A 72089-nucleotide genomic window follows, 5' to 3' on the forward strand; every position below is an offset into this window, starting at 1 on the left:
CAATTAAAATATATAATGAGATTATTAAAAAAAATATTAACAGTATACCTAAAAAAGAAGTTTGCTATGGTAACAGTATATATTAACTTTGAAAAGTTAAAATAATTTCAGTATCACGTGTGGGAATGCACACACGTGAGACAGACGGCACCATACAAAGCCAAAGAACCCCTCGAATATGCTCTAAGGGAAAAAAATAACATTTATCCTCCAATGCCGAATCCAAAATCTCAAGCTCCGAACAGTGAACCTCCGAGCTCTGAATGACGAAACTGCCCGTGCTATCTCCTCAAATTTACCTTCTTTGGGGCTTACGCCATGCTTTACTTCACTGAGCTCCTGCACCCCACTTTCATGGATGTCTTAGAAGCCTGGCCTCGGCCTCGGCCTCCGCCTCGCCCTTGCACTCTCTTCTCGCCACGAACTCCCTCGTGTCTGATTCGCTCCTTTAGTTTATTATCACCGTACGTACCGCCTGCTCCGTTTTATTTTTTTTCAGTGTATATTGCCTTTGTTTAAGGATAAGGATTAACCCATTTTTGTAAAGCTGTGAAAGATTGGAGCTTGTTTTTCATTTTTCTATTCTTCTTTTGATTTTCCTTACTTTTTCATTAGTGTCTTAAAACAGAATTAGTTGGATAGCTTTGTTGAGTTATAATTTTAAATAGACTTATTATATTCGTAGAACAGTAGAAGTAGCTGATATGCATTAATAAGGGCTTTAGCATCCCTTGGTTATCAAAAGTTTTTTAAATGGATGATTTGCATTTCGTGCTGAATGCCACTGCTAAGAACACTTCATCCTCATGTAGTAATGAAAGAAGCCTCTTTATTAGTTATAATTACTTCTTGTTAACTCAATTGCTTGGGTATCACCCTATGAATGCGGGTCTCCTTCTTGCACTTATGTGGTATGTAATTCGAGAACCTATAAAGTTGTATTTTGTGATACTAATGATGCTCTAATGAACATGTTCACCACCTTCTTGGTGGTGTTGTAATTTCAATTTGTTGGACTTATTCAAGAGCGAAAACAGCACCTAATATACTCAAGCTGTGAACTCATGTTTATGCATTTTTGCTGCATTGTACTTATTTTCTTTCTAGAGTCTGTTTCCTTAACTGGGAAATCTAATTGTTTCAAATGCAAAACGTTAATATATATTGTTGTAGGAAGAGGCAGAACTACAGTTTGGACATGGTTGAAAACCATAGATGTCATTGGATTGAAATGTCTTAAAAAAGGAATTGCTTCTTCTCTTTCCCACTCTTTCAAAATCAATGACTGATTTGTACTGTTGAAGCAGGTTTCCTGGCCATCACATACCCCTTGGGAGTGTGTTCAGATTTACTCTGTGTGCTGGAAATCATAATTCTTTGACAAGATCCCCAGTTATGTCTGCAAAGAAAGGTAAGTGACAGTCCTATTTTGCTATTTTCTATTGACTTAAAACATTATATGCCTTTATTATGTTGGTAGATGTGATGATATTAACTGACAGAAAGCACTTTGATAAATCTAGACTTTTTATGCTGTTCCTGGAAATATAAATCTTAAAGATTAATCACAAATTTGTCCTTCTCAGGAAATACTTTCCTGTATTTCAGAATGAAATATAAATCTTAAAGATTATCACAAATTTATGTTGTTTCTTTTCTTTTCTTTTTTTCCCATACTTATCCACATATAATGTGACCTTCTCAGGAAATACTTTCCTGTATTTCAGAATGACAAACTGAACTAATTTTTCTCAGGTCTGTCAACTGCCACTTTTGAAGGACTATATGAGGTAGTTTGGACTGTGGAAGCAGATTTGGCAGAAGGTCAACTCCTCTACATTAGTGGGGAACCTGTTGCCTTAGGCTGCTGGAAACCAGAGACCGCAATCCTAATGTCTCCTACTGAACATGCAAACATATGGATGGCTGAAGTCAAGGTAGGCTGATTCAATTTTGATAAGTGGCACAGTTGGCCTTCTTTAGGATGTAAAACAGTGTCAAAAGTCTTGAGGACATATTCTTTTGCCACCTTCGCAGCAATGAAGTTTATCCTGACAAAAAATAAAGAATAATGATATCCATTAGATCTCTATTTTTTCTTTTACAATGGAATTTTGATTTATAGGGCCTTTCTTTTGATTAAAGGTAGGTTGACAATAATTGTTACATATTCATTCAAAAAATGAACCTGGTCATTTGGGTAAATTGTATTCACTGATATTTGGCAGATAGCTTGTGGTGTAAATTTCAAGTATAATTATTTCATAAAAGGAGAAAAGCAGCCTTCATCTGACATCACTTGGAGACCTGGGCCACAATTTTCTTTGTCAGTTCCTCCACGTAAGAAACCAGAAAGAAAAATCGTGGTGAGAGATTCATGGATGAGTCCTAAATCTGAAACCTATCCACCGCATACTTGGGGGTCGTGGATTGAGGAAATTAGTACTCCAATAAAACCTTCAGTCTCTCAAGCTGAAGGTAACATCTCTATTTTGGGGACATTTTGTATGTAACTTACTTCTTTAAAATGTTTCTGAACACTCAAATGCTTCCAGTGCTTTGACAGATGAAGATAAGATTATGAAACATCATGAAAGTGATCTAAGCGAATCGAAGCCCTTCTTGAATGACCTTATAGCCATGGATGAAATAGAACCAAGTGATATGGTTGCAATTAGTGATGCAGAGGAGGGATTATATTCTACTATTTCTGAAAGAGACCAGCCTGTTGAGGAACCTTGGTTTTTGCATTCACCTCTGTCCTGTCTCAGTTATGGGGATGGTATGGAGGCCAACAGTGCCAAAGATGAGAAAACCAGGTTGGAAGCAAATAATCAGCATGACCAAATTACTGAGAAGTTTTTGTCCGAAGAAAACAGCCATGTAATTTTCAAGGACTCTGTATCTACTGTTATTTTGATTAATTCTTCGATATGTACCATGCAAAGGATTGCTGTACTGGAAGATGGTAAACTGGTTGAGTTGTTACTTGAACCAGTTAAAAGCCATGTACAGTGTGATAGTGTATATTTAGGAGTAGTTACAAAACTTGTTCCCCATATGGGCGGTGCATTTGTAAATATTGGAAGTTCAAGACACTCTCTTATGGACATAAAGCACAACAGAGAACCATCCATATTCCCTCCATTTCGTCGAAGGAAAAAGAAACAAGCCAAAGATTTTGCTTCTGGCAGTCTTAGTGAGCCTTCCGCAGCAAATGAAATTGAACCTTCCTCCGAAGATGTTGTTTTCTTTGAAGATGCTGCAGAAGATGACTTTGAGGACGAGGATATGCAATTTATGCATAATAACTCTGATGGTAATGATGTTGGTGATGATTTTGATGTTTTAGGAGTTCTTAAAGAGAACGTGAATGGTAGTGTAGTTGATTCTGGTGAAGTGGATGCTGATTTTGAAGATTTGTTAGATGGAGAGCACCACCTAGAAGGAAATCTTATTGGTGCCTCTTCTTTAGAAATGTCTAATAGCTGTTCTGTGTCACATTCCCAAGATATAGAGGGTGCTGATGAAAACAAGTGGCACCATGTTCGAAAGGGCACCAAAATAATTGTGCAAGTTGTGAAAGAAGGATTGGGTACAAAAGGTCCCACTCTGACTCCTTATCCAAAATTAAGAAGCAGATTCTGGGTATTTTCTCTCCTTTCTCCTACTTCAATTCCATCTCTGCTCTGTCTAAAGCTTGACTTTATAAGTTGCTTATTTTTCTGAAGTAGTTTTCCTGGGTTGCAGATATTACTCACTTGTTGCGACAGAATTGGAGTCTCAAAAAAGATAACTGGTGTTGAGCGTACACGCCTGAAAGTCATAGCAAAAACTTTGCAGCCGCAGGGGTTTGGTCTAACTGTAAGGACTGTTGCCACTGGACGTTCTTTGGAGGAGCTGCAGAAAGACTTGGAAGGTTTGCTTTCGACTTGGAAAAATATAGTAGAACATGCTAAATCTGCAGCTCTTGCAGCAGATGAAGGTGTAGAAGGGGCAACTCCTGTTTTGCTGCATAGAGCAATGGGTCAAACACTCTCAGTTGTTCAGGATTACTTTAATGATAATGTAAGTCTGTCATTTATCTTGTCTTCCATTCTTCCGTATACCCTTTCAGATGTTTTATTTTACATTAGGAGCTTATGATAGTCTTTCAGTATCACCTAATATCACCTCTTTTTTCATGTACCTTTCAGGTTAACAAAATGGTAGTTGACTCGCCAAGAACATATCATGAGGTATTACATTATTAGGACTGAGGCAATGAGTGCTTCTCCATCTGCATGCACGCATGCATGTTTTTTATTTCCATTCATGGTGTATCCTCAGTTCTATTTAATTTTTCTTCTTGGTGAAATTTTAAACATAGTTAAAGTTACTGAATTTATTTTGTTTATAAAGAAAAAATGGCTCATATATTTTTACCCAATATTTCTGATTTTAGCATCATTGTTATCCATACATCTCACTGTTCCTTTATTAGTTATTTCCTATGAGATACCTTGATATCAACTCTTCTTTTGGTGTCAGGTTACCAACTATCTTCAGGATATAGCTCCTGATCTTTGTGATCGAGTAGAGTTATACGATAAAAGAATTCCCCTTTTTGATGCATTCAACATTGAGGAAGAGATCAACAGTATCCTTAGCAAAAGGTGAGGATAGCTGTTATATGCAAATCTCTTAATTTTTAGGTAAATTGTAGCTGTGAGGATGGGTTTGTGAACTTTGTAAATTCTTATAACGTTCCCTGATCTCCTGATAGATTTGATTCCTTATATCAGCTGATTAACTATTTGTGAATTAATTAGAGAATTGGGTCTGGAAGAGAAATTTTAGCTATCTTTATAGCCACTTTTTGAAATGGGGTGCCGAGACCCAAGAAATGGCAGTCAAATTATCTGTTCCTTTAATTGGCTTCTGAGTTTTCCAGGCATCTCTGCTATGTTTTGTCCTTTTCTCAAACTTACATATGCCACTTAAACATCCCGCAAGCTACAGTTACGGAGATGATCTTAAAAAGTTAAATAAATAAGCTGAATAGTTCTAATTCATTCCTATCAGAGAAGCCATACTGATAACTCCCCCCCCCCGGATGGTTATGTAACGTGCTGCTGTGTTACTGGGGAATGTTCTATACCTTCTATGTTTCCTGTCTGATGTCATGTACAACTCTTGCCAACAGGGTTCCACTACCAAATGGAGGTTCCTTGGTGATTGAACAAACAGAGGCCTTAGTCTCAATTGATGTGAATGGAGGACATGGGATGTTTGGTCATGGAACATCACAGGAAAAAGCCACTTTGGATGTCAATCTTGCTGCTGCAAAACAAGTATGTTGAACAAATTTTATTATAATTATTTTTTTCCACTTTGTATGCACATCCATCCCACAATCATAATTCATGTGTTGGTTTCATCAATCTGAGAGAGGAAATATGCCATTGGACAATGGATCCTAAATTTTTTATTACTTTATTCAGAAATATAATTAGGTATTGTTAATTGATTTCTTTATACTCCAACTGTTAGTGATTTTTTGTTGCATGTGAGATGGGTAATCACTTTATCTCATAGTGGTTGCAGATGTCAACTCTAAGACCCTTGTTGTGAATGGCAATAATCAATTCAACTGATATAAACACAATCATGCTACTTAACTTTTGTATTAAGATTTAAAAAATTCGGCTTCTGTATCCCAATAATTATTTACCTTGATATAAAGTCAGTAATGCTACTCAACGTTAAAAATGAGAAGCTTCATCTTTAGTTAGTGTAGGAGAGAGGAGGTAGTAAAGGTGAAAGAAACAGGGGTAAGTATCTTTTATTAAGTGCTTGTATACTATGCATAATTAATCTTCCTTACAGCCTCTTGTTCTTTTTGTATGTTGTTTTCAATAAATTATCCACCAATGCTGACCATTGGATCAAAGGATTTGTTATTAAACAGTAACTACTATTTTTCAGATTGCTAGGGAGTTACGGCTTAGGGATATTGGTGGCATTATTGTAGTGGATTTTATTGATATGGCAGACGACTGTGAGTCTCTCTCTCTCTCTCTCTCTCTCTTTCTTTTATGGCTATCTTTGCTTCCTGTCTGTCTATTGAAATTGCTCTAGATGCTTATGTTATGTTTTCTATGAATATTTGTTATCTGTGTTCATCGGAGTTCTCTCTTTCACCTTTTAATTGCTATATGTCTTGCTTAGACTGTTAGAAGTATCCTACAGTTATTGTGAATTTTTTTTTCTGTCTCAGTTAGCTGCTCTAATAGAACATGAAAATACTATATACATTATAATTCTCTCTCCCTCTCTCTCTCACTCTCCAACTTATTATTAGACTGCTGGGGTAGATGCTACATGCTTGAAGTAGTAAAACTAATTAGTCTTGAAGTGTTCTAACTTCAATGGAGTTAAGGAAATCTCTCATTGATGTTTACTTGGCTCTAATTTTCAGCAAACAAGAGATTAGTATATGAAGAAGTTAAGAAAGCAGTTGAGAGAGACCGATCAATGGTGAAAGTCTCTGAATTATCGAAACATGGGCTCATGGAAATAACAAGAAAGAGGGTATGCTGGTTCCTGAAATTTTATTTCTAATTTTCGGGGAACTTTGCTCCTATGAATGATGTATATCTATACTTGGTCCTAATTTATCCTAATTTGGAACCCAAGATAAAACCTTATTTTCAAATGACAATATTTAATCTTCAATTCTACCTGAACTATTTCTTTAAACTTATAATTGGTGTAATCTTTGAACAGGTTCGGCCTAGTGTCACATTTATGGTTAGTGAACCATGCACTTGTTGTCATGGTACGGGGAGGGTTGAAGCTTTGGAGACCTCCTTTTCAAAAATTGAACAAGAAATTGGTCGATTACTTGTAAGTTTTATATATATATTCTGGGCATAGCTCATTTTGCAACTGAATGATAAGAGTTTAATGAAGTTCTCCTAATTTCGGTTATAATAAGACCTTGTTTTCCTCTTCTTTTAATGGGAATGAAAAATTCATCTGTTTATACCTTTCTTTCTTTTGGAATCAGGCGGTGATGAAACAGAAGGCACACCCTGAAAACCCAAAATCTTGGCCAAGATTTATCCTGAGGGTTGACCAACACATGTGCAATTACTTAACTTCGGGGAAAAGGACAAGACTTGCAATTTTGAGTAGTTCCCTGAAAGTTTGGATTCTTTTGAAGGTGCATCATGTTCATTGAGTTATTTCATTTCTGCATCTTTAAAGTTAGCATATAAATGATACAGTTGAAATACATTTCTTTTAACTCAGTATTCATATATTCAACTGTTGTATGCTTGGTATTTGGCATTATTTGTCTATAGACATGCTTGTTCATTGTCTCATCATCCCTCAATTCCCAGTTATTGTCGAAGTCTATTTTAGGTGGTAATTCATCTAGTTCAGGATCATGCATCAACAGAACATGTTATCTACCTTCTACCTTGATATCCTTGACCACTACTATCATTTGTGTTTTTGCAAAAAATTTGATTGAACCTGAATAATTTTTGTATGTGGATTTGGCTGGAACTAAAAATTGTCTGGATGATTTGTTTGTATTCTACAGTCTTATTTTGCCATTTTTTCACTGATCACCATAATTTTATTACACAGGTTGCACGAGGTTTCACCCGGGGAGCATTTGAGTTGAAACCATTTACAGAAGAGAAAGCAGACAAAAACCAGCATCAAGTTGCTATATCAATGCTACGAACAGCAGAAGCCGGAACTAGCAAATCTGGGAAGAAACTGACGCTTGTTCCAGTTAAGAGGGCCAAGGTTGATAGAAAATAACAGAGAAGGATTGATCTTATAGAACGTGGGCTTCTTCCCCCCCACCCCACCCCCCCCAAACCAAAAGATCTTATATTCAGAGGAAGGATCAACAAACAAAGAGCTTACCGAAGTTATGGTTAGTATCAAAGTGATTTCGAGGGCATTGTTGCTGTTAGTACTCGTACACTGTAAGTCAAACCAGGATAGCTCCTACTACCTTTTTTTCTTTTTTTTTTTTTGGTTTCCATATTACTTGGCATGCCAATTTTGATCCTGAGAACATCTTTCTGGACTGTAATGTTCAATGGTTTCACTTAGAAAAGCTAGATAAATTTTTTACCCTCAAATGTTCAATGGATTGTAGTGGTTGAGTATCATTTCCCCGAGAAATAAAAGTTCATATCTTTAGAGTTTAGGGTAATTTATAAATAGGACAATCAACCGTCTCAATTCTAATTTAAGAATGCATTGAGCCAGGAGAATAGTAGGTTGGTCTCTCAACCTGCAGGCTGCAGATGCCTAATCCCTTGATATAGTATTAAACATAAATCAATAATACTGTGTTATTATTAGATGCAAGAGCCTGAGATTCAGAATTCAAGCTCTTAGCATGGTTGAAACTTGAAACAATCAAATCGGTTGGTTGGATGATTTCAATCGTAAACTGAAGACCTGGTAGGTCTGGTACTATATAAAGAATAGGGATCTCTTGAAGCAGTCTAAAAAGAAAAAAAAATGGTATCATATTTGATTGAACCTATAATTTCTTATTCTGCTAAGCAATATACGTGGTTTTATTTACTATAATCAATAAACCATTTTTATTTGAGGTTGTATTTAAATGATGGATTGGATTGGGAACCTAGAATCACACCGGTTTAACTTTCAGTTGATGAATTCAGAATATTCTGCCAATCTTCCGAGGGCATCTTTCTAAAACACTCCTTCCACCATTTGCATTCAAATCCTTTTAATTACAAGTTCTGTTCTACTTTTTTATCTTACATGTTGGCTCTAATGCGACAACTGCAAAGGTTCAACCAAGTATGTTTCATTTGTTGTTAATACATGACCATCACTTGGGCGGCCATTAAATCCTCTCTGCCTCAGAACCCAGCAGCTGTAACAATGAAAACTATGGCGCCTTCTGCTAATATGATGAAACAAGGATTGCCAATCATATGTAAAGCTTCGATTTCTGATGTTTTCTATGATGGCATAATAACTTATTTAGCCCTCCAACTTTATAAAAAAGTTTATTTTAGCTCTTCATTTAATTTTTCGTCTTTTCTATATTTTTTTTTGTTAAATCACTCCAAAATAAATAGAAAAGTTAACATTTGTTAACTTTGCTGAGTATATGTGAATTGTCATGTGATGATATGTTAGCATCTAATTAATTTTTAAAATTTTTAATATTTAAAAAAAGTTTATGAAAATTTTAAAAACAAAATCATTACAATTATTTAAAAATTATAAAAGTTATTGAAAATTTTTAAAATTTTAAAAAAATTAGATGCCATGTTAGTAAAATTAACAAAAACGATAACTTTGTTATTCATATTGGTATAAAAATCTACTTACATATACCAAAATTAAGGTATGCAGATTATTCCTTCTTAAGTACAATGGAGGCCGTAACTTGAATCGTGTTATGCTTCAAAGATTGAAGCCAAACATGTAGCAAATAATTTAAGAATTTTACGTAAACAAGGGTAAAGGGAATAAAACACAGTGAAGAAATTAATATGTGAGGTCTTTTTTATTATTTGAATAATATAAATAAAAATTATTTTCTGAAATAATATTCTAGATGTTTGTTTTTATTTGATTGGGAATTATTATTCTTCACCAGACCTCTTGTCGGGAACAACTTTTTCATTCTGAAAAAATTATAGGAATAATATTAGGAACAATTAACCTTAAGAATGACACTCACACTATGTTGTGAACAACTAATGGAACAACATGATGTTGGGAACACTTTGGAGCTAGCTTTCGAGATGTTCTCCCTTGGGAAGTTTAGAATATGAACATTGCTAAAGAATATGCTTCTTAACCTTTTTCTAAAATACAAGTACTTCCTCTCCTCGTTAAATAAAAAAAAATACACTTTTATTTGATAAACAGGTAATACTTTATCTATCAAAAATAATACTTGAGTGTAACTATCATCATTATATAATTTCTCTTTTTATTAAATATACATTAACAATGGTAAGGCATTGTTCTCTTAAAAGGAAGATTCAAGTTCAAACTTTGGAAATGAAATTGTTAGAAGGAGCAGCCATGAACCTCGAACATAGATCATAAAACAGACATGAAGAATATATATATATATAAACACATTAACTAATTTCTCTCAAATATTTTATTTGGAGACTTTTGATCTTTTTATAAATTTTGGTATTTTAAAATTTAATCTTCTTTGTTATTGTTATAACATCACTACTTTTATGGTTCTTGACCGTTTATCACTTCTATCACCATCTATCATCGCACTTATTTTTCAAGGTCTGCTTCGATTTTCTTCTCTATTATCTCTTCACCACATCCCTTTTTACTAAATTATAAGGTCTTTTCACCTTAACATAAAAATTCTTAAAAATACAAAAGAAACCATGTTTCTTGAGTCGGATGCTAAATTGCCATTAAAAGAGATGATATTTTTTCCACATCAATCACATGATCAGAAAAAAGTTATTTAATTTTGTAATATCATCATCATGTTTGTTAACAAATAAAAACAAAAACATTATGTATTATAAGCATCAAGTTTTTACAAATATGATCTAAAAAAACTACTATTTAGATGAGGTTGAAATTGTTGATATTATATATCCTCAAATAGATTCGAAGAGGTCCAATGACAAGAAATTGCTGAGACTTCATCCGAGCAACCCAAATTGTTCAACTACACATTCCACTTTACCAATCAACTAATCAATCCCTGCTCTCATTCTCGTCTTACCAAAACATATATATATATATATATATGATACCTGTTCTCTTTCTCATCTTCCCAAAACATATATACTATAGTAGGTGTACCAGAAATTTGGAATTAGAACACTTGGACAATGCTGCGGTGAATGAAGTCCAGAATTACTGATTTCATCTTTTGTACCCGCATCTTCTGATTCAGCAGCCATCGGTTGTAGTTTTCTTTATCAATGAGGACGCCGATTCTGATACCAGTTATAGGCATTCGTTTCAAAAATTTGTGCTACTTTTGATGGTATGTTATCTCCTTGACTTTTTGCTTGCTTGGAGTGCTCACTTACTCCCTCCTATATTTTGAAGAATCTGAAGCTCCAATGGATCGCTGTCTACCACTGATCTTATGCCCCACACAGGCTGCTATTGAATCACTCACACTACACATTTCCCAACCTTAATGCACTTTACAATCAAGTCCTAAATCACTATCGTATACGAAAACATAAAAGCAAAGATGTTTAACCAAAACAGATTATCATTGAATAATCCATGAAGATACAATAATAGAAAAGCTGTTGGTCATTGATGAAATGTTAATTTGCATGACTTTTTATGTTTAATTCGGTTAATTTTTAAATTGATCCCTGTTAAATTAGCGCTTTTATGTTTTAATCTTGTCACTCATGCAATTGGGATGCTATGAGTCAAAAACGAGCAAAAAGACCAAATTAAAACACAGTCAATAAAGTGAGGCCGAATAAAAAATGTGGAGAAAGTCAAGTACTCGTCAGATTTTTTTAACTTAGTAAAAGCCAAAATTAGTAAAAAATCTAATTTTAATTATATATTGAGGTGGTTAAAGCCAAATTTAATAAATATCATATGTATAAATAAGGCTTTAAAGTACCTTGAAAAAACACATGATATTTTACATTTGGAATTCATTTAGAATTAAATAAGAATTTTTTTTTTCCTTCTAATTTGATGCGTGAGTAGCATACTGCTACCTTCATTTCCATTGCTTTATCCTTTACCAAAATTTGTCTAATTACCTTTCAAACCCTTTCCCTTCTCAATTTCCTCTATTGTCATCAAATCACCTTTCAAAACCTACAAAGCATGATTAAATCTATGTTTCATTAAATTCTATCTTAACTTTAGGCCGGTGTTTTTTCCGGTCAGGAATCGTGAGATACGTATCCATACTAAAAATTCTTACAATCGGTATTCACATTTTTCCTAAGTATTAGGATTGACAACTCATCCCTTAAAGTTAACTTGATTTCAAGTCAAAAAGTGCACGTTGGGTTGGAATCATGTTTGCTATCAGTTGGAGAAGCGAGTCGACTGTGCTGTATTCGGATCTCCGAGAACAAATCAAGGAAGAAGTGATCGGGTTTAAACGACCCACGCGATTGAGGCCGTTAATTCGACTTGGGTTCTTTAGAGCGCAAGGCTTCCGAAATCTTGAATCCGAAACACGTGTATCTCGGTTAGATTATCGGTAAGGGTTGGTTTGCAAGTCGTACCGAGACCAAATACGAAAGGAAGAATTGGTGGTTAGGACGTTCTTAACTACTATAACCAGCTTATTGTTTAGAGGAGAAAATTAATTTTTAAGGATCAATTCAAAAATCCAAAATCTGTCGAGTCTAGGGCTAAGGCTTACTATCTTTGATTACAAAATCTGAATTTAATTTCCAATTTAATTTCTAATTTAATTAATTAATTATTTATGTTGTTTCAATTATTTAGTTTCTAAACATTTCAAAACTCCCTTAATTTATTTGTTATTTTTTAGCAGATTCGTTTGGAGCTGTGGGCACGACTATAGCCACGACTATTGACACGATAGAAATTCTGATCACAAGTTAAGCGCGAAAGTTGATTATAACACCAATTTTTTTGACTCGACCCTACTACCACTTTTTATTACCATTTAGAGTTATTTTGTAGGAATTATTTTTGGCGGTTTTGACTTCCATCAAATTTTGGCGCCGTTGTTGAGGATTGGAGATATTTTTCTAATTTTTGTTTGTTTACCTTATGACCAGATCAGAACTAGGAACTCCAGAGTTTGAACCAGAAATTGAGAAATTGGCCCGACAACTGCGGAAAGAAGCCATTCAATGCGGCAAACGACCAAATCCAGGATTCAAAACCATATCTTACACTGAGGAAATTTTCTAGTTTGATGAACTAGACGAGATGGCCAAACAAATTATACGCCAACTCGCAGCGGCATCAGATAAACAACAACCCTTACGTATAACCTATCCCACGGCAAGAACGCCATTTGAGTTAAAGTCAGATTTGATTCATTTACTACTCACTTTCTGCGGATTATAGAATTAAAATTTGTACACCCACCTTAAAGAGTTTCATATGGTGTGCACAAGCATAAAGCCTCAGGGAGTAACCGAAGGCCAAATCAAACTTCGTGCTTTTCCTTTCTCATTAACTGACTCTGCTAAAGAGTGGCTATTTTATTTGCCTTCGGGATTTGTCAACACATTGGCTAATATGTCTCGTTTGTTTATTGACAGGTTTTTCCTTGCAGCTCGAGCGGCCGAACTAAGGAGAGACATCATGAAAATCTGTTAGAAGGTGATTGAATTGCTCTACGATTACTGGGAGTGATGTAAAAAGTTTTGTGCAAGTTGCCCACAACATGGACTGACTGAACAGTCACTCATGCAGTATTTCTATGAGAATTTGCTCCCAATGGAAATGAAAATGATAGATGCTGTAAGTAGAGGGGCACTAGTCAATATGACTCCTCAGAGGGCAGGAGAATTGATTTCAACAATGGCTGCTAACTCTCAACAATTCCGACCGGTCACAGAACCTACGAGATGGGTTCATGGGTTAAGTTCTCTATCTCTATAAGATAAAATTAATAAGCTGACTAACATTGTTCAAAATTTGCTTACAGATAAAACAAGCCCAGCACAGTTGTGCAAAATTTGTGCTAAGCCAGAGACGAACTCATGTCTGATTTTACAAGAGGATTTCACAGAACAAACAAATGTTGTCTGAAACTTTTCAAGTCCATCCCAAAGGTGATATGACCCCTACTCGAACTCGTATAATGTGAAAAAGATCACCCGAATCTAAGTTATGGGTCGAATCCTCGGTTCAATCAACCATACCAACAAAGGATACCTCTGAATTAACAATTACCATCCCCAAAGTCATCTTTGGAAGCCATAGTAGAAAGGCTATCCAATAGTACTGAGAAATTTCAATAAAAAAGCTGACATGCATTTGTAGGAGTTGGATAAGCAAGTGAGCAAGCTCTCGCTCACGGTTAGCCATTTGAAGTCCCAAGGCAAGCTGTCATCCCAAACTAAGCCAAACCTTCGACACAATACAAGTACTATGACATTGAGGAGTGAGAAGGTTTTGGAGCCCGTACGTGGCACGAGTTGTGCCCACAACATTAGTCGAGATAAGGGAAACTTGACACAAAAGCTCCAATAGAGACAGCACCATAAAAATCATTTGCAATACCACCTCCGTTTCCTGGAAGACTTGTCCAATGTAAGAAGGAGTGAGAAGAGAAGGAGATCTTTGACACCTTTCGAAAGGCAGAAATCAACATACCTCTTCTCGATGCTATTAAGTAGATTCCACAATACGCAAATTTTTTTAAAGAATTATGCACGAGCAAGAGAAAGCTCCTGACAATGAAAATGTAAGTGTTGAAGAAAATGTTACCGCTGTTCTGCAAAAGAAAATACCACCCAAATGTAAGGACCAAGGTATATTTTTCATATTTTGTAAAATAGGTAGTGTCAGTACTAAAAAAGTAATGTGAGACTTAGGTGCATCAATTAATGTTATACTTTGTTAATTTATAAACTATTTAACGCGGGTCCTTTGAAGGAAACATATGTAATTATTCAGCTTGCAGATAGATCTGTAGTGCATCTAGAGGGAGTGCTGGAGGACGTTTTTGTTAAGGTAAATGAGCTAATATTTCTTGCAGACTTCTACATTATCGACATGGAGAATGACAATTCGGCTAATTCGTCTGACATTTTGGGAGGCCATTCTTGAGTACTGTACAAACAAAGATTGAAGTGGGATACTCACTATGGAGTTCTATGGGGAAGTGGTGAAATTCAATATCTATGAGGCCATCAACCACCCTAGCATGATTTCTAATGTTCTTAATATTGATATAATCAATCCTTTAACAGAATTATATTTAGAATATCATGACTAGGATGAATTATGAAATGTTATTTGCAGAAGTCTAGACTTTGATACCTTGGAGGAACTAGAGGAGTGGATAACCTTTGAATAGTCTATTCACGAAACAGTGGCTCATATGAAGGCACCGCAATTACGAAAAAATTCAAGTAAAAATTTTGAATTATCTCATTCACAAACTAAGCTTTACCATCTGTTTTGCAGGCTCTAGAGTTGAAACTCAAACCACTTTTAGACCATTTGAAGTACGCCTTTCTCGACAAAGGAAATACTTTACTGGTAATAATCTCGAGTAAATTCTCGAAAGTAGAAGAGGAAAACTTGGTACGAGTTTTTAGAGATTATAAAAAGGTAATTGGATGGACGATAGCCAATATTAAGGGTTTGAGCCCCTCAACTTGCATGTAAAAAATTCAAGTTTTAGATAATTCAATTCCCAAAAAAGAGGCTCAAAGGCATCTCAATCCACCCATAATGGAAGTGGTAAGAAAAGAAGTTCAAAAGTTACTTGATGCTAGGATGATCTATCTCATTTCTGACAGTAATTGGGTCAACTCGGTTCATGTAGTACCAAAAAAAACTAGCGTGACCGTAATTGAGAATTCGACAGGTGAGATAGTTTCCACTCGGGTCCAAAACAGGTGGAGAGTCTGTATCAATTATAGAAAGTTGAACTCCTTGACTCGAAAAAATCATTTTTCACTTCATTTTGTTGACCAAATGTTAGAACGTTTAGTTGGGAAATCTCATTATTGTTGTCTTGATGGTTATTCAAGATTTTTCCAAATTCTAGTAGCATCGGAGGAACAAGAGAATATAATGTTTACGTGTCCATTTGGCACGTTCGCTTACAAACGGATGTCTTTCAGACTTTGCAACGCACCAGCCACGTTTTAAAGGTGTATGGTAAGTATATTTTTCAACTACATCGAGAAAATAATTGAGGTGTTCATGGATGACTAAGATCGAGGGTTATTAAGTGGATATTACTTTTGTAAGAGTTCGATTTCGAAATAAAATATAAGAAATGATGCGAAAATTTGGTAGCTGACCATCTGAGCTGAATACCTCCATCGGAGGATGCCACACCACTTAAAGATGATTTTTCGGGTGAAAGTCTGCTTGTTATTCAGACAATTTTCCTTTGGTACGCAAACATGGTGAATTACCTTGCTACAAGTATAGTATCTTCTAACTTATCGCGATTTGAAAAAGATAAGATCAAACTTGAATCGCGATACTATGTTTGGGACGACCCCTACCTTTGGATATACTATTTCGATCAGATAATTTGACGATGCGTTGTAGAAACTGAGGTAAAATCGATTCTATTTTTTTGTCATTCTTACGCATGTGATGGACATTTTGACTCTAAACGAACTGCGCATAAAGTACTTAAATGTGGACTATTTTGGCCACATATTTTTCGAAACGCATATTTGTTCTGTAAAACATGCGAAAAGTGTCAAATGGCAGGAAACTTGAGCAGAAAAATGAAATGCCTCTAACCCTTGTACATGTCTGTGAAATATTTGATATAGGGGGCTTTGATTTTATGAGACCTTTTGTCTTATCATACGGTAACATTTATATTTTACTTATTGTTGACTATGTATTAAAGTGAGTGGAAACAAAAGCCATTCGTCATGCTGACGCCAAAACAGTAGTCGATTTTTTAAAGAGTTATATTTTTTCCAGATTTGGCACACCGCGAGCATTGATCAGTGATCAGTGATCAGGGAACGCATTTTTGCAATAAGGTAATTGACACACTTTTGAAAAAATACGAGATAGTGCAACGAGTCGCTACGACTTATCACCCTTAATCAAATAGTTAAGCGGAAGTGTCGAATCGAGAAATCAAGTTGATTTTGGAGAAGACCGTTAAGCCAGATAGGAAAGATTGGAGTTTGTGACTAGATGATGCATTATGGGCGTACCGTACAGCTTATAAAGGATCCATAGATATGTCTCATTATAGATTAATTTTTGGTAAACCGTGTCATCTTCCTGTTGAACTAGAACATAAAGCGTTTTGGGCGGTCAAGTAATGCAACATGGAGTTGGAAGCTGCAGGTAAGTATTGTTAGTTACATATTTAGGAACTTGAGGAAATTCAACGAGAAGCGTATTAAAGTGCCCAAATTTATAAGGATAAGATCAAGGCATACCATGATCAAAAGATAGCCCGTAAACAATTTGTGGTAAGGCAAAAAGTATTACTTTATGACTTTATACTAAGAATCTTTGTAGGTAAGTTTTGACCTAAGTAGTTAGGGTCTTTTGTTATTATTTACGTATTTCCACATGGTACAGTTGAGGTTAAAAGCGAAGAATCCGGAAAAAATTTCAAGGTCAACGGACAGCGATTAAAGCCTTTCTACAAAAATTTTCAAGTCCACATGGTTGAAGAATTAGTCCTCGAGGAGCCGATTAAATAAATTTCAAGGTCATCGAGTTAACGACGTTAAACAAAAGCGCTTTTTGGGAGACAACCCAAATTTATTCTCATTTATTTAATTTTGAGTTTAAGTAAGATTTAGGTTGTAAATAAATTTTTATTTATTCCAGTTAATTTAATATTTTGAGGAATGTAATGGAGGTTGTGAATATTTCAAAAGTCGAATAATGATGGTGGCGTGGCCACAACATGCTACATGCTGAAAATTATTTACCTACAAACAAAATCCAACACCGACAACACCGTTAAAAGACACATGGTGAGTATTCTTAACTTTTTTAATTGTTCTTTGAGTTACTGTCTTTTATTGCATATAAAACATGCTTGAGGACAAGCATGAGGGGTTTGAAATGGTAAGTAAAATGGTAAATATGCATGATTTTTGCTGCATGTCTCTCTTTTGCGTATGTTAAATCTTATGCTAGATTTATTCAATAGTTTATTTGACATTGAACATTTAATCTCGTTACTTAGTCAATTTAGACAATTGGGTAATTTTTGAATTAAAGTGTTCAAGTATCTAGATTAGTCGACATTTATGTTTTAAAGTTGATATATGTAACTAGATTTTTCATATAAATTAATTGTTTGGAAAAAAATATTTGCTGGTACATAAATAAATAAGTAAAATGAAAAATAAATAAATAAAGGCTCAAGTTATGAGTGAAAGTTTCGAAAACGTGGCCAAATTTAGTAACTGAGGTGAGGTGCTTGGGTTGTTATTTCATCTCGCGTAAAAAGGCTCGAGTGACAAATCGAAAACTTACAAACATTCCGCTAACCGAGCCTAAATAAAAAAAGAGACTGTTTGAACTGAGTAATCGGGATAGGATGCTTGGGTTGTCATCCTATGTTTGAATTTAGTAATCGGGATAGGATGCTTGGGTTGCCATCCTAGTTCGCATAAAAAGGTTTCATTATGTCTAAAATTTTTATTACTGTGTGATTAATTAATAATACCTTACAAATTTTGGATTCAAACTTAATTTACTGAAATGATTTAGTTCACATATTTCAGTTTTATGACACTTTGTTGATTAAACTAGGTATTTTTAGTATTTATTTATTTTTTGCCTATATTGTTTACATTGATTATGGATGCGAAAAAGAGGCTCGATTTTTAATAAATTATTGAATAATTTCTAATGTTTGAAAGTACAATATGCTTGAGGACAAGCATGAGCTAAGTAAGGGGGATTTGATAACATGTTAATTGCATTATTTTTTGTATTTAATTCGGTTAATTTTTTAATTGATCCCTGCTGAATTAGTGCCTTTATGTTTTTAATCTTGTCATGGATGCAATTGGGATGCTATGAGTCAAAAAAGAGCAGAAAAGGACCAAATTGAAACATAGTCAATAAAGTGAGGCCGAATAAAAAATGTGGACAAAGTCAAGGACTCATCAGATTCTTTTAACTTTGTAAAAGCCAAAATTAGAAAAAAAAAGTCTAATTTTAATTTTTATTTAATTGTAATTATATGTTGAAGTGGTTAAAGTCAAATTTAGTAAACATCATATAATGTATATATATATATATATAAATAAAGCTTTAAGGTACCTTGGAAAAACACCTTATATTTTACATTTGGAATTCATTTGAAATTAAATAAGAATTTTTTTTTCCAATTTGATGCATGAGTAGCTGACTACTACTTTCATTTCCATTTCTTTATCCTTTACCAAAATTTGTCTAATTGCCTTTCAAACTCTTTCCCTTCCCAATTTCCTCCATTATCATCAAATTTCTTTTTTTCGAAACCTACGAAGCATGACTAAATCTATATTTCATTAAATTCAATCTTAACTTTAGGTTGGTGTTCTTTCCGGTCGGGAATCGTGAGATATATATCCATACTAAAAATCCTTCCAATCGGTATTCAAATTTTTCTTAAGCACCGGGATTGACAACTAATCCATAAAGTTAACTCAATTTCAAGTCAAAAAGTGCACGTTAGGTTGGAGTCGTGTTTGTTGACAGTTGGAGAAACGAGTCGGCCGTGCTGTATTCGAATATCTGAGAACAAATCAAGGAAGAAGTGATCGAGTTTAAACGACCCACGCAGTTGAGGCCGTTAATTCGAGTTGGGTTTTTCAGAGCGCAAGACTACTGGAATCTTGAATCGGGAACACGTGTATCTCGGTTAGATAATCGGTACGGGTTGGTTTGCATGTCGTACCGGGACTAGCTACAAGAGGAAGAATTGGTGGTTAGGACATTCTTAACTGCTATAACTAGTTTATTGTTTGGAGGAGAAGATTAATTTTTAATGATCAATTCAAAAATTTGGAATCCACTGAGTCTCGGGCTAAGGCTTATTATCTTTAATTACAAAATCTGAATTTAATTTTCAATTTAATTTCTAATTTATTTAATTATTTATTTATGTTGTTTCAATTATTTAGTTTCTAAACATTTCAAAACTCTCCTGATTTATTTATTTATTTTTCAGCAGGTCCGTTTGAAGTCGTAAGCACGACTATAGCCACAACTATCAACACAACAGAAATTTTGATCACAAGTTAAACGCGAAAGTTAATTATAACACCAATTCCTAAGGACTCGACCTTACTATCACTCTTTACTACTATTTAGAGTTATTTTGTAGGAATTATTTTTTTATGATTTCAACCCCATCAGTCATTTTGTATTATAAGTTGGTGTTCGGTTATGGAAATTTTCAACAGTTCATTGGAGGAGAATATGTCCGACAACTACGTTGGAGAATTGAATTTTTAAAAAAAAGCTGAAACTTTATTCGGATCATACTAATTTTGGCATAAATAATAGAACACCATTTCTTTGCAAGGCCGCCTTCATTCATCCTTCCATGCTCATCTTAGTGGCAGCAAAACCAGCTTTCTGCTTTGGCATCGTTGTCTACGAATCTGCTTTGCTCCATTTTTGTTTGTATAAACGACCCACCTACCTCACCTTGGATCACCAACTTGGAGTTCGATTACTAACCTTCCACTGATACAAGAGAGTGTTGCAGAAACCTATCCATTAGGTTTTTTTCGATTCTCCAACAAAGTAGGACATGAGAGAATTTCTCACCTGGACTGAACCAATGAATCCAATGAACTCCCCCAAAGCTCTGGGGCTGAGGAGGTCGTTCTAACTCTCTCTCTGTGGCTATTGCTGAGATTGAGCCACGACCTCAACTAGAGAAGATCAAAGAGGCACAAAGTTCATCGACATTCAATAACGTTTTAAACATGCCACCCACAACAGCATTTACAAATGAGTAACGCAAAGTTTCTGCTGCTCAACACATCAACCTGTTTGTTTTCATCATAAAATACCACAAACTTTCTTGCCAAGATGAAGCCAGAATTTAAGGGCCGAATAAAATTTTAATTTTTTTCATAGTCTATACATTTATAACTTTTAAATGATTAAAACAAAGTGCAATTTTATAATTACTAATTTAAAATTTAAAAAAATTTAAAGAGGCTAGCCATTTTAAGGGGCTCAACCCCGGATTCGCCAATGTTTCTTGCCAGTAGATATTTGGATATGATTCAATTTTCCTCAATCTATTATAAATATTAAACAATAAATAGAGACAGACCCACCATTTGACAACAAATATACAAATACCTTTGGAATTGTGCAAGCCATGAAAACAGATACTTCACTTGCATATAAAATAAAGCCTTTCACTAATGTATCATGAAAAGCATTTGGGACAGAATTCAAGTCAAAAATCTCAACTGAAACAACTGAAAATTTGTTGGCCTTTGCTTATACCAATTACAACATTTCAGTTCAGTACACCCTTTTCTTGCTATCAAAATTCACTTTACAGGTAAGACAGAGGAAAGAGAAGAAGAAGAGCTGGAAATGAAATTTCCACCAACCTAAATCTACTTTCCAAAACCCCCCAAAACCTTAAATAAAAGGGAACAAAAGAATGGAAAAGATTCTCACCCTTAATAGTAAATGCTAAGAGTTCAAGAACTATGAAAAGGAAAATTGGGTAAACACCATATAGCAAGAGACAGACCTGCACATGCCTACCTTCACTAACTTTAAACGGTCAAAATCAGTTAAAGGCGAAACTGGATCTTTATGCCCTCAACCCAAGCAAATAGAAGATACCATTGGCAATTTTTTTTTTTTGTCCTGGCCTCCTTTGAACGGATTAACAATCTTAACTCTGGTTAATGGTGTATCTTCTCAATGCTCCTCTCCATTCAAACCTGTTGGAGTTCCCAAAAGTAGCACAAGATTGGAGACATTGAATGTCTTGTTTAGTTGATTTACAAAAAAAGAAAAAAGAACATATGAATCCTTGTTTCAATAGTTACTGGGCCAGTTCATCTGTGCATGCTGAGGCTGCTGATAAACATTGGCAGCAGGTCCCCCCATGTCAACAGCTCCAGCCATAGTCTGAGCCTGTTGTAGAAGAGGATGAACACCTGCTGCTACTCCTTGGGGATGATAGATACCAGCAAAGGAGCCAGGACCAACCTGTGTTGGAGCAAAAGTTACATTCTGACTCTGAGGGGGAAGGTTATAGAATGAACTGGCTGGCAGACTGGATATCTCTCGACCAGGGGGAGCAATCCATACAGCTGAACCTTCACTCTGCAGGAAAGCAAACATGTAAAACAATAAAAAAAAATAGTCAAGAATGGTTAATAGCAATGACATTCTTTCCAAAACCAAAGAGAATGCTTCAAGGCAGAGACAGGTACAGATAAGCATATTATGTAGAACTGTAGCAAACATTTAAATCAACCTACGACAACATGATCACCATTTCAGGCCTTAAATTAACATGAATTTAGTACATCAATGTGGCATTGTCTTTGGTCCAAAAGGGATAGGAATTCATCTAATAAGCAGAAATTATCAACTTCACCCTCAGGCTCCCCTAAACTGGAACAAACAAAAAAAATCAAGAAATCCATTTACAAGGCTTCTCATAACAGAAATTTAAAGAGAGAAAAGGGAAGTAAAATATTCCAAGGGTGTATGCACAATTAAATTTCAAACACCAAAGACAATTCCCAGCCACAAAGAACTACTGCCTCTTAGAATCTTAGATATCTCAAGACAAACATAACAGCCATCCTCCATCTACCTTGACAAACTTTAGACAATCTGGGCTCATTAAAACATCGTCTTTTAAGATTCATGTAACTATCATTAAGAAAAAGAAACTAAATTGTATCAAAGAAAATACAACAAGAAAAGAAATTGAGACAAAAACCTGAAAGATTGTTCTTACATTCTTGTCTTATTTTATAAATGTTCAAAAACATAGGGGTAATATGCAGGATATAAAAAAAATTAGGTCCAAAGACATGCAACCATAACATATCAAAATAAACTAAGAACAAACTGGGCAATGAATCAAGAAGTCATCATAAATTTTTGTTTCCTTACTTCTTCAAGAAATAAAAGGAAATAGAAATGAGAACATGTTGCCAACCTGCTGCCCTGTGATGTAGACATTGCTTTCCTTGAACTGAGATGCACCAAGATCCTCATTTGTGGTTGAGTTTCCAGTTGAACTGGGATTATAACCAGCTGGGGAGGAGCCATAAGGCCCATAACCACTTGGCATTCCAATATGTGTAGAATTCACCGGATTATTTCCAGGTTTAAATTGAGGAAGCGAAAATTTGACTCCTGTTGTAGATGCTGCTGGTGCAGAAGGATAAACAGTTCCAGCTTGAGGATGTAGAGGAAACGCACCATTGTTTATAAATTGGTGGATTGCAGGAGAAGGATAATAGAAAGGAGAGTAAAAGGGGGCATATTGAATGTAGTTTGGAGGATAATGTGGTAAATGCACCCCAGCTGCTGAGCGGTAGACAGGGACTGGTTGCTGAGTCACAGATATAGAACTTTGCATCAAACCAGCAGCTTGAGTTACTGTTGGAGTTGGACTTCCTGTTGTCAGTACTGAAGTGTTTCCACCCTGCCAAATGCCAATATATGCAAATAAGCTCCAAATCCCAGCAAAATTGAATTGAAACACATGCAATATGTATGGGTTAAGAGTTTGGATGCATCCGGTGGTAACAGCATAATTAGATTATGCTGAATAACACCACTACCAAACAAGTGATACTTATTTTTCTAGGAGAATCATCTATCTAGAATGTTCACGAATTGAGTACCTATATTTCAGCGACTAAAAGTTCTGCACAACAGACCAAAGTTCAATAAAAATGAGGCATATCATATGTTATTACTTTCCAACAATATAGTCAATCAGAAAGGAAAAAGAAACATGCTCATTAAACTAACAACAGATCCCATAATTTTTTTCAACAATTAAATATTGCTCTAGCAAAATTGACACTTTTCCATGTAAAGTTATGCAAGTTGCTTAATCTTAATCTCTGCACACCTCTTGTGGAGGCTGAGAAATCTGTGAAGGAAGTACTGCAACATTCCCATTGTATTTTGTAGCAATTCCAGCAGAAGGAAACGGAGAAAGTCGACCGTCATTATCAGCACTTGAACGGTAGAACTGGGCATAATAAGTTGCTGGATCAAATGGCTGTTGAACCTAAACATCAAAGCATTTAATAACACAAGAAATTAGTATTAGAACAAACAACTGGTACAATTGCAATTGATTTTATAGAAACAATATTATAGCAAGCAGCAAAATGACCAAAGGGGATTTGACATAAATTAGTTAACATATGAAACTTTCTACTGCATTTTACATAAAAAAAAATCAAGCTAAAAGAAACTTAAGCTTGAATAATACAAAGGAAATAGCAGAGCAGCATTTATAAAGGAAAAGCAGAGGGGATGGAGGGAGATGCTTACAACAAAGCTTGAAAGACGAGAAACTTCACGAGCTTGAGATTCAGGGTTTTCGAGGGGTGCTAAAATAGGAGGGACAAGTCCAATATTGTAGTTAGGAGGCGTATGGACCACAGAGTATGGATGGCCTCCAGAAGGCAATGCATTGTCCTGCTTGTTTTCGTTATACTCAGGAATAGAACTAGAGACATCACCATCACCAGACAAATTTTCAGGAGAATGTGCAGGTGATTGTGGATGATCAGAGTGATCTCCATCCTCAGCAGTTGTCAGCGCGTTTTGATTGCTAGAATCAGTAACATAACAAGAAAATAGCATGAGCAAGCATACAAAAACCCACCAAATAGTAGCACGATTATGGTCCCCAGAAAGGTTAACACTGCTTATTCCATAGAAAAAGGGGTTAAAATTGCCCATAAGAAAAGTCAAAAGTGAACAAACCTAGAATTCTGCTCCTCTGCAGTTTCATCAACATCCTGAGAAGCATCAGACAAAGGTGTAGGACTCTTAGCACTCTCCTGACAACCAACAGAGCTCAATGTTACTCCAAAACTAGCATCAAAACTTCCAAAACTCAGCTTGGTTCTTTCAGATTCAGGGACATGGATATGGTTTGGAATTATAACATGTTGACGTTGTGGGAGATGCAACTCCTCTAGCTTCTTCTGCAATTTTAAAGTTGCTTCTTCAGAGTCAAGAACATTTGAAACAGGCTGTGAATGAGCATTGGCTTCAACTGAACTAGTAGGAACTTCAGATGCACCAGCTGTTCCAGAACCCTGCCCAACATTAGAGCTGATTGGCTTTGGTTTCCACTCCTTATTGGAACCAACTGTTAATGACATATAGGAATTAATATCTGCAGATATCTATCAAGTCTTTCGACTATCTTCAGGTAAGAATATAAAGTAGTCCAAACATTCGTAAGTAACAGCTAAATATGCTCCAAAAGCACACATTTTCACTAAAGTTATCCAACCACTAGTAAGTAATATGGAAGAATGAAAAACCAAGTAAACTTGTCTGAAAAGATTCTACATCTTAAGCTTTAAAAAGTTCCCTTACAGTTTCTCAAAGTTCCACTGTTACTTAAGGGGCTACTTCTATTTAGACAAGGACAATTCCTCTAGCCGTCTCAATTATAATGATGCTTTCGAGTCAAACTTACAACAAGCACACAATTGAATTATATCTTGCTCAAAGGAAAAGGTCACTGATACCCATTTACCAAGGATAGTTATAGATTCCAACAATTATAAGGAATAATATAGTGAAGTATAAATCCCATCTCCAAGAATAGCCCACAGATCTTGATGCCTATACTAGATCGAGACAACATAAGCATCCAAGTACAGTCTAGCAAAAAGCCAAAAATCCACTTTTTTTTTTCTTCTATAGCACAAAATCCACCAAGAAACCCATCTCAAATTTCATTAACAATGACCAATACATAAAAAAGTTACAAAACAGCATTGATAAATAAAAATTCATTCCACCTACCTTTTTGAGGGCCAATTATTTGTTGTGAGCGGCCACCATAATTGGATGAAGGTCGGCTCGTAGAGGAACCATGGGTTGTGGCAGATGAAGGTTGGCCAGACTCACTCAGCAGATTTTTTGGTGCTCCAGAAGATTTACTAGGCATCTTTCCTTGCACAAAAGAGCTACTAATTTCAGTAGCTGCCATAAGTCAAAGAAAGAGATTAATCAGATTGATTAGTATAAGGAATAGAAGTCTCCAAAACTGATTAATTTTTCAAAATCCTGACCAGAAGCTAATTTTCTTTCAGTAGGGACAACTGTATCTGATTCTGCAGAAGCCTGGCCACCTCCCACTTCACGTTTGATTGTTCCCAGAGTGCCAAGTGGCTGAGAATCACTGGACAGAACTAGCACAGGATCTGAGGACGAGAAGCAGATTGTTGCAGAAGATGCTGAACTAGTCGATGGGAAGCAGTCACTAGGGCTTGCTGCAGGTGGCCCACTCATGTCCACACTTTCAAATGTAATTGTGGGTTTGTTTATTGCACCAGCAGGGGATGGTGCACTCCCGAACTCATAGCTTGCAACAGATGAATGTTCCTGAGGTTGATTGGCAGCATTTCTTGCAGGTGCAGAGGATGTTTCAGCCACTACACCAGTAGGACCATCAGCCATGACAGGTACAGGGCTATAAAACATAACAATAAAAATGCAATTCAAACAAACTGCATTTAATTGAAGCCATATATTTATCAATAGACACCAAAAAATATAAAATGAAAATTATATAAGATAGCAGATCTGCAAATTCTGGCCACCTCGCTACCATAGTTGATTCATTAGTTTTTGTCTCCTGAGAGGTTGATGAAGATTGACCACTGGCTTTCTCTGCACCTTGATTTGCTCCATTATCTCTCCCGGGACCAGAACTCTTGGAAACACCAGCCTCTGATAAGATAAAAAAGCAGAAATTGCATGAAGATAATTGTTGACAATAATTCAAAATTTATAAAATCTAGCTCGAGAGACATGGAAATTTGATTTATCAAACTGAAAGAACTGCAAAGATACAAGGACAATAGCAAGTCAACAGCCCGGACATCGACAGTTCAACACCAGAGGACATAACATAAAACACATCTGACACAAAACTAAACAAAAAGCAAGGGAAGGGGAAAAGAAAAACATGTCCAAAGCAAAACTATGAAACTTGTTCATTGAACCATACTAAATTTGTCACATGGCTGAAACAAACACAAGTTCATGCAGCACAATCAACTCATTATTTCAGAAGCCTAACATTATTCAAGAAACAATAATGTTAAATAAACTTCTGTTCCAAATGTCTGTTTACCATGTGCAGCATAGCGAGCAGAGAAATTTCCCCGGCCAACCCGACTCCCCCTTCCCTGTGAACCAGATCTCCACCGCGACTCTGCAGACTCTTTGTTGTTCGAACTCTGCAACAATGAGCAATAAAACCACATGAACTCCAATGATAAAACAGAGTCTGAACCAAGCCAAAAAAAAATACTCTCCAGTTGAAATACAAGGTATATTCTTGACAAATACTTCCAAGTAGTCTCTGCCGCCCCCCAACCGCCATTTTAAAACCAAAAAGAAAAAGCATGAAAACACTATGGAAGCTCAACTTTCTTGACACCATGGATCCTACTTCCCTATTACCTTTTGTAGTCCACCCTTTCATCCTGTTGTCAGTCAATCTTGTCCACCTCCCACCACTTAACACCCAAACTCTCTAGCCCCGACTGAAACCTTAGAGGCAAAAGAAATTTACTACGGGTAAAACAAAAACTGGTAGGACTTATCTAAGCCTCTTCCCTCCATCATCTACATAATAGGACTTAGCTGAACCAATATCTTAACAATAAGAAGGTTCAACATTGCAAAAACAGAAAATAGCAGAATTTACATAAATTCAAAAAGAAAGAGAGAAAATACTTGTGCAATTTTCAGTAGAGTCTCTTACCTCTTTTTTCCTATCACGTTTTCTTTTTACTTCACGAAAAGGATCTGAAAGACAATATAAAAATTTCATATATTTGGGAGCAATTAAAATGGTACAGTGTTCAAAAAGAATGGCACCAATTAAAATGGCAATGTATCAGCAAAATGTAGTTAGACATAAACAAGAGAGTAACATTTGCTAAGAACAACGTATATCCGAGTGCTGTTTGCCCAACACAAAGCCATAACTCGTAAGTAGAGAAAACTGAAAGCTTGCAGCGCATATAAGGCCAGAAGATGATGTCATTGCTGAATTTGGGTACCAAACTGAAGCAGCAACAACATCAAAAGATAAACTTTGGAATAGAACAATGAAAAAAATAGGGAAAGCTAGAAAGTATTGATATAGTGATTAAAACAACAGAAATGGTAAAACTCCTCAGGGTTAATAAGTTACACCCGTTTGCAGATGCCTATCAACGTGTTAAATGTCTTCAAAACACTTGATGGCAATAAATGCTAACCAAGTGTGTCACTTAACGAGCATACTTTCACAATGAATTAGTGTTATAATAGTAATCGCCACATTTACTAGCTGTGGCAGTCAGAGCAAGATATGTGAAGGAAAACAAGAAAATGAGAATACTGGAACTGGAAACCTAATTAATCTAATTACACAAAATGATAGCTTCATAAAAGTGCAAACAGATAATACTGTCCTAACTAATGAACAGAAAGTGGAAAAATTAAACAATGAGCAGCCAAATAATAAAATTTGCTGCAGATACGACCATTTAAGAAGCAATTTAGTCAAAACATCATTTCTAGAGCTTTGTTCTGTTACTTGTAAAGATAATACAGACACATTAAATCACTAACCCTTGGAGGGGGATTAAGGAAACGAGATATGAACACCAACAATCACGCAATTCGCGAAGGAAAAAAAGGAGAATAAAAAACCAAAGCTTGCATTTTCATGTATATATAACATGTAAATAAAGGAATAAAAGAAATGAAAAAATACATATCAAATCAAAATGTAATCATAATAATACCAAGAACAGCGTAAACTCATTATACTCCAAAAGATTTTAAAAATACTAAAAAAATTCCTACCACAGTCCCCAGCAACAAAACCCAAATCACCAAAAATTAAATTAAGATCAAAGACAAGCTCGAGGAAACACAGATCACAATAAAACATACAAAAAACACCCAAAAAAGTATAAGATCACCCCCCCATTTCCGTAATCCCAGGGGGAAAAACCATTAAAAATCCATAAAGAAATGGAAAACTTAGCAAGAAAGAAACCTACAAGGAGAATATAAAGAGAAAAAAGTACCCTGAAGAAGGAGCCTCTGAGCGGTTTCATTGGGATCCATAGAACATTCTTTAAGCATAGCATAAATCTCATCTTCACTGTGATTACCGGTGATCTCTTTTATGTTTTGGATCGTTTTCCTCACGCTGCTTGGAATTGATGAAACCCTAAACCCCCCACTGCTCATCTTCTCTGAAAATTTGATTTCCCCCTTTTTTTTCCTTTATTCCCCACTTCCCCTCTTCAAACAAAGCTATTTCTCCTTCCCCCTTCCCTTTGTTTTCCACCAGCAACTATATTTCTAGATTATTAGTATATCACAATGATAAATGTTTTGGTGTTATTTTTAAAAGTGTATAGAAAAAAATGAGAGAAATGGAGAGTTGGAGACTGAAGAGAGGTAGGTACTCCAGAAAGAAATCAAACTTTAAATGGAAAAAAATTTTATGGTTTTTTTTTTCATTGATCTAAAAATGAAAAGCAAGAGGAAAATGGAAGACTGACCGGGAGGAGGGAGCAAAATGTAGACCTTTTTTTTCGGGGGTTCACTTTAAATTATATTTTATTTTTTATATAAAACCTTACCATTTACGAATTTTTTATGGGCCTTGCCCTTATTTATCAAATATATATTATTTTTGAAGCCCTTTGTTATTGGAGGTAGAAATTACAAAAATAGTTATATTATTTGAGATCATTTTAATTTTTTTTTATTTTAAAGAAAAATAATAAAAAAATTATATAGTATGCAATTTGAATTTATGCTAATTACATTTGTAAATCTTTAAATTTATCACTTATCACCTAATTAAAGCTTTATTTTAATCTATTTTAATTATAAAAAGATATTTTTATAATTTTTTTAATCGAATTGGTATCTAGTTGATTCGTAACATCAACTCAATAAAAACCCAATCACATAATATTTTAATAAAAAAATTAACAATATTAATCATTTTGATTAATTAATAATATTATAAAAATAAAAAAATTAACAATATTAACTATTTTGACTAATTAATAATATTATAAAAATATAGAGATCAAAGTACTTTAGAAATTAAAGTTAAAAAAATTTAAATTACAAATTTAGGAATAATAGAGGGATTAAAGTTGAAATTTAATCACTAATTTATAATATATATATATGGGTTTAGAAAAATTTTTGAAGCAAAGAGTATTCCTTTATTGTTAATTATACATTAAACTAACATTAAAAATAATTTATTGGTATTATTTATAATAATAATAATAATAATAATAATGATTAAAGTAATATTAATTAGTATGATAGTATGTTAATGTGAATCACGTCTTTTAAAAACTCTACCTTATATTATTAATTTATAAAATTAGATAAATAAAAATTTAATTTTTATTATTTTATTAATAATGTTTTTATTAATTCTTGAATATAAAACTAATAGATAGATTCTACGGTCGTAACGAATTATTAATAATTATAATTATTTATTCATGATATTTTTATTGAATTCATATTAGATTACACTTATTATTGTAAATTGTTTATCAACCAACATTTAGCACAATAAATATATGTATTAGCAGGCTATTTTCATTCAAATAACATTCAAAAAATAACTGGAAAAATTATATTTTAGGATTTTGTTTTTATCACCAAAAACCACATGATTTTCATTATTATTTAATAAGCTTAGTTGTTACTATTTGATATTCAATAGTTTTATTGTTATTTGATTCAAATAGTACTTACAAGATAGTTTATGTTGTTACTATTGTGTTTTAAAATATTATGTCAAAGAAAATACAATATTAAAGTAATGATTATTTGTAGGTAAAATTTTGACTTATATTCAAATTACAAATTATTTTACTTTCAAATGTATTCCACTTCTTTTTATTACTTTTAGAATATTATTTTATTTTTTAAATTAATTTTAAAAAATAATAAAATTTTAGTATAAATCAGACAGACTCTAATTTAATTAATAAACATGTTTTTAAATTATACAAATATATTATTTAATAAATTAAAAAATAGATATATATAAAATAATGTGTAACGCATTTGAAATTCAAACAAAAAAAAAAAAAAAAAGAAAGCACCTTGAGATTTCATGTGCTGATTGAAGGAAACCTTCCTTTTTATATATAGGTTATAGATTCTTTTAGATTAAAAACAAATAAACTCTTGATTTTGTATAAATAAAATTAATTTTTAATTTTTAACACATATAAAAAAACTCATAACATTTAATTTATAACTAAATAAACTCTTAACATAAACTGATATTTCATACGGAGTATGGGGCTTATTTAAATAAAACTTTAAAGTTTAAGGATTATTTTAGAATTTTATTAATTTATAAAAAAATTAAGTACTAAAAAAGCTCTTAGAAAATAATTCAAAAATTAATTAAACCCTTTGCTGAAAAATGTAAACAATTAAACTTTTAATGGAAGTTTGTAATCAATTGAGCTTTTCATGTAATTTTTCATTGAAGCTCTTGACAAATCATTAAATACTAATGTGATAATTGATGTGATGATTGAAGTATCATCTATTATTATATGAACTTTTCTCACCATCTCATATATGCTCTCAACCAATTATTTTATACATTAATAATTTTATTTTCATCTCAAACTAAAAAAAAAAAAAGATTATCTCTTGCTCAAGACAAAAAAAAAATTAAGTCAAATCTGCATCACTTTCAATGGATAGAACATTGACTAAAATCTCACCTTACTCCTAATTTGATTTTGAGCTTCTGTTTTTTTAACAGCAATTTAACAATAATTTTAAAAAGTACTTTTAAAAAATTTAATTTAAAATTTAAATGTTTAATATTATTGTTAAAAAATATTTTTTTAAAAAATAAAATATTTATTTTAAACATAAATACACGAAAAGATAATAGAATCTTAAAAAGTGCTTTTGGGTTAATGGTTAACCCGCGACTTATCTCCCAGTCATGGATTTTGCTAGAGATTTGATTTTTTTTCGTTGTTCGTCATCATCTTTTTCTATGGATTATAGTTGTATAGTTTTTATTTCATTGTGAATATTGGAAGAAATTAATTTTTACTGACAAGAGATTTTGATTTATCTTTGATATTAAAATTTAGACATTGAGGGAGGTTAATTTTTAATTTTGGGTATCTTTTCTCTGTCTGCTGGAGATCAATATTTTATCAAATCTGGGTTTACAAATTTCAAATTGCTTTCTTTCCTCATTCCATTGAAATATAGATTTGTTCTGAAGAAAAAATTGACGTGGATGAAGATATTTTTTAAATTTTAGATAAGAAATAAATTACTGATGTGATATAAAATAATTTGATATGATTATATGTGAGATAGTGGGAATGGTTCATATAATAATTTTTACATCTCATATGAAAACTTTGATGACATGGTATTTTTCTTGGAAAAATATTTATGTGGAAGTTTAATTGACTTTTTATTTATTTAAACTTAAAATTTATTAAATTATTAAAAAATATAGAAAATCTATAAAAAAATATTTAAATATAATAAAATTTTTAAAACTACTAAATAGTATAAAATATTATATGCTATGAAATATTAAATAAATATTATAAAATTATAGAAATTATAGAAAATATATAAAATAATTAAAATGATAAAAATCTATAAATTTTAATAAAAAAGTTATAAAAATTATTAAAAGTATAAAAAAAGTTGTAAAAATTTAAAAATATATAAGAAATTACAAAAAATAAATTTTGTTATTATCAAGGTTTGGATTAAACTTTTATAGGGTGTTTGAAGTGTGATGTTAATCAAAATTGTATTGGGTGTCGAGTAAATGGTATGAGAGATAATAAATTTAGTGTTTGATAGTTTAAGGTAAGTGATGAGTAATGATTTTGATCAAGTAGAGGTCATGCAATAGACATTGAAAATGATAAGTAAAGTAATGATATAAAGCCACATGTGTGGGAAAACAAAAACGAGTGGCAATTTTTGTTACGAAGTTTTAAAATTGATTAGAGGTTACTAAAATATTTAATAATTTTAGAGAAAATTATTAAAAAAACTATATAAAGTTACTAAAAATTATTTAATATTATACAAAATTTTAAATTTACTACTCATTTTACAAATTTTTATTTTTTATTTTTTAGAATTTTTATATAATTCATAAAATATCATTCAAGCCCTCCTAAAATAATTTAAAAAACCAATTAAACATTTTATGTTAATATTTTTAAATGTCAACCATCACGTCATCAAAATTTCCTTGTCAGATGCCACATCAACACTTAATAATCCGTCAAAATCTTCAATGAAAAACCATATTCGAGGGGTCTAATTGCTTGCTTACTTTCAACTAATGGCTCAATTGATTGCATTTTTTAACAAGTGACTCAATTGATTTTTTAATTATTTTTTCTATAAAATTTTTAATACTTAAGTCTTTATAAAAGTAAATATATATTATCGTTAATACAATGGTAACTATTTCATACACTAATGAAATTTTTTAACTCTAAAATACGGAGTTAAAATCTTATCACATATCTTCTTCTTCTTTTTTTCTTTTTTTTTTGTAGATAAAAGCACAATCTAAAGCAATTACATCAACCAATCCATATTAAACTAAATTAGAACCATTACAATCAGTAGTCAACACATCTTTTATAAAATTCAGCGGAGCTTCAAACAATTGGAGTATGAGATTTCCTATTGCAACATGTTTAACCAAGTGATCTGCAATGCCATTTTGATCCCTCAAAATATTACAACTCTTACATCCCATTTCCTATGCAACAACTAATGTAGTAATCTCAATTTCACCAAACTACTGTTGGCGCCTCCCCCTTCTAAAATCAATGCAACCAAAATCGCATTATCACGTTCAACTTTAACCTTTCTTAAGCCTTTTTCCCTATACTGTGAAAATACCTTTCAATATTGCTTTTGTTTCAACTTTAAAAATTGATTCATTATCGAAACTCATTGCATACCCATGTAACCAGCTTGCATTTGAGTACCTTAGAACTCCTCCAATAGAAGTATGTTGCCCACGCAGGACACATGCATTGAGAAAAAAAACGACACATGGTGGCATATTAAGTTATTAACCTTGCTTGTAGAGTTAAAAAACTATACCGCTTGTGTATCAAATGATAATCCTTATTATAGTTGTATTAACCATTTTTTATACAATTACTACTATTACTATAATGAAAAGTATTTGGTGCACTCACGGTCTATTTTTTATTCCACAAGCAGCCTTAAAATTTTGATATATGTCTTTTTTTTAATATATATTTTTAAGTATTTTACTATACGTCTATCAGATACTTGCCAACCCTCTAACTTTGCTTATGGAGTTTAGAAACTTCACTGATAATATACTAAAGCTTAGTTTAGCATTGCTTCTCAAAAGTACTTTTAGACAACAAAAAAACACTTTTGAGCACAAACTAAATTTTTCTGCTTTTGCAAAATATTTTTTTTGTCTCAAAAGCATATTATTTAACCATGCTGTTATTTTAAAAATATTTTTTTCTTTCACTGAAACTGTTTTTAAAAAGTAATGTTAAATTGACCCTTAATATTTTCTCTTACTATAAACCCCCCAAAACCTTAAATGAGAGAAAATTTGTACTTAACCCACTCGATCATACATCATTCTCTATTGTTACAATAAAAAGTATCAATTGAGTTAATACTCATTTGCTAAATATTAATAATTTAAATAAATATATAACTTTACATGTAATATATAAAATTTTAAAATAAATAATTTTTAATAATATATTATATTATGATAACCAAGTAGTATAAAATTTATTTATATATAATTTAAAATTTTGAATCTATTATTATAATAATTTTTGGCCAGTAATTACTATAATATTTTAGATAGTGTATTTTTTTAGTGAAACTCTTAAATTCTGTTAATCAATAACTGTAAAATAGAATTTATTACAATATATCCGCTATTAAAAAAATTAATCTTTGAAAATAACGAATTTTCTTTACCAATATTTATAGCTCTCTCTATTTTTTTTTCCTTCTAATTGTATTTCACCTTAGTTAACTATTCACAAATCGAGTAGGAAGGGACTTGTATTATTATCAAATCGTCAATTGACATGAAAAAGGAGGTTTGATATGAGGAAAACTTAATAACTTAATTAGGGTTAAATATAAAAATTATGTATAAATTTTGATTTAATGTGTAATAATATAAAATTTTATTTTGTGTGATTTTATTCATGAAATTTTAATTTGATTTAATTTTAAAAAATTAATAACATTATTGAATTGGCGCCACTATACATGGGATATTACATATACAAATAATTATATTAATTCAATATGAAAATAAATAAATATGTTAATTTCTTTAAATGCGTATAATTGAATCAAAATAAAAATTTTATGTATACATATAAATGACTATACATGTTTCATATATTTATAGTATAATTATACCAAATAAAAAGTAACGTATTAAATCATATATTAAAATAAAATTCATGTATAAATTTATATGTATCTCATTTAATTGTTTAGAATGTGATTCTAATATTTTATATTAAAAAATTAACATACTTATATTGCAATGTAATGCTGTCGTAAAAGTTATTTTCCACTTTTCCAAGTAATTCTCCCGATAATTATAGGAAAATTATTTTTTCATATAGATGGAAAAGTAAGAAAAAATGGTTTAGATGTTAATTTTTTTTTTACTTTAAAAATAAGGCAACTATCTATAATCCCAACCTCTCATTTACTTTCATTAATGTATCATTATATTCATTAAAAAAAGGTATCATTATATGCACTATTTATGCAAAAATCGCATGAAATTAATCAAAATTCATCACTCTTTTTAAGGGAAAAAAATGCATTATTATATTTCAAAAAACATACATACACTTATATAATACATCCAACAGAGAATAAATTATAATTAACTTGTTAAAAATAATATTACTAAAAGAAACAATTAAGAATATGGAAAAAATTAATATTTGTTAACCATAAACAAACATGGAACAAGCTTTAGTCAATTCATTTACTTTTTCTAATTACTAGGTTTTTCAAAAGGTTATGCATCATGTGTTAACCTAGATTAGGTATAATTATGAAGGTACAAGAAAAGCAATAATCTTGATTAGTGGCTTTTGAAATTTTGAGTGATAAGTGTGTGTTTTCTTTTTGTAAAGAAAATATTTTAGGTGGATTGAATTCAACAATATTTTTTTTTTATAAGTGCAAGAAAGATGGAATGCTAAAAATTCAACTCAAACTTTGGTTTAAGATTTTTAAGATGATTGATGCCTTTTAAGTATTTATTAATTGTTTCCAATTATTTTTTATTTTCTTCTAAAAAAGCAATTGATTAAAGATAATACTTAGCTTAAACATCAAAAACGTGATTAGAGATAATAATGATTGGAGGCGTTTTTTTTATCTGTCACCATCTAAAACTTGTTTGTCTAAAATGATTTTTGGATCCTATCCTGACTCAATCCAAAATTTTAAAATTATTTCTTTTATAAAATCAAATCACATATAATTGTAAAATTATAAAAAAGTTGTAGTAAAAATATTAAACTATTATGTTTCCATTAATAAAAAAGTAACAAAAAGTTTTGTCTAAACAACCAATTTAATTATTTATAAAATTTATAAGAAATGCAAATCAAAATTTTATAGTTTCTATAAATGATTTTATAATAATTAAGAAATTTTTAGGCTTAAACTACAAAATGTCCTTAAATTATATATTTTTTTCAAGTTAGTATTTAAGTTTTTCTTTTTTTTTTTGTTACAAATGAATACTCAATTAGTCCAAGTGATACCTAAAACATAACTTATTACCTAAATTAACCCAATAATTAAAAAAAATTCTTAACCAATCATTTTATAGCACATGTCATTTTTAATCAAAGAATTAAATCAACAACTCCCTCCTACTATGATTAATGCACATTTTATAAATGTCAAATACATTTTGTTTGCAATACCCTTCCCATTTTTTCCTACTAAACTTATTCTCAATATTGAATTAGAGAGCGAAAAGGTGAAAGCTAGGGATATTGAATTGGATAATGGAGGGACTCATTTCCCTGAAGTCAAGTCCTCGGACTTCGTTGAGCTCTTTTCCTTCCTTTAATCAACCGCCCAATTCCTTCGCCAGACGCTTCTCAATGGACCTTCCACTCCGTCGCTCCAGTTTTCCCGCCATTCGAGCTCAGCAGGTAAACATCAACAATAATAATCAGCTAAAATATAAACGCTAAACCTTATATCCTCAATTGTTTTTTTCTTTTTTCTTGGTGTGTGTGTAGCCGGGGACGATATCCCCGAAAGAGGAAGATGAGGAAGATGCTTTGAAAGTAAAGGAATGGGAAGTTGGAATGTTCCAAAACGAAGTCGCAGCTAGTCAGGGTATAAGAATACGGCGACGGCCTCCGACGAGTCCCCCGTTGCACTACGTGGGTCCCTTCGAGTTCCGTTTGCAGAACGACGGCAACACTCCTCGTAACATTCTCGAAGAAATCGTTTGGCACAAAGACACGGAAGTTTCCCAAGTAATTTCTGCAATTTTTAATTAATTTGGAAATGATTGGATTTTTACCATTTTTGAACCCGTGGTAATAATTATATTTGGGTTTGGCAGATGAAAGAGAGGAAGCCTTTGGCTACATTGAAGAAGTTTATCGAGAATGCACCTCTGACTCGAGACTTTGTTGGGGCTCTTAAGGCAGCGCATTCGCGGACTGGATTGCCTGGTTTAATTGCTGAAGTTAAGAAGGCTTCACCTAGCAGAGGAATTCTCAGAGAGGATTTTGATCCGGTAAAGGACTTCTCTTTTTCTTTTAGTTTATAATAATTGAGCTTCCTTTTCTTATTATTCTATTCATGATGGAAGGGAAATTATCCTAGTACAAGCTTTTTTAGCTTCATTCTGGTAATTGCTTGTTAGGCTGTTATTGTATAATCGGCCATGGAGTTAAGGAATTAAATTTGGTTTATTTAGTAATGAATTTACTTATCAATTCTTTTTATAAAACATGTTATGGGGCATTTACCAGTCTTCTATCATTTCCTGTGAAAAAACTTTTGATGCTAAAAGTTGGATAATCTTTTTCATACAATCGAGACGCTTCCACGACCAAGGTTGGAGGCTTGAGCTCCATTAAGTATTTAGATTTGTGAAAATCCACAAGCAAGGTTAGAGGATACATAAAGGCTTTATGCATACCTATGAAAATTGATAAATAAATAAAACACGTATCAAATTACAACTTCCACTGTCATTTATAGAAGAATAATAATGCAAGTATATAAACTCTGAAAGATTAAGGGCTTCTTCTTGAACTTACAGTAGGGAGGAAATGTTCAAATTTTAGAGTATGTTTCTATCTAGAAAGAGTGAATTAAAAGAACTATGTTTTTTCCATCCATCATGCTATCTTTTTTATCACCAAGAAACTTTCATATATAAGTATAAATGGTTGCTCATAATAGGTTGAAATAGCACGAGCGTATGAGAAGGGTGGAGCAGCTTGTCTCAGTGTTTTGACTGATGAAAAGTTTTTTAAGGTAACATATTGTTTTTTTTTAACATTGTGTTCAATTCCTCAGTCTGTATGCTAATATTGTGACTTGCTTTTACCTCCTCTTCAATTAAGGGAAGCTTTGAAAATCTGGAGGCAATAAGAAATGCTGGATTACAGGTCTGTTGCATAAGTAAATTTTTAACTCAATCTATAATCTTGATTTGTTGTTATATGTACACTTGGTAAACCTGTATAAATCTGGCCCTTACAATGAATGCAGTGTCCTCTACTGTGCAAAGAATTTGTGATAGATGCATGGCAGATCTACTATGCTCGAATCAAAGGAGCAGATGCAATACTTTTAATTGCTGCTGTTTTGCCTGATCTTGACATCAGATACATGGTTAAAATCTGCAAGATGCTTGGTTTGGCTGCACTTGTAGAGGTTAGGCAGAGCTTCTTTGTTTTTCATTTTTCCATTACTTTTGAATTGTTGAGGTGTTTTCTGGGTTATGAAACGTGTTCCACTCAGGGAGTTGAATTTCCATAATTTATTGAGCATATCAAACCTTTTCTTTTTGCTTCAATTAGAAAAATATTAGTCTTTTATGAGTTATATGATTGAACCCATGGCTTCATAAAGAGCTTCTAGCATTAGTCAATTTTCATATATGGATTCTTCTTTCCAACATTTTTACGCCTTATTGTTGCTTTTGTGGTCTTTCTTTAGGTGCACGATGAGAGGGAAATGGATCGTGTTCTCGGTATAGATGGGATTGAACTTATTGGTATCAATAATCGAAACCTTGGTAAGGTTTTACAAGTTTCACATTTGCTAATTGAGTTGCTTCATGAGACATCTGATCCATGTAGTTTAAAGTTTCTTCTTTGCAGTAACTTCTAGACCTGCCTGAGAATGTGTACAGTGTGTTAATTGAGTCACTCCAACTTCCAAGAACTTTCTTCTGGATAATTGGTGCCGATGGCAGGTGTCCACAGTGAATGTTTGACAATTGGCTTACTAGACAGCCTTTAGTTCTGGAGTATAAGGGAGGAAATGAATTCCAAATCTAAAATCCAAGATTAATTCACCACTTTATGCCACATCCCTTAGAATATGTACCTGGATAAGATTTCTAGTAGTCGAAATCAAAACATGCAATATAGTGAAGAGATAGTTGGATGTTCTTGGATCTCTGCAGCCACCAAACTGCCCAAAAGTCCAATATTAATTCTAACAAATTTTATCGGTAACATTTTTAAAATATTAAATTTTCAAAATAAAATTTGTTTGGACTTTTGATATTCAGAAACAAGGGAATGAGTCTATGATATCAACTTTTATAATGAGTTTGTATCTTTGCATCTTTTAGGAGAAAATTTGGTCCTCGCAGCTATATTTGGGTGATACAAACATTCTTGATTGGTTTTAGCCTTTCAGGTGTTGGTTACCTCCTACTTGATGGCCATTTTGTGTGTATAAACTATTAATACTTTAAATAAGTATTAGGATTATTCTTTTCTCATGTAAATGAATATCTGAAATGTCTCTACTTTACCTATGACTATATTGTTTACAATCAATGTGTCATATTATTTCCTTGTACCAATAATAGTCTGCTACGAACTCAGTAAGCTTCGTCTCTACCATATAGACTTAAAGAAGTATCAATGTTCCCCCATTTTCTTGTCTTCAGAGACATTTGAGGTAGATATCAGTAACACAAAGAAGCTTCTTGAAGGAGAGCATGGCCAACTGATCCATCAGAAAGATATAATTGTAAGTGACCCTTCACCGTATATATATTCTGATAAATTAGAAAACCCGTGCCCTTCACCGTATCCGTTTCTATGCATTTAAAAATTAAAAGGTTATTGCTTGTCCATGCAACTCATCTCATATATGTTGTTTAAATAATTTATTGTTTGCTTTACCACATCAGGTAGTTGGAGAATCTGGGCTATTTACTCCAGATCATGTTGGGTATGTGCAAGAAGCTGGTGTTAAAGCAGTAAGTTACGTTAAATCCTGAGCAAATTGCAAATTGCATGATATTAATTTATTTTTTCTTGATTAGTTTGGAACAAGAAGATAGTATTTTTCTTTTCTGTTGCATGTTATAATGTTAGACGAGAGAAGAAAAGTTGAAAATAATAGCCCTTTTCTTTTGGCATGGGGTTGAAGTAATACCGAAAGTATTACCAGGTGAAGATAGATGATAGTCATCAATCATGTAGCAGTAATAATCTGACTGTTAGACATTTGATCATCCAAGAAGAAATTTGGTTAGTGGAATGACAGTGAAGTTGAATTGGTATCAACAGCTATGAGATGCGTCTTCTATGCACATCCATCTTTACTTATACACAACATGTTCCATTACAGGTTTTGGTTGGGGAATCGATAGTGAAGCAAAGCGACCCTGGAAAAGGAATAACCGGACTTTTTGGTAAAGACATTTCTTTGTGAGTTGTAACAATAAGTCGGATCGAGTATGGGTGTGCTTCTTGTATCAGTTACTTTTCGGTATTGGAACAGTTGTATTATATGAAAAACAATGCTAAACATGAGTTATTACTAAATTAATGACATAAATTTCATGTATCCTATAAGTTTATGTTATGATTGGTAAAGACATTGCTCGGATTGTTTGCTAAGCTAACGTTCAAGGCATAAGTAATTCTTACCGTGATGATGGTGATGGAGGCCACATTTTGGTTCTTTACCCTTTGGAAAAGCTTATTATTATGGCAGGAGTGTTTGGTATTTAAATAAACAGGAGAGATAAAAATGGTCGAGGAGGAAATTGCAAAAATGGACATGGATTTTTTTGGTATGATATAAAATTAATTGTTATGGAATCTATAAAAAAAATGAAAAAAAGTTATTCTTATGTTAGTTTATCAAATTTGTAATTATTAAAATTTATATATTTTACCCTATACTACCAACCTAAATGGATATTTCATTAATTTTTTAATGTTTTAAAAATAATTTATATGGAAGAATTCATTCGGTTAAATCAATAATAAAAAAAATTGCATCCCTTAGATTTTTAACACATTTTGTTCTTTAAAGAAAAAGTAAATTACTCTAAAATAAAATTTGTCTCACTATTCCTTTACAATTCCTTTTTCTCAATTTAATCACTTTAAATCAATGATTACGTAATCCTGTTAACCATTAACAGTCATCCACGTTTTATTTCAACACAACAGTAATTCAAAGTTAGTCAAAAGAAAAATTGCCATCTTTCCCCGCAGATTACTCTGCTCTTCTCCTTTTTGTGTTCTTCGTCTTCCCCAACTACTAACCGCCTCAAATATTGAAAGGAGATAAACATACACAAAATCTATAGATACGTTGCAAAGATACTTCACCATGGTATCTGTCTTCATGGCTCAACTGAGAAGCAACAAACTTGTCGAGGGTTCTCCTGTCAGTCACTTTCTCGTTGTTGCTGCTGGCAGGGATGGGCTCTCTAGCTGAGGAAGTTGTACTAACTGATGGGTGTGGACAAAGTCTAACCTTTCAGCCGGGCTAAGCCAGAGCAATCTTTTAGAGTCTGGAATGAAATTTTAATTATTTTATACTCTATATCTTTATAATTTTTAAAGTATTAAATTAAATTTTTATAACTTTAAAGGGGCTAAAGTATAATTTTACTTTTATTAATTTAAATTTTTTAAAAAAATTAAAGACTTAAATAACAGTTTCACCCATACCAGCCACTTTAGATTCCCCACTACTTTCAGCCTCCGTGTCTTGCTTACACAATAAGTCGGAGGTAAAAATTTCGGAGTTGCCTGAACTGAACAAGTATTGAGTGGATCAACCACTGATCTAATGCCACTTGGTTCGTCGTAGCTTGAATTCCACACTTCAATGCTCTTGGTTTGACCGGTGATTTTCTTCTTGAATGCTTGACAAACATCCCAAACCTTCTTCCTGCAAAAGATTTAGAATAGGAACTAAGTTAACCAAAGTCTAAAAGACGATGAGATGTAGATGTGATATGAAAGCTATAAAGGAGAAATGGAATTTTGCGTTTCACAACTGGAATTTTGTGGAATATCTTCAAATTATCAATTATATTTTATATATCTTTTCATTACCCTGAATGTTAAATGTTTATTTTAGCATATTTAAAATTTATTGAGCAAAATTTAAGCATATGTACATCTATTAAATAGAAAATTTAAATATAATATGTTAAATTTAGAGAATTATTTTTAAAAAATATCTAATCCAAAGGAACATTTAAAATATGATCTCATATTAATTGTAATTAATATTTAACTCTTAAGTTAATGGTTAAATGCAAATTTAATACTTTGCCATCATTCAATTAAAAACAATTTGAAGTCTAGTAACTAATTTAAAATTTTAGTTATAATTTAGGGACGTCGGTTGCAATTAGGCATTTTTTTCTATGTGTTCCTTTTTCTCCGCAAAAATCCGAAACCAAACAAAAATCCCAACATCTTTCAAATTGCAGGAGAGGAAAGTGGAAGACACACCGTCAGTAATGTCTCATTCCGGCGACAGTCACTCCTTACTCACGGCGGAGGAAGGCTACGACACGGAGTTCCGTTCGTACGCAGACGACGCCTGGTACAGTGTTCAGTTATTGTTAGAGGGCGAGAGAAGTGAGAAGCTGAGAGTCAAGTACGACGAATTCCCCGCCGAATCAGACAACGTTTTCCTGGCCGATAATTTTAAGTCGGAGGACGAGCTTCACGATTTTTTGGGGAGGTTTCGTAAGGTCTCCGCCCAACTTCAGGATCCTAATTGCTCCAAGGTCGTCAAAGGCATGCGCGTTTGTGCTTCGGACTCTTTCGCCGCCGGCGAAGTTCTCTTTTACGATGCCATTGTCGATGATGTCCGTACAACTCTTTTCCTTTGGTCATTCAAACTATGCGTGCACACACACACACACATATATATATAATATTTCATTTTCATTTTTTGTTATAAAGGTGCATCTACGTTATAGTTTCATTGCTAAAGAGGTTTAAAACCATTATGTAACACGTTTGATATTTACTTTTGATGAAATGAAACTGCGAAAAGACTTTTCATTTTAGTGTTGCTTCCTATTTTAGCTTTAGAATTGTTATTGTTGATTTTTATAAATATTATGCTTTTGTATTGCCATTTGACAGACACCCTTTTTTTGTGCTGCTGAAGAATACTTGGTTTATGCTTATCTACTTTATTTTATATAAATATCATGGTTGAGTTCTTATTTCTATTCAGAAAATGGGCTATCTTTTTTGTCAGGTTCTGCGTAAGAAGCACTCTAATTTAAATGGCCAAGAAGAGTGTGAGTGCATCTTCCTGCTCTTTTGGCTGCATGGTCCTAATGTTGGGAATTTGACAAACAAGGGGGTTGCAGATATATGCCTTCTCCAGGATTCCGAGTTACACCCGAAACTTATATATTTCATGGAGATATCGATGCAAAACATACTGAAAGCCTTACCTGACTTTGTTTCCGGCACTACCAGTGATGACCTTGTCTGCAATATCGTTGCTCGACTTAGAGAAACCAATGGTCGCCCACTTTCCGGTTGTTTGAGACAGGTATCATCCTTTGTTTGTGATGTTCTGGAGTTTTTTTTTTTTCCTAAGCATATAGCAGTAGGGAGATAACTGCTGCTATGTCTCCCAATTTGTAGGGAAAGTATGCTCAGCTGTCTTTGAGTGAAGTGTGGCCACCCCAAGGTTTGTCCATATATTTGTTTCTATAAAAGCTCAATTTAAATGGATACATTTCATTGTGTGTAATAAGAGAGTTTTGCGTGCTACCGTTATAGGAGGGAATTGTGACAATAGACAAGATACTGATGTAGGAGGCGATAAAAAGCTTTACGTAATTCTAGTTCAGAATCTTGAAAAAGATTTATCCTCATCAGCGGTTTCCAAGTTCATTCATGAACAAACTTCAATTGCAACGCAAGTATATATTTTCCCGAGTTTACCATGGGAGCCATACACCAATGGTGTCATTACGATGGACTGCAAGAAAGATGTTGAACAGCTGTTTGGTTTTTTGCAGAGTCCTAATCAATTCACTGTATCCTCAAGTGGAAGGTAAGCTGTAACATAGGCGTATTATATGGCTGTGTTGCCTTTATAGCATTATGACTTCAAAATTACTTTTCATTAACTAGTGATTCTATAATCTTGTTTGTGCTACTGTTAACCCGACCCATCATCATTTTTGTCGTTGATTGTTGGAACATTTATTCATAGCTTGCACTTTTGGTCCCTCTATTCCTATTCTCCGTAATCGGATTGACATAGTACATTCAGATGGTAATTACTAATTAGATAGTAAATTTTGTTCTTTTGTCATCCTCCTCCTACTTTTTTACACAATTTGGTTACCTTCAAGCCGAACTCTATTACAGCTTTGTTTTTTTTTGGATTATTATACATTATATTTGTTCTCAGATCATCCATTCGTATCACTGCCTGCAGACCATTGGTAGCCACTGAAAAACTGTCATTGAATGATCATTGGACCTTGATGCTTAAATCCCCGGTAAGTCCCATGCAGTTGTACTAATTCTATTTTTCACAGAGAATGGAAGCTTCAAAGATGTTGATGCACGCCTACATATAACTTTAGATCATTTTGACCTCCATGCTTGTTGACACTTTATAAGCATTGGCAATGTACAGAACAAATTACTGAACAGAAGGGAGGGTGAGTTTAGCAGTGAATTGAAGGTGGTTTGTTCTGGGACTGAGGAATACAAGAAAGCAAAGGAATTAAGGGATTTATTTTTGCAGTTTATCGATCATCAAAAGACACTTTACAAGAAACTATGCACGGAGGAGACGAGTATTTCATAGCATGCTCTAGCATTTGCAGCTGTAAGTTAATTTTGCATATTAGATGAAGGTCTGTTATACAATGGTCATATGTCGTATAGGAAGGAACAAGGGAAACTACAGCTAACTTGGGTCATTTTGAGTTATGCAAATGAGAGATTTCAATTGCAGTTGTTTATATCGCTGTTATTTTGAGACTTGCATCCAATTGAATCCCAGCAATCAATTTTAATTAAACAACCGATAAAATTGAAAGGGTTTCATATAATATAATATAAAGCTCGAATATCATATAACATATAAATATCATAAACAAAAGTGTTCAAATAAACAAAAGTGTTCAACACATGACATAATATATATATATGGACAAGGCTTCAAAAACTGCAATAACAAGCTACCAGTATCACATTAACATAAAAACAACATTATTTTCTCATCCCCGAGCCAGAGTTTGTAGCAAACAAAAACAATTCCATCATGACCCATCATAGCTTCCGATACGGGCTCCGGTCTTCTGGATTGTTTTGAAAGGGGGTAAGGGCTTTATGTAGATATATAATAATATACTCTGTTGGTAGCTCTTAACAACGTAAGAGCTATCTCTTTAGTCTGCATGAGTAGCTTGTACGCAGCATAACCATTTTTTCTGCGGTATTTCAGACCATCAACATAATAAAAATCAATATTGTGAATCTATAAATATAATGAAACAATACAAGACCACTGAATCTGAAAGTGATAGAGAATGAAAGGGTTCAACATGCATATTTGCCCTTGATCAAACGGTTCCAGACTGGAAACAAAGTTGTCAAGACAACGCTTTCTTATATAACTAGATAGTTACGACAGAAATGTAATGCTTGCTTCAAAGGGTGAACAAGGTAAAACATGAGGAATTTTTATAGAGCTACAAACAAAATTAGGCATACGCAGGATTATTACTTACTTGCGGCTTTGCAGCGACAGCCTCGTGCTTGCATGCAGGGTCATTGGCCCCTGGCGACTCAATCTTTCCACCCGTCTTTTTCTCATTTCGAGCCTTGTTGAAGATAACTGTAAAGCCCTCAGCTGATGATGGGTCGTTGACATCCCATTCACCAAATTTTGGCAATGGTCGACCCTTATCCTGTATGCCATGATTGCTTATTTAAGGGGGGGATATATCATCTCAAAGAAACTTGCCACAAATTGATACATTCATGAAACGATTCAACCTACTTAGATCTCAAATGATGATATTTCTCCATTCAAGAAAAGGAACATAATAAAATACAGCTGGTCATGACTTTGGCATGTAGAGATTAGAAATACAAAAACTATACCATTACTTGTAAGCAATGGGCGAATCAAAGAAAATGCAGAACGCACATGATTCGCTATAAAAAGATTGATTAGGATTTTTACGAAACGCATATACAAAAGAAAAGGATAAACAAATAGGTTTAAGAAATAATTTCGCAAAAAGGCAACAAATAAGAAAAGGAAGAAAAAAAAGCAAGTGCGAATAATTATTGCTTAACATTAACATTTTATGATATGTACATATATATATATCATAACAAACATTAGCTATACAGACAAAAATCAGCAATACCAAAAAACCATTAAGGTACATTGCAACAAGTTGCATAAAAAAATGTTTCTACTTTTAGACGAATCTTAGATGGCACGCAATGAGTGAAATCAAGTGTGTAGCAGATCCTTAAGAAAGATCGAAAAAGAAAATTTGATAAAATTATCTATCGAATTCCTTGGAATGTCAAAATTTGAAAATTAGGAAATGAATTCATATGCTTCCTATATCATATATTAAATAGATATTAATAAAGAAGAACAAACGGTAAAACGCATTAGAACTTTGTTTTTTTTTTCCAAATGGAAATTATAGCTAAATTAGAAGCGTAATCCGTAAAAATAAATGCTGAGAAAGGAAATACAAATAATAAATAACAATATATTTTTGGTATGATCGAAATCGTGAATCGCATTCACTCCATCACAAAAAGTTCAACAAAATTCATCTGAAAATAAATAAATAGAAAAATTATCAACTACAAACATTGAGCAAGAGAAGGCGGATTAGGAAAAAAATACATAATTAAAACGAACAATGTGAAACAAAAAGAAGAATCGATCTTTAAAAAGGAAAGACAAATGTGAAAGAAATAGATATAAAAGAAGGAAATTAAAAGGGAAATTACCGCCATGGTAGATTGAAAAAGAGAGATTAGTATTAGATTGCGATGGAGAGAGTCGCTGGGGTACGGTATTTAAGATTGCCCCTCTCCTCTCCTCCTCTTCTCCTTTGATGATCTTTGGTTTTCCTTCTAATGATAGAGAGAGAAAGAAAGGAAAGTGGGCTCTATGTTTTTTTGTTTTTTTTTCTCTATTTAACCTTTTTATATGGAAAAAGAAGAAAAAAACATCCACAATTCTGCAGCTATGAAAATGGGGAATTAATAGGCTTAGGCCTCCGCATTATTCGCGGGGGTAAGATCGAACGAAATCGCGTATACGCTATTTATTTAAGTTTAATTTTGGTTTTTAAATTTATTTTAAATTAAGGTTTATAATCAAATAAAATCAGGAATCATGATTGAAAATTAAATACGTCCATTCGATTCGATTCAATTAGTTTGTTGAATTGACCATTTTCTTTTCTTCTTTTTACCATTCTTCCTTCTTATATCTATTTTTACGCCTTTATTTAATTTTCTAAATATATATAAAAAAAACTTTTTCAAAAATTGAATATGCTAATATTGGACAAAACCACAAATACAAATTCCATTGCCAATTTTGCCATTGGAGTAGAGAAAATCTAACATTTTAGCTACTAATATTAAATTGAATCACAACGTTAACTAAGTTCAGAGAATCCAATGATAAAGATTTCCTTATTCCCTATGCTAGAGACAGCTTTTAAAGGAAAATCAAACTCTACATTGGACATATATTTCTTCTCAAACCTAATTAAACATTCCATTCGTTACATGACTTATTTGAGAGCGGAATAAAAATTGCACAACATCAAACTGTGTTTTGGCAGAGCATGAATTTATCCCCCGAAAAAGAAGATGGTCGCAACATCGTACAATATCGAACCTGAAATCAAAGAGCAGATGGTCACATCTTTGGACAAGGTAATTAATGATATGTTTTGATCCTAGGAGTTCCAAACCAACTCATGTATCAAAATTTCCTTGGAAGCTCCTTCATTTATGCAGTTTTGTAGATGAGAATTCACATCTAAAAACTATCCCTTACCAACTAATTTCGGTATGCATGAGATGACTTACCTAATTTAAAACCGCTTACAGAAGCTCTACAACGAGTGCAGATGCACCTCCACCACCATTGCAAACACCACCAACTCCGTATTTCCCATTTTTCTGCTTCAAAACCCCCAAAAGCGTGACCAAGATACGAGCTCCACTGCAACCCAAAGGATGTCCCAAGGATACAGCTCCACCATTCACATTAACCTTCTCCTGCAGGGAAAAAACTTAAAATTAAGAATGAAATAGCAACTCTGTTGCTGACGAAAGCCAACTGGGAAACAGCAAAAGGAGAACTATTTTACAATATCACGTAATATTTGTCTCACTTTTAGCAATTCATGCTATCAATTCACATGTTCAAACTAGAACATACAAATGCAGATGCCTTAGGGAGAGAAAACTCACTGGATTAAGGCCAAGCAGTTTCTGATTTGCAAGAGCCACAACCTGCAGAGAATGGGGTATTGTTTCAAAACTGCTAACTTCATCAGCAAGAAACTAATACATTTAGAAAAATAAATGGAATCTTACAGCAAAGGCTTCATTGATTTCGTAGTAATCAACTTGAGAAGCATCCAAGCCAGCATTTGAAATGGCTTTGGGTATTGCAAGGGCTGGCGCTGTTGTGAAAAACTCTGGTGCCTGTAAACTTTCTCATGTAAGTATCAGGTTGTATAAGAATTAAACGTCAAAAGTAAATTTCAAGATTTCTGATTTGGCAGTTTCTCTAGAACACTTCTTAAAATTTATTAATAGTTGTGAAAAGCACCTGTGCAGCATCTGCATATCCTGCAATCTTTGCAATCACTTGCAATCCCAGCTCAAGTGCCTTTTCTCCACTGACTAGGATTAAAGCAGCAGCACCATCACTGCCCATAAGACCAACTTCACTTTAATTACAAACTCCAGATGATGTCCTTGAAGGACTTATGAGGTCAAATTGAAAATTGTTCCTTAATTTTGAACCAAACAGGCAATTGCCTGATTGCACAACCCTCAAGAAGAGGCCTATAAAATAATGGGTTCATCGAAGTGGGATACAAGCTACGGATATAGGGTAACCAAATAGTTTATAGATGATTTCAGTCAAGAGATAAGGTTTTTACTTGAGCATTTCCGATCTGATTATGGTTTGATATAAATGTAATTTTGGCCTAAGCATACAAATGAAAAAAGATGTCAAGTAAATGACCTTATACTGGAGGCATTGCCAGCTGTAACAGTGCCTCCATTATCCTTGAAACTTGGTCGCAACTTCCTCAATTTTGCAGCATCAAACTGAAATGATATCAATATTTGAATTTAGCTATTACTCAAGAGGTCTAATATCTATGTTAATTTATTTAGGCAATTTAAAGAAAGGAAAAGAAAAGAACAGGAAGCAATCAAAGACTGAAGGGATGGATAGCTCTAAATTATGATTTACCTTTCCTAGACCTTCATCCTTGTCGACTATGATGGATGGCTTTCCCCTCCCCCCAGGAACTTCAACCTGTGTGATTGCATATTTAGTTTTACACATAATATATGTAACAAAATGTACAAACTTAATACTAAGAATATGCCCAACCGGAACAATTTCCCATGCAAAGGCTCCACCCTGTTGAGCAGCAATGCCACGCTCAAAGCTTTGAACAGCAAAGTTATCCTGCGGAAATCATTAAGAAATAAGTCCAAAGTTTTATCCAGGAAAAGGAAGTTCTTCAGGCGACCAATTAGAGAGACCATGGTACCTGCTCCTCCCTTGTAATAACATGTTTCTCAGCACATAATTCAGCACAGCTGCCCATGCCACAATCACCATAAACATCCCATAGTCCATCTTTCAACATTCCATCGACAAGAGTATCATGCCCAAGCCGAGATCCTTTCCTGCATTGCCAATACTAATCAGAAATCACAACTTGAATACAACAAGGCAACCATGAAAAGGAGAGCAGTATTAACCTTGCTTCTCCCAAATATTTAGGTACATTAGACATGCTCTCCATGCCACCAGCCACAACAACATCATTAATGCCCAACTGAATACTCTGTGCGGCAAGCATTGTTGCTGCAAAGCCCCAAACAAAAAGGAAAAGAATAACGCATTTAAGAAATACTCCTTCTAAGATCCTCAAAACAATAATACTTCAACTGTAAGGTGCAGACCTTTCATCCCAGATGCACAAACTTTGTTAACAGTGGTGCATATGACCGAGTTAGGAATTCCTGCACCTAGCGCAGCCTGTCTAGCTGGAGCCTGTCCCAAATTCGCGCTGAGTACATTGCCAAAGAAAACTTCTTGCACAAGTGATGGATCAACATTTGCCCTTTTAAGAGCAGCTGCAATTTGACGTATATAGGAATTAAGTAAAATGGAAGAGCATCCTGAAAATATAAAAATGACCAACTTATCAGACAAGTAAACAAAGATTTTTCCAGTCAAACCTTCTATGGCTATCGAACCAAGCTTGGTGGCAGATAAAGATGACAGAGAGCCAAGAAATCCACCCATTGGAGTACGTGCAACACCAACAACACAAACATCTGCACAAAATATACAACAAACATTGATCAAACCATAAGGAAGTTGAATATAAAGTTTTAGTTATCCTGTGGGAAGTGAAACAACTAAACTATTGTCCTAAATGATCTCAATTATTTTTTGTATGCTAAAGGGTTATTAGCTGTGCAAATTGATAAAATATGCATACATATTTCCACTTATAAATAAGGAAATCGTTATTCAAGTATTGCTATAAGATATTTAGCTAAGTAAACGTATAAAGGTATATAGCCGCTCATGGATTTTTTAAACTCAAAAGCATAAGATAATAATCCTGTAATGGAAATTACCAACTATGCAAATATTTCTAGATGCATCAACTCATAGAAAATTTAATACCTCTAGGCTTTATAGAATCTGAAGATGTTGCTGCTACTGGAGCCATAGGTGAAAATGGATCTGCAAGAAGTAGAAACTGTTGCTTAATTCTAACATAAGGGGGAATTAAAAATTGCTCAGAAATAAAACATAATTCTAATAAAACTTTTGCTTTTATTTTCTTCTTAAACTTCATATCAAAGGGATGAGCTAACTTTGGACTAACGTTAGAAACAAAATGTCACTTATTTTATAGCAACCCAAAAAGGTTGATCTTAAAAGAAGATATTTTACTCAATATTTTAAGCTCGATAATGGAATCCCAAAACAAATTCGACTTAAATATGGCTTATCCAAATCTTACAACTTAAAAGGAAAAATGTTCTCACTGTGAATCACACTCTTTTATTAACAAAATACATAAATATTATAAAGAAAATATAAAGGAAATTCCACTGTACCACCCGAGTGAAAATCTTACGAACACAAGAAAAAATTACTTTAAAGAAAGATGCCGCATAAACAGTAAATTGTCAAGATAAACAGATCTGATGTAAACATGAATTCAATCAGAAAACTGAAAAGATCAAGATGAAAAAACAAAAGAGAAATCAAAATAAAAACGTCTCGAGAGGAGCAAGAAAAATGATCGAGATTATTAGGAGAAAGTAGAATCTGTGGAAATACCTGTGGATTCGGAGAAAGTAGAAATCCGATGAAATACCTGTGGATATTTTCGTTGAAATAAATTGAACCAGAAATGAGGGAAATGATGAACTGACTGATTTGAGTTAACGTATTTATAGAAGGGAGAAGCACTAACGTCGAGCACGTGCCTCCTCAGCAGAATGTTTATTTACAAATCAATCCACAAGCAATAGTTTATTGACTCTTGTATCCACTATCCACATGAATTTATTTTTTTATTTTATTCGCCACAGAAATAAAAATGTTTTCGTAAATTAAAAAATGAAATGTCGATGAGAATAAATTTCTTTACAAAATGGAAAATAATACGTACTTTTATTATATTAGATTATGTTCTTCTAAATTTAGGGAAAAAATATTATTTTTCCCCTCTCTTCTTGCAATGCGCATTTTTTATTGCTTCTAAATAAAATCGATTTATTTTTTAAAATTAAAAAATATATATTTCCCTTATTATTTTTTAAAATCAACATTTATGCCTAATTTCTCTAATACAAGTAAAAATAATTATATAATATATATTTGTAAAAAATATTTATTAATTCATAGATGAAGGATTTATATATAAATCTTTATTAATTTGGGGTTTAATCTCAAGAATTTTCATAGTAAGTAAATTTTTTTAGTTTTTTATTTAAAGATTTTATATAAAAATATGAAAATATAGTAACACAATTTGTATTCAGTATACTACGAGAGTATATATTTTTTTAATTTTATAATTAAAATTAAAAATTATCACGTATTAATTTCTTTACTGTAATTAAATATTTTTAACTTATACAAAATAGTAAACACAAAATAATAGATAACTATGAAATCTTGTTCGAACTCAACATGTTATATAATTATTAGTATTAGATACGAATACTTTTATTGGTGGGTTAAAGTGAAAAATTGCCACTATATTTTAAGTTAAAATTTATCAGTATACTTTATTTTGATTAATATTTGTCTTTGTAATTTTGAATTAAAGATAAATTTACCACTATATTTTAATTTTATTCTGAATTTTCTATTTTACTTTTCTTTGATTGGATTTTGTCATTAAAATTTAAATTATTTATTGAATTTTATTATTCAAATTTACTATTTTATTTTAATAAAAATAATAAACTAATTATTATAACATTAAAAAAAGAACAATTATTTAAAAAAAGTAAATTTATTTATTTTTTCCTATATATATTTTTTAGTTTTAAGTTTTAAGTTTTTCTTTCATTAAATAAAAATTCTAAATTAATTTATTATATTTTTAATATGTTACAATTAATACATTATTAACTATTAAAATAAAATATTTAAAATAATATTTTCTTGTTAAATTTTATTTTCAAATCATCAAAGTCAATATTAAGCGATAATATTTAATTAAACCAAAATGTTATCATATTTTGAAAATATAATAACAAACAAAATTTAAAATAGAATATAATGGTAAATTTCAACATTCACTTATAATATGATGATAAAATTATATTTTAATCCTAAATTATTTTATAATGAGCTAATGAGTAAATTTAAAAACCGCTTAATCTTTTCGTTTCTAGTTTTAAGTATCATATTTAACTCTTAAAAACTTGAAGTTTTAAAAGAATTATTATTAAATAAATACATAAAATTAAAAGTGGAAAGCAAAGCATTATTCTCTCACAAGCGTGAAGAAGACAAAGAAAATAAATAAATTAGTTGAAAATTTGAATTATAGGGGTAGGTGAAGTAAATGGGCAAAATTGTAAAATAAAGAAAAATAATGACGTTGGAGTTTGAAAATTCATAAATTCTCGTCACAAATAAGTCAGTTATATTTTAGTAAAATGGTCAATTCGGGGCTGCGCCGGCTTACTCCCAAGGTCATTGCTGCTGCTGCTACCAATTTTAATGTATTTTATAAACTTGAGTCGTATTTGTTACTTTCAATCTATTTTAATGTTGTGTGTAAAATGATTAGATCTAACGTAAAGATTCTTGAGCATGTTTTATTTGGCAGGCGACAATAACGATGTTGTTATTATTATTTAAAGATTGCAGTTCAAATCAGGCAAAGCAAAACAAATCGTAGAATATGGTTTCCCAATTTCCCATGGCCTTTGCATGTTTTGTGCCAAAAAGAAAGAAACTGCATTTCTTTGTATTACAATAGATTCCAGATTGGGCATCTATTCCTATTCCTCTTACCATTACGAAACATAATACCATTCTCATAACAATCATATTTTTGTTTAATATTTATTTCCTATTTATATTTACATAATTAACATAACAATAATAAATGCTTTTCGCATCAAATTTAACATATATTATTTGATGAGAACTGTAATTTTAAAATTTTAAAAAATATAAATATTAAAATTAATTAAATTAAAATATAAGGATTAAACCCACAATTTTAACTAAATAAATAAAGTAAGACTTGCGGCACAAACTCGTACATAACATTTATTTCTGAAACATATATTTCATCACATTTAATAAATTTATTGTGAATCATATAAATAATAATAAATCAAATACAAACGATTGGGTCAATATATATAGTCGAATAGTTATTGCTAAATGAAAACAAATCTAACCTATTAAGTAGGACAGGTACAAGAGGATTTGGCAATGAGCGTTGGAAGCTGAAAAAATAGACCGTTTTACATATAATGACACCTTTAAATTCCTTACAGAGTGGAACCAATAAAAAAAAAAAAGAAACAATTAAAAGAGTATTGTAGCCAAATTTGACTTAAATTGTGAGTCCAACAAGTAGGTAAAAGTCCAAGCAAAGATGAGATTGTTGCCAATCTTGGAGTAGGTACACATGCAATTCATCTTCAACTCAACTCAACCTATAATCTATTATTTTATTTCTACAAATCATATTATCATGAATGCTTGATTCAAAATTAAAAATTTTAATTTAAACGTATTTAATGTGCAATTTGGATTTCTTTTTTGTACATAATCCAAAATTATGGTAAGACACTTTTGTTGCAGTCTGCCATTTGATACAAAAAAAAAGGTTCAAACTAAGTGTGTTAGTATAATCTAATATTTAAAGTTAGCCTTTATTGACTCACTGCATTGCTGATTTCATCTGTTCCAATATAAAATAAAAATAAAAATGAAAGACTAAAATTAAGACCATTCAATGTTAGAAAACAAAGAGGGCGTTGCTTGTACAAATTCCTTAATTAAAACAAAGAAAGAAAATTAACAATTATATTTATTATTAAAATGAGGGGTTTTTTTCTCGTTCGACACCGATTCGCACTTTCTCCGATTGAAGGTTATTAAATTTCAAAGTATGTCGGTTACTTAAGCCTACTATAGGATTGATTGTCAAAAATATTTTTAGATAAAAGTATTTTTAAATAAACTGAATAATTTTCTAAGCTAAAAATTGGTTCAAAGATTTTATTTTTTTCCCGAAATTGAAATTTGTGGACGAGCTTTGTTAACGTGACAAAATCGCTCTCTAAGAGATAAGATTTAGCCCGTATTTTTTTTCCTAACGGTCATTTAAAAATTTGACCTTTGGAAGTCCAACGGTCAAAAAAAAATATAAAAACCCCTTTTATTTTTTTCACATAACATTTCTTCCAAATTTCTCAAAAACTCTCTCAAAATTTTTCTCTAAATCTCTCAAAGCTCTTTTTAATTAAATTATTTCCTTTAATTTTTTAAAATTAGTATTATTTTTTTATAATTTTAAAAATGTTTGATCGTGTTAGCAATGGCCGGGGAATTAATTTATCTCGATCATAAACATATCTCCGTCGAACAAATGAAAATTGTAAGGGTTAATTTTAATTTTTGAATATTATTTAATTTTTTTCATTCATGTAATTTTAAGTTTTTAATTTTTTATAACAGTCTGTAGATCGGGTGTTACAATGTTATATTCGTAATATGCCTCGTTCTCCATCATCGTTGATAGAAAATTACTTGAGGGAAGCGGGTTTTTGGCACATGGCCAATATAGGCCGGGGGTGCAAGTTGGACCCGAAACTCATCAGCGCATTAATAGAGAGGTGGAGGCTCGAGACGCACACATTTCATCTTCCATGCAGAGAGTGTATCATCACTTTAGAGCATGTGCAGTTACAATTGGGATTGCCGATGGATGGGTCCGTACTCACTGGGTCTGTTCAATTTGCTGATTGGGGAGCCATATGCTTTTGGGTGTGATTCTAGATAATATTTACAAAGGTCGGATTGAGATGAGTTGGTTATGAGACACATTCCCAGAGCCGGGGAATGATTCGACTGAAGTAGAAAGAATACGATATGCTCGAGCATACATCCTTGAGATGATTGAAGGTTATTTGATGCTGGACTTGTCACGAAACCTCGTACATCTGAGGTGGCTGTTAAAACTCTTTGATTTTAGAGTAGCTGACGAACTTAGTGGGGGTGTGCCGTGTTGGCAACATTGTACCGGGAGATATGCGGGGCGGCGCCACCAAATAAAGCCAAAATTGGAGGTTGCCTATCACTACTACAATCATGGACTCGGTTTCGCTTTCCATTTTTATGTCCTCGACTGAACCACCCATATACATTCCCACCCATAACAAGGTAAAATTTATATTAGGTTTTACAATTATTAGATAAATTTAAAATATAATTTTATGCTAAAAATTTATTTAATTAGGTGGAACCATTCGGCGAGTTATGTTGGAATACCTACCGCTCTTAAAGATATACGGCTTCTATTAGACTAACGGTCGGAAGCCCATGTAAGTATTAAATAAAATATATATACATAACATAGTCGTTTCATATTTAGTATTTAGTATTATGTTTATAACTAATATTTTTATCACGTTCATATAGTTTCAATGGACACCATACGAGGATTTGGCAATTCGGGCAGTAATTCCGAATGAATTCTTTCAAAATCCAAACATTTAGCGTGTTAAGGTCCTATTGGTCAACTATGCTACTGTCGAGATCCACCAGAAGGATAGAGTGTTGCGGCAATTTAGATTTCGACAACCGATTCCCGTGGCACCTGAGATGCTCGATGATGAGCACAAAATCGACTTATGACAATAGAATACGAATTGGCCGATATTATTCTCGAAATATATCGAAATTTGGGAAAATCGGTATGATCATATACCTACTCGTGAACTGATCATCATTCCAGAGTTAGCGTGCGTTCCGGATCACATGCCATAGTTTAGGATCCATGGCAAGCCATATTTGCTGTCGAAAGAGCAGAGGTGTCGGCAAATTCGTGTCGAAAGGGAATAACGGGGCCTTTTAAATTCAAGGAGAAGGGATGACGGCACAGGCCCATCAACAACACCCACACAATTACTGTGCCCAACGCCTCAAACGACTACACCCACACCACAGCTTCTTCAGTCCTATACCAGGTATGTATCCTAGCCCTTACATGTATCCTAACCCTTATATGTTTCCTTTTCTCAGTCCTATGCTAGGTTGAAATGCATGGCCCGGTGCATCTCATTTCCCATGACTTTGACTCAACCAACGATATATAGGTCATCGTTGCAAGAGGGATCGCACAAGGCACCGTCGGGGATCTCATCTCATTATCAATCTCCATCGCCTTATGGGATTCAAACACCTTCGTCGTGGGTGATGCAAACACCTTCGCATTCTTTATTCTATTAAGGTTAGTCATCCTCCCAACACCCACAACTAGAACAACCACAACCCCAGTTGGAGCAATCACAACCCTCGCCGGAAGTTGAACCAATGAGGAATTCAATGCGTAACTGTCAACCACCCCCATGTGGCACTGATTCCAACCGGCATATACATTAATTTTTTTAATATATTTGTACAAACTATTTCTATATTGTTTTATTTAATAAAATAAAATTTTTTTTGAATATTTTAATAGTAAATTATTTTTATATTTTTAATAAAATAGAAGTTCTTTTGAATAAGGCAATAGAAATAATGCAACATAATTTCATTACAGCAATTATCAACTATTTTGATTTGGACATGTTCGAATTGTATGACCTGGATTCCTACAACATCCGTACAATTTTTATTCGCTCATTCTTTCCTGGATATCCATATTATTACGTATTCTACTCGAGTAAGGCCGACCTTTTGGTTTGCGACGTAATTCTCTATCTATTAACAACTTAAATGGAGCAAGCGATACAGACGACCACTTACGTTCATCTGAGACTGGTGGGAACACTTGTTTCCACACATTGTACATGTATTCTATTTTGTACACTTCGTCAACATATCTCATGGGATCCAAACAAAGATTCTAACAAGCTGCAATTGCATGAGTGCATGGATAACGAAGTGCGTCAAACGTCCCACAGTCGCAAGTCCTATTTCTCAAGTGTACATGATATTTCTCACCGATAATACCTTGGTTCTGTCTGTCGAACTCTATCACACGAAATCATAGGTTGTTGCGATCGTGACATATTGTGTGCATGGTATTGGCCCGCATCTTCGCATTGTTAATTTCTTGTAATACATTCCAGCACCATACATGGCCTCCCTGCATTTGAAATTTATAACTTACTGCTCTCTTTGGAAATAGTGCCACTAAACAAAAATATGTCTCTCGCACAACCAAGGTTATCAAAAAATGACACGTTCCTTTTAGAACAGAATTTATGCATTCAGCCAGGTTTGAGGTTATATGACTATATCGTAAGCCGCCGTCGTATGCTTGTATCCACTGATCGAAAGGTATGTTACAGAGGTAGTCTACGCCTTGTCCGTTAACTAAACTAAAAAATCGTCAACATCTCATGAAAACAGTCCTTATTGATCTCGTACCTTACTAATATAAGTTGATAGCGAAAATTACATATCATTCTTCCATTTAGAATAAATTGACTATTACAAATGAAATTATATTAATAGAGATTAAATACCCATGTTGATCACTTTCCATCGTTCAATGGTAGATTGATATTGCCCGTAGCAGTTGGATGGAACGTGCCTTACACAATACCGATGGTGTGTGCGATCCTATAGGCTTTTCTGTCACTCAATTGCGGCTAATATTTTAGTGCCCTGATCTGATATAACACAGATATCAGGTTGGGGGCAAACATGCCTCCTTAACCTAGAAAGAAAGAAATCCCAGTCATTATCTGACTCCCCTGGTGCTAATGCAAATGCAATTAGAAGGATTCTCCCACCGCTATCTTGTGCCGCAGTTAGCAATAGCCGATGGCTATATCTACTATACATAAAGGTATCGCCAATTTGTAACAATGCCTTACAATAGACAAATACGTCCAGGCATTGCTTAAAGTTCCAAAACAGACGCTTGCACACTTGGCATCAAATGAGCAATCGGTTGTTGTAGTATGCAGGGTCTATTTCAAGGTTTGTTATACAACCTGGGACGTACCTCTCCAGTACTTGACACCACTGCCACACCTCATTATATGAAGCACTATGCATCTTTTCCAACACCTTCTGCTTAGCTATCTAAGCATTGCGGTAAGAGGGAATGTACCTCAATTGGATACGAATATTGACAATTAAGATCGACATAGAAGTCCTGGGATCTGCCTTTACAATCGGTAGTATTAATCTAGCCATCATATCTGAATCATCTTGGGATGATATTGTGAAATACCTGTTAGTGAAGTATGTTAAATAATGCCACATTAAGTAATAACAGTATTATTCAACAACTTTAAACATCTAGTGATACTGTACCAGCAACACATGTATGTGGACCTTTGTACTTTTTTATCTCACACAAGCCTATCTTTTTCTTAACCGAAGTCATGATTTTCCATGAACATGTATCGTCTTGCAGTACATACTTAGCTTCGAACTTCTTGAATTTGGATTTAACCACATTGTAGTTAACCCCGTTCATGATGCTATGTTGTTTTAATGCACCAAGAAAACTGTCTTTACTGGAAAACTCCTTACCAACTTTTAATTCACCTGAATCCAATGACGAACTTGTACAGTCACGCCTTCTGTATGGTAGATCTGGAAACTCCAACATATCATCTGTCGATAGATCGAAATTATGCATGTGGGCTGGAGGCGAGTATGCTTTGAATTGAAGATTTTCTTCTTCTTCATCTGAACTTCCTTCAACGTCTTTAGGTTCGGTTGGAAGAGACTCCGGTTTAAAAAATAATTCAACTTCTGCACCATCGGGGTCGGGTTCTCGAGGTGGATCCATATCAAACTCATCATCTAACCCACCATCATCTGCAACGTATGAGGTCTCCTCGCCAGTGGACGTTGTAGGGAGTACATCATCCCTTATTATAGATGTTTCCTAACGTCCTAAATCAGATGTGGATTGCCAACCACAAGTTGATATCATTCCCTAGTACGTATTTCCAGCGTAGAACATCAGCCCACCTAGGTGCATGTCCTATCCACTAACCGCATATTGTACAGGAGTTGTGTATTCTATACTGCCACCAAACACGGGCTCTTCCGTGTTCTACCTCCTACTGATGAAGTGTCGGGTAGGGGTTGTGTATTCCTCTCGAACAACAGTAGATGTTGAAGTCGCAAATGCTTTATTTGACAATGAAACTTGTACATATAACTCAAGATATAGTGATCCACTAGCAAGATGAGTTTGCGCTATCGCCTCCAAGCTATGACTACCTTTGATATCAAATGAGTCATATGTCACGGGATCAACCGAAGCAAAAAATCGATACTTAATAGACGAAACTCTCATTGGCGTCGTTTCAAAGATTTTGTGCCTAATTCTTTTACAAAGTTCTATCAAATCTATGTTCTAGTTAAAAACCAATCACGTTGTATTCTCCGATAAAAAAATAATGTCGTTCTCGGTGTCACGGACCTCACCATCATAGAAAATAATAGTACTAATAATCTTCAATTTCTATTCTGCTTAGCCTCTCTAATTTTTCTTGCTGTCACTTATGCAACTTGAGAATGAAATTTGACTCATTTATAACCTAAGGCCAAACAAGAACTAGTGTAAGAAAAGAGCGTCCACTGGGAGCTTTTTTTAGTCATTTTGCTGACAGTGCATCCTGCTTAAAGCCTTTTTGACACTATTTTTTCAGAACCGTCTTCTCAAAATTATTTTTTTAAGAACTACTGTAGAAAAAGAGCGTCCATGTAAGAGCTTTTTTCAATAATTTTGCTGACAGTGCATCTTGCTTGAAGCATTTTTGAAGCTATTTTTTTAGAACCATCTTCTCAAAATTATTTTTTCAGGAACTACTGTAGAAAAATAGCGTCTACGTGGGAGCTTTTTTCAATAATTTTGCTGACTGTGCATCCTGCTTGAAGCATTTTTGACATTATTTTTTTAAAACCGTCTTCTCAAAATTAACTTTTCTGAAACTACTGTAGAAAAAGCCAAAATCCTTATTGTCAATATAATTTTTTCTAAACCCTTATCCTAAACAAAAAATTATTTAAAAAACTAAACTCTAATTTAATTAATTTTCTTAAAAACTCTAAACCTTAATTTAATTTATTTATTTAAAACCCCTAAAACCTAATTTAATTAATTTTTAAAAAAACCTCTAAACCTTGGTTTATTTTTTTAAAATTCTTAAACCTTAAATAAATAAAACCTTAAATTATTTTAACAAAACCCTAACACTACAACCCTAAAACCTTAAACCCACAAACCCTAGGGACTAAACATGCAAATAGCCCTAATCGTAGAAAAATTCGGGTTAAATTACGTCCTTGGGGGAGCGATTTTGCTACATCAGCAAAGCGCGTTCACGTTAGTGCGTTTTGTGCTGACATGGCAAAATTGCTTCCTCAAGGATGCGATTTGTTGAAATTTTCCCAAAAAACGCTCCAACGTGGACGCGTTTTGTAGTTTTCGGCCCTTTCCTGTAAACAATGAAAAAATTGGCCCATTTCTATAAATAAAGTTAGAAATTATCCTTTATTGGTAAAATGGTCTTCAAAATATGTCAAATTAGGTTACTTAAGCCTACTTTAGGACTGATTCTCAAAAATATTTTTAGATAAAAGTATTCTTAAACAAATTGCATTTTAAGAAAAAAAATAATTTTTCCAAGCTAAAAATTGGTACAAAGATATTTTTTTTTTCAGAAACTAAAAATTTTAGTTGATCTCCTAAAGTGCTTTTTTCTCAAAAGTTCTTTTGAGAGCATTCTTAAACTAGATCTTATTTTTATCAAATTATAATGTAAAAATTTTAAATTTAAAGTATATTTTAAGTAAGATTTTTAAAATCAGATTAGTGGTCAAATTGATAAGTTCAATCAATTTAATCGAATTGATGCTTTGTATGGTTCAATTAAATAAATTATTAAAAAGATAAAGAAAAAAATGGTTCAAGTAATTTCAGCCTAGTTCAACCAATTCGTATTAGTTCACGAGTCAACTGATTTGATGTCTCTATTCAGATCGGTACCTCGATCGGTTCCCAGTTCAAACAACTATGACTTTAAGTCTTTATGCACATGCATTATTGTATATTTGGAATTTAATTCCCTAACTTTAGTGTTCAAGAATTTAATCCCACTACTTTTCGAATTTAGAAATAAACTTTCAAATTATATATAATCACCCAACAATTTAAAAGAAAAGTTAATGATATTAACTATTTAGACTAATTAATAATATTATAAAAATATAGATACCAATTTATATTAAAAATTAAAGTATAATGATTAAATATCAAATTCAAGCATAATAGATTACCCCAAATTAAAATTTAACCATTTTTTTATAATGAAAAAAAAACTCGGCATGGTACATCTACGTCCAAGTAGAGGTGTTCAAACGGTAATTGAACCGAATTACAATTAATCGAATTACCCAAAATATAAAATCTTTAACCATTAACCGAACTGAATTTTTTTCAAGTACATTAATTGAACCGAAATTTATATGTTTTTATCTTTTGGTTTAAATAAATATAAAACATAAAAAATACATTACTAGTATTTATTTTCTTTTTTTAATAGTTCAAAAAATATTATATATAATATATATAATATTTATTTAGTTAATTCGGTTAATTATTCGATTTCAAATCGAATTAATCGATAATCGAAATTTTAAAAAATATTAACCGACCTCCGATTGAACTAAATTTGACAACTGATCGATTAATCGAATTAAATCGATTTAATCGATTAACTTGATTTTAATCAAACTATGAACACCCTTACATTCAAGCACATTCCTTTTATATAAAATTATATAAACATTTTGAAACTTATTTGTTTAATATTTTAATATTTATTGTGTCGTAATTTGTTGATCAATTTTTTTAACTATTTGTTTATGGAGTCGTATGGAACAATCACAACTCTCGTATAGTTATAATATATAGTATGACACTCATGTTCTAAGTGGAAAAAAAATCGATACCACTGATTTGTGACACTAATTCAATAGGAATTTAAGCATAGTATATATAGTTTAATTTTATTAGCATCCTTAAATAGCAGTTATATTTTAAATTTGTTCATAAATTTTAAAATATTTTATTTGGGTTCTTAAAATATCAATATTACATCAATTAGGTCTTTTAATTTGTCTAATATTAACTTAGCGTTGGAGTATGCCTAAAGGCCAATAATAAGATGATTATAATAACATATTTATTTACTTAATTTATTAATAAAGGTGTTGTCATTATTATTTTCGGTCTTTATTTTTGTGTTAAATAAATTGTATAATGATAAAGTCTTAAGAATAATATGTTTACTTTTAAATGCTCTTAATCAAGTATTATTATGGGCTTGGACAATAATAATGCATTGAGATTAATAGATGCTTGGTTGATGATAAGTGTTGTTGCGAATATGTGATATCAAGTCAACACATAAGTATATTTTAGAAAGCAATATATTGGACTAATCTACCATGAGAATGCATATTGTATTATGATGTAATAGCCACAACATTTCTCATAGTGTTAATTGCATATATGATTCTTAGACTTGAGATGACTATAGTTCCAACATTGTGAACTGTATGTTTTAACATAGTCAAACATCTTTTGTAAATGGTTGCACTATAAAGACTGCTGCTAGGTATGCCACAATCCATGTAGTGAGATATGAATGATCAATATATGATTTGTCTCTCTTACGTAATAGGAATGATATCTCGAGCCTCTTGATCGGGTGAGACTAGAAATGTATGGTCTTACTCATACAAGTTTATATAAGATATCAAACTTATTTGTTTATCTCACTCTACTTGAGAATCGAGAAATAAGAGATTGACCTATACATGTATGACTATTCCATATCTTCTATTCAATATGGATATCAAAGACAAAAGGATATACTACACGATAATATTATCACAAAAAAGTTATGTCCAACCATGACTTTTTTAAATTAAAAATAAATTTTAAGATGATTATATATAAAATTTTAATAAATAAATTTATTAAATATTAAATTAAGAATAATATGGATGAGTTTAAAATGAGTCTAGGTTAGCTATTTATAAATATGGACGAGCTTTGGCAAAATTTTTTGTCAATATTTCTAGCCTAGCAAGGCTTGGGCAATCATAAAGTATGTTAATATTATGCTTAAGCCCGATCCGACCCAAATATGGCCTAACCGAGCCATGAACACCTTTACTAAACAACCATAATCGACATTAATAATTAATATAGTTTTATAATATTACTTAAAATAAAATATAAAGAAGTGATAATACTTTATTTGATGAAGATGTATCCATAAGCATCGCATATTTATATTAATGTTTTATTAATTGGAAAAGTAATTAATAATAAATTCTTATGTCAAATTATAAAGTTAAACAAAATTTTTAAAATATTAATTTTAAAAAATATATATTTTAAATACTGTAATGATATATGTGTAATAAATATATAAAAATAATAATTATTAAAAGATATAGTATTGCATGATATTATAATGTTCAATCATTGATGTATATATATAAACTATATCATATGATATAGCATTATATGACATAGTAGGATGGATAACTTTCAAATGTACGAAAAGTGTAAAGCTTCATACACGATCCGATCATTGGGTTCAAGCTACGGGATGCCACATTCATTGCCGGAGCAACTATGATTTGAATTAACCACGTAAATGTGTTATTAATCATAATACTCATTCATAATATGTTATTCATTTCTAGGTCCTCTATGAGCTTAAGAAAACTCTTAAGGTAACTTGGGGTCAAATAAGGGCCAAACTGTAAAGTTTTCAAAGTATCATGTTGACATCGCGACTTCGGTGTTCCTCGTCATGATTCAACTCACTAACTTGATCTCTTCTTGACATTAAGGAGCTCGACGTCGTGATGAGACTGCCTATTTCCAAATGGTTCAAATGGTATCAATTCACAATGACCTAACAAGTTGGCCAAATTCATATTCAACTTGTCTTTAACATATCACATACATCCAATGCTTCAAATATTACATTAAAAGTTTCATCACTAACCAAATCAATTAACCATTTAATTCTAGAACAAGCCTTATCATACAATACCATTCTAACATTTGAACCATTCAAAACTTTAGGCATTATATATATACATATGCAAACTTAACTTTTCATATATTATATCAATTTAAATTACACAACACTCCATTTGACCATATCAAAATTAACCATTTCTAGCATTAATTATCCATATAATCATATAATATACAAAACTAATTCACAACCCAAATACTTGCCATATATCGAAACTAAAAGAGGCTATATAAATATTGCTAAGTCGAGGATCGTTGGTTGGATGCTAAATCACACCTCAGAACTTCGAGGTTTGCCTAAATTTGTACACGGAGTAAATAAACTAGACGTTGAGTGATAAAGCTCAGTGATACTTCCATGATTCAAGTCAATATATCAGAAGTACTAATTAAATGCATTTAACCTTTTCAAGTTCAATCTTTAGTCATTTCACATACACATATATGCCAAAAGCTTCCAATATCATATGATATATGTATATAACCATTTTGTACATCAATTCATTTGATATTAACATTTAAACTCATCATATCATGCTATTCAACATTACAATGGAATTGACCAAATCATACCATTTGTCAAGTGCCAATCTTTATACCATTTAAATATTCAAAACCATTTATGTATCAAACATGTATACCTTTGACATTAAGCTCTTCAATTTTCATGTTCAATCAATACCATTTACCATTTAACTTACCATTTGAATATATTTCTAGAGTCTATTAACTCATTTGTATTCAATTCGGCCCCAAAACTCGATTCTAAATGGATCACATAATCTTTTATATACTTTCTTATTGTGAATTATATATTTACACTCATATAGTTCCATATTATCACATCGTTTCATATATTATTATCAATTCACAATTTTATATCATTTCAATTCAAATTATACATTATAATAGTTTAGAAAAATTTAGTTTATTTCATTTTTCATTCTCTAGTTTTGATTTCAATGTTTCATTGAATGGAATCCCAATAAAATGGACACGAATATACGGGTGAACTACACTACACCAAGATAGCTCGTATGAGCAAAACTACACCACACCAAAGCACCGAATTGCTAAGCTTGTAGGCATAAAATGCATATTCATATAAAAATACATCCCTCCACCACACAAAGGTCTCGTAGAGACAAAAAATACTCTGATCCATAATAAATGCTGGATCTCGATATAATCCATCATAATCTCCATATCATCAAATATCTAGTACAAGGGCACATAAGACCCTATTGGCATGTCAAACATATCCCAACATTTTACTAAGTTCGTGTGGGCATCATATTTGCATTATTCAAACCTTGTATTCATTTGCATGTACTTGTCATGCCTTGTAATCGAATTACATTTATATTTTCATACCCTGCACACTGTACTATCACATAATAATCATTTATCTCATTTTATTTCGATTTATCCAATTAATATATAATTTCACATTCAATTTCAAAATCACATTTCAATTCATCATCTACACTCAATATCTCATATCATATAGCATGTTTTAATCCATTCTTTTTTTTTCTTTTACATATCATGTTCCACTAAATCAAACTACTTTCTATTTTATTCAATTCAGCTCATTATCTCGAAAATCAATATCAATCATAGCAAATCAAATCATATGATCATTATTCTAATTTGTCGTAATTTGATATGTCAAATTAAGCTCTCCATTACACTTAAAGAGCTTATTCTCAAGCAATTTAGGTGTCTTTATTTACTTTTTTTGATTTTTGATTTTTGTTGTTAATAAATTATCTTTGTAAGTTTTATGCTTTTTTGAGACCCAAATTGGCCAAACGTGCCATGGGGAACCTAACAATGTGCTTAAGTAGTGTAGAGAGTCGGTAATGATCCAAACTTAAAGAAAACATCAATTGGAAAAGGGTATTGTGTTATTGAAGCATGAAAGTCGTGATACCCTTGACAGTGATGAAGTGAGGAAAATTGAGGCCAACTACAAGGGTAACGTGATACTAGAGCTAGGGTATTGCGATACAGAGACTCTAAGCTTCCCAAGCTCAAGATTGCTTTGGGTATCGTGATACCACTACTTGATGGGTGAAAACGTTACAGGGGCAATTTTGTGTCTAAAAAAGCTTAAGTCTTTATTTTCATTTAAGGGCATAATGGTCAATGTAAGGTTAAATGTTAGTAGATTATAAATACTATTTTATAAGTTTTGTATTTAGAGATTTAGGTGGCTGAACAATTTTCTCTCCTTAGTTTTCATAGTTTTATGTTAGGTTTTTCTTTTCTTTTATTTTTATTTTTAGATTAGGTTTTCTATTTTCTTTTTAGGATAATTTTATTTTTGTTGTTTCATTTCTTCCTCACTATTGATGACTATGTAAAAGGGAGATGACCAAACTCTTGGGCTTCATTGGATTTCTATCAATTAAATGAACATTTCTCAAACTCTTTACTTTTATTTTATACCTGCCATGTGTTTGTTTGAAATTTAAGTTTGATTATTTGATAAATTTGTTGATGGTTGGTTGATTGGTTATTTTTTAGTTTAAGTTAATGTTTATGCTTGATTAATTGATTGTTCAATTATATCGAAATTCTTAATAGGCTAGAATTGATGTCTCTAGTGGAAAATCTAGATAAATGAGGCCAAGATGAGAATTTATCCTTAGATAGTTTAATATAATTGTGTCGAATAGTGAGATGAGAGGAAATCTATATGCCTAGGTGAGATCGAGAGAAGAGCTTAGGTGATATCTTTTAATCTAGTATGAGACCGAGAGGAGACTCTTAACTAAGAGTGGCAAACAATATAATCGATATAGGTTTATTTGCTTAGTTAGCAATTAACGAATCAATCAATCATTGTTTTAATAATTCACATTGTCTAAAACAACATGAAGAAAGTGTAACTTAATTTGTTTAATCGATAGATTAAATTTAGTTTATAAACAAATTATATTTTTGAATTTGCACTAATATTTTTCGACTCAATTAGATTAATAATTGCTTAACTTATAATTAACTTGATAAAATACATTTACCAATTTGACAATCCCTTGGGTCCGATCCTTGGAATACTCGGGTGTTCTATTGATACTATAAATAATACAATTAACATTGCTCGCTTGCAGTTAAAACCATACTTTTAAATCGTTTTATAAAATTATTTGTTTTTTGCACATGCATGCATGCTGTCACTCACTTCGATATTCAATCATGCACTATAAAATGAATATGTAAAGAAATAAATGGATCTTGAATCATACAAATACAAATTGAAATCTCGATTCAATTGTCGATGACTCTCGCTTTTCCTTTCCCTCTCAATGGTCCGGTGTCATCTTTCACTACAATTGATAATTTAATAAATAAAACAATATCAAATTTCATTCAATCCACATCCAAATAAAAAGTAACATGTTTTGTATTTTATTCAATTTAGTCATTGAACTAAAGATAAGTATATCTTTCGATATTTAGCTTCAGATCAAAATATATATTCTTTCATTAAAGACCCTATACTTTTTATTTCTAGCATAATTTCATGATAGATTTTAATTTTTTCAATTTGGTCCTTAATGTAACAAAGTTAGCTATCAAGTTTTTTAAGCTTTACAATCTTGTCCTTTTCATGATCTAAGCTTAATATCTATAAAATTAAGTCTAATTCATCAATTTCTCTATGGCATCTTGCTAAAACTTTAAGAATTGATTAAATTAGTATACGGGCTATGTAACACCCCTTACCCCTTATCCGTCGTCAAAACAGAGTTACGGAGTATTACTAGACTTTTCAGAAAAAATACAAACATTACGTAATTTAATTAACATACACTTCATAAATTAATCATATAGTCCTTTTTATGGGTCCTCGAGGCCCAAAATATGTGTTAAAAACAAATCGGGACTCAATCGAAAACTCAGAGAATTTTTCACGAAATTTCTAAAACTTTTTCTAGGTGCAGGGCTCACACGCCCATGTAACCCTATGACATGCCCGTGCTTTAGGCCGTGTCCTAACCCTTGTAACTCCATGACTTACCTCACATGGCCAAGTCACACGCCCATGTGCTAGGCCATGTGCTTAACACGGCTGAGACACACGCCCATGCCTCTGCCCATGTGGTAATACCTGAGCATTCTATTTTAAATTTTTAAGATACAGGGGACACACGGCCTAACCACACGCCCATGTGTAAGCCGTGTGTTTCACACGGTCTGGTCACACGCCCGTGTGGACTCAAAATGAGCTTTTTTCATCAAGTTTACCACACGTTGCAAACTTATATAGCAAGCAACTCAATTACCAATCTTTCAACCAATTTAAAACACATTCAAATACATCTAAAACATGTCAAATAATCAACCTAATGACTTAACCAATGTACTAACATAGATATTTTACAAATACTTACTAACTCAAATCATTTATCTTCATTTAACCAGTTCAAACTTCATATCAAATATCTACCTAAAATTTGCATATGTTAAATTCATTCATTCTTCAACCAAAATATACCATTTATAGACTCAACATAACATATATAAGTTTATAGATATGTAACCAATCAATATCATCTTAATATATCATTTACAAACACTTCTCAAAATGACATATGTATAATATCCTAGGTACATGCGATTACCAAAAGAAATATACTTCACCACGTTTTTGAGTTCGGGATCGACTTTGGATGTTGATTCAATGATCTGACTTTGACCTAACCTGCACACGGAAACAAATTGTATGCTGAGTATAAACTCATTGGTATTTTTATAATCTGAATATTTATTATACATGAATTTTCAATATTTATATATCTAAACACATATAACAAAAATCATTCAACAAATAATCAATTTTCATAACACATCATTCATAACACTTTCAATTCCCATCTCCTACTATTTCAATCTCATAATTGATATTCAAATAACTTTTCTCAATAGGATACACATATCATTTCACTATATCAATAACCATTTCATGAACCCATTGGTTCATACATTTCAATTTCATAACTCAATTCAATATCCCAATCCAATTCATGTTCAAAATCATTCAATATCATTCATATTGCCAATTTATTTATTTACCCCTATTAACATGACTTGAACTTTAGCGGATACACGATCCAACCAAAACACACCAGTATGGCACTCAGTGCCTCATCAGATAATTCGAAGTAATAGATTGACACCCAGTGTCTCATTGACTCGAAGTCGAAGTATCCTTGAACACTTCCAATCCTATGGCATGCCAACTACATCCGACTCAGCCCGACACAGTTGATAGGGTTTTAGTTTCAATTTCAATTTCTCAATTCAATTTCAATCACAAATTCTCACAATTTCAATTTAACTATTTACATTTGCTCATAGAATTCAATTCAATACTACAATATTAATTACTTACCTCAATCAACTTACCATACACATTAAGTAATAAATTCAACTATTAAATATTAAATTCGGATTATAGAAATATAAACATTAATTTTTGAGCTAATCCTCGTTGACTTTGTCTTTTCCTTTTCTAGCCGAGGTCTTCGGCTCAACGTTAGCTACGAAAATCAAAACAATTAAAATTTATCAATACACTACAATTTCATATTGAATATTTCAATTTTTACTCAATCTTTACTCACATCTACAATTTAATCTCTAATCAAAACTAACTTTATTTTATTTAAAATTAATTTCATATTTTCATTCAAATCCCACTTTAAACTAATTTCAATTTTCAAATTTTATCATAAACCCTAATTTTAAAATTCTCTCAATTTAGTCCCTATTACTTAAAACTTATGATTTATTTTACAATTCAACCCCCTTTTCACTTCTAACTTGAAATTCTATCAATGTAACCCATAACACTTTAATTTATTCAACATAAATAACATCTAAAAATTTACTAACTTCTAAAATTTCAACATAAATCAAGTAATATTTTGTTCTAGGATTCTCATAACATCAAAATTACAAGAAAATGGGCTAAATTGACTTACCAATTAAACTTCAAATCTTAAAACCCTAATTTTTCATTTTTCATTTTTTTCTCCTTTCTCCTTCCCTATTTCGTTTTCAATTCTGTTTTCTTTTTGTTTCTTTAATTACTTTATTTGTTTATTTTATTATTAAACTAATATAATATAATATAATATAGTATAATATATATAATATAATATAATATTTAAACTTGAATACTAAGTAATACTTATTTATTATTTTTTTATACATGTGTATATTATTAGTACATATGTATTCATTTATTATCATATACTTGTTATGGTTTAATTGCTAATTTAGTCCCTTCACTTTTCTCTAGTCTATAATTCAACTTTTGTCCTATTTGCAATTTAGTCTTTATATCTAATTACTTTTAATTTAGACAAATTCACCGAACCAAAATCTAATT

The 72089-nt window shown here is 32.4% G+C and overlaps 5 protein-coding genes across 10 annotated transcripts; 3 read left to right on the forward strand and 2 right to left on the reverse strand.

Annotated features, from left to right (window-relative positions):
- The first annotated feature begins 178 nt into the window (after nt 1-178).
- LOC107924528 (ribonuclease E/G-like protein, chloroplastic) lies at nt 179-8218 on the forward strand. Its single transcript, XM_016855021.2, has 14 exons — nt 179-464; nt 1308-1411; nt 1756-1937; nt 2229-2478; nt 2567-3648; nt 3751-4068; nt 4197-4238; nt 4531-4655; nt 5186-5333; nt 5968-6040; nt 6461-6573; nt 6769-6888; nt 7052-7207; nt 7642-8218. The coding sequence occupies exons 1-14, from the start codon at nt 319-321 to the stop codon at nt 7819-7821; spliced, it is 3039 nt and encodes a 1012-aa protein (XP_016710510.2). The 5' UTR covers nt 179-318; the 3' UTR covers nt 7822-8218.
- Nucleotides 8219-21141: 12923 nt separating this feature from the next.
- On the reverse strand, nt 21142-29540 carry LOC107924172 (flocculation protein FLO11). The gene is made up of 11 exons (XM_016854485.2): nt 29016-29540; nt 27695-27738; nt 27059-27164; nt 26523-26652; nt 25992-26392; nt 25723-25902; nt 24664-25054; nt 24226-24508; nt 23795-23956; nt 22868-23359; nt 21142-22017 (listed from the first exon to the last, which is right to left on the reverse strand). The coding sequence occupies exons 1-11, from the start codon at nt 29179-29181 to the stop codon at nt 21727-21729; spliced, it is 2646 nt and encodes an 881-aa protein (XP_016709974.2). The 5' UTR covers nt 29182-29540; the 3' UTR covers nt 21142-21726.
- A 7409-nt stretch (nt 29541-36949) lies between these two features.
- On the forward strand, nt 36950-41136 carry LOC107922775 (indole-3-glycerol phosphate synthase, chloroplastic). 2 transcript variants are annotated; one of them, XM_016852940.2, is made up of 10 exons: nt 36950-37226; nt 37317-37559; nt 37649-37825; nt 38500-38574; nt 38664-38708; nt 38812-38976; nt 39262-39340; nt 40229-40311; nt 40475-40543; nt 40918-41136. In XM_016852940.2, the coding sequence occupies exons 1-10, from the start codon at nt 37077-37079 to the stop codon at nt 40999-41001; spliced, it is 1170 nt and encodes a 389-aa protein (XP_016708429.2). In that variant the 5' UTR covers nt 36950-37076; the 3' UTR covers nt 41002-41136. The 2 variants fall into 2 exon arrangements, with proteins under 2 accessions (XP_016708429.2, XP_040937212.1); XM_041081278.1 differs by lacking the exon at nt 40918-41136 and adding an exon at nt 40717-40822 and having other exon boundaries at nt 36991-37226.
- Nucleotides 41137-42992: 1856 nt separating this feature from the next.
- On the forward strand, nt 42993-45553 carry LOC107924143 (uncharacterized). Of its 5 annotated transcripts, none has more exons than XM_041081279.1 (6): nt 42993-43414; nt 43816-44118; nt 44214-44259; nt 44352-44628; nt 44992-45082; nt 45170-45553. In XM_041081279.1, exons 1-6 carry the CDS (start codon nt 43061-43063, stop codon nt 45203-45205), a joined length of 1107 nt encoding a protein of 368 aa, XP_040937213.1. In that variant the 5' UTR covers nt 42993-43060; the 3' UTR covers nt 45206-45553. The 5 variants fall into 5 exon arrangements, with proteins under 5 accessions (XP_040937213.1, XP_016709940.1, XP_040937214.1 ...); XM_016854451.2 differs by having other exon boundaries at nt 45223-45553; XM_041081280.1 differs by having other exon boundaries at nt 45019-45082.
- Nucleotides 45554-46324: 771 nt separating this feature from the next.
- On the reverse strand, nt 46325-52365 carry LOC107924144 (acetyl-CoA acetyltransferase, cytosolic 1). The gene is made up of 15 exons (XM_016854453.2): nt 52213-52365; nt 51547-51606; nt 51090-51188; nt 50811-50984; nt 50607-50712; nt 50393-50531; nt 50230-50307; nt 50086-50151; nt 49852-49937; nt 49429-49528; nt 49191-49301; nt 49065-49106; nt 48678-48869; nt 47580-48483; nt 46325-46504 (listed from the first exon to the last, which is right to left on the reverse strand). Exons 2-13 carry the CDS (start codon nt 51590-51592, stop codon nt 48693-48695), a joined length of 1224 nt encoding a protein of 407 aa, XP_016709942.1. The 5' UTR covers nt 51593-51606; nt 52213-52365; the 3' UTR covers nt 46325-46504; nt 47580-48483; nt 48678-48692.
- Nucleotides 52366-72089: the final 19724 nt, after the last annotated feature.

The sequence above is a fragment of the Gossypium hirsutum genome, chromosome A11, assembly GCF_007990345.1.
Source record: "Gossypium hirsutum isolate 1008001.06 chromosome A11, Gossypium_hirsutum_v2.1, whole genome shotgun sequence".
Lineage (NCBI taxonomy): Eukaryota > Viridiplantae > Streptophyta > Magnoliopsida > Malvales > Malvaceae > Gossypium > Gossypium hirsutum.

What these genes read in the sequence shown, in the direction of transcription:
- LOC107924172 (XM_016854485.2), bottom strand. Translation starts at nt 29,181, where the DNA reads ATGAGCAGTGGGGGGTTTAGGGTTTCATCAATTCCAAGCAGCGTGAGG. An exon ending in TGCTCGCTATGCTGCACATG is followed by an intron (nt 26,653 to 27,058) that starts GTAAACAGACAT and finishes TTATCTTATCAG; the next exon opens with AGGCTGGTGTTTCCAAGAGT. An exon ending in CTCGTCTTTCAAGCTTTGTT is followed by an intron (nt 23,957 to 24,225) that starts GTAAGCATCTCC and finishes TTTGATGTTTAG; the next exon opens with GTTCAACAGCCATTTGATCC.
- LOC107924144 (XM_016854453.2), bottom strand. Translation starts at nt 51,592, where the DNA reads ATGGCTCCAGTAGCAGCAACATCTTCAGATTCTATAAAGCCTAGAG. An exon ending in GGCAATGCCTCCAGTATAAG is followed by an intron (nt 49,529 to 49,851) that starts GTCATTTACTTG and finishes TCTTATGGGCAG; the next exon opens with TGATGGTGCTGCTGCTTTAA. An exon ending in AACTGCTTGGCCTTAATCCA is followed by an intron (nt 48,870 to 49,064) that starts GTGAGTTTTCTC and finishes TTTTCCCTGCAG; the next exon opens with GAGAAGGTTAATGTGAATGG.
- LOC107924143 (XM_016854451.2), top strand. Translation starts at nt 43,061, where the DNA reads ATGTCTCATTCCGGCGACAGTCACTCCTTACTCACGGCGGAGGAAGGC. An exon ending in ACGATGCCATTGTCGATGAT is followed by an intron (nt 43,415 to 43,815) that starts GTCCGTACAACT and finishes CTTTTTTGTCAG; the next exon opens with GTTCTGCGTAAGAAGCACTC. An exon ending in ACTGTATCCTCAAGTGGAAG is followed by an intron (nt 44,629 to 44,991) that starts GTAAGCTGTAAC and finishes ATTTGTTCTCAG; the next exon opens with ATCATCCATTCGTATCACTG.
- LOC107924528 (XM_016855021.2), top strand. Translation starts at nt 319, where the DNA reads ATGCTTTACTTCACTGAGCTCCTGCACCCCACTTTCATGGATGTCTTA. An exon ending in AGTTATGTCTGCAAAGAAAG is followed by an intron (nt 1,412 to 1,755) that starts GTAAGTGACAGT and finishes AATTTTTCTCAG; the next exon opens with GTCTGTCAACTGCCACTTTT. An exon ending in TATGGATGGCTGAAGTCAAG is followed by an intron (nt 1,938 to 2,228) that starts GTAGGCTGATTC and finishes GATATTTGGCAG; the next exon opens with ATAGCTTGTGGTGTAAATTT.
- LOC107922775 (XM_016852940.2), top strand. Translation starts at nt 37,077, where the DNA reads ATGGAGGGACTCATTTCCCTGAAGTCAAGTCCTCGGACTTCGTTGAGC. An exon ending in TCAGAGAGGATTTTGATCCG is followed by an intron (nt 37,826 to 38,499) that starts GTAAAGGACTTC and finishes TGCTCATAATAG; the next exon opens with GTTGAAATAGCACGAGCGTA. An exon ending in TATCAATAATCGAAACCTTG is followed by an intron (nt 39,341 to 40,228) that starts GTAAGGTTTTAC and finishes TCTTGTCTTCAG; the next exon opens with AGACATTTGAGGTAGATATC.